The sequence below is a fragment of the Schistocerca nitens genome, chromosome 2, assembly GCF_023898315.1.
Source record: "Schistocerca nitens isolate TAMUIC-IGC-003100 chromosome 2, iqSchNite1.1, whole genome shotgun sequence".
Taxonomy (NCBI): domain Eukaryota; kingdom Metazoa; phylum Arthropoda; class Insecta; order Orthoptera; family Acrididae; genus Schistocerca; species Schistocerca nitens.
The window spans coordinates 798,766,399-798,838,487 of NC_064615.1; positions in this window are offsets into that span (position 1 = coordinate 798,766,399).

The following is a 72,089-nucleotide window of genomic DNA, read 5'->3' on the forward strand; positions in this document are numbered from 1 at the left end:
TTTACCAAAGGTTGGTGAAACCTGTAAAACATGTAAGGGGAGACAAAAAATTTCCATTCTAACGCCGTACAGTGCGGAATTGGTATGCCGATCAGGCATTGAGGCAACATTCCTCCGACGCACTAGTTTGACGGATATTCGTTTCGTAAAACACCTTATCCTGCTGCGTGGGGAAGTCCGTAATTGCCTGGTGCACATCCTCGTCCGACAGATATCCTTGACCCTTCAAGGCCTTTTTTAAGGGACCGAAGGAGTGCTGAACGCAGTGCAGAAATCAGAAATGTAGGGCGGTGCTCGAATGTCTCTCACTTGAGTTGGCCTAACTTCCGCCTTGCAACATTTGCGATATGGGAACCTGCGTTATCATGAAACAGTAGCACGGAACTTGGCGTACCATTCCACGAAGGTGGTTTTGACACGGGTGCTGTCCCATACACGTTCTTTATTCTGCGATGGATGTCTATCGGTGTCTGTCCTTCGGCAGCCAAGAAAAAGAATATCAAAACGTTGGTCCTGGTTGGGCGCATTTGGTAATGACTTCGCCACAGTTCGCGTTTCCGCATTTATCACACGTACGTCGGAAAGACACGAATTTCTCACTGATCCCTTGCCTACATGTCGGTGCTTATGTATGGTGGCCAGGAACAGCCTGTTCAGGGGAAGTTGAGCTAAGAAATAACTGTTAAAAAATTGATACTTTTCGCAGTATATGAGTTATTTAACGCTGGAGTTAGCCAATCAGGTCATCGTGCACGCATATTCAAGCAGGCTTCCAGAAGCAGTGTCGCCAAACTAGTTCTTCGTTTAGTTTCCTCAAACCAAAAAACCGTAGCTTTTGTTCACCAGCTTAAATTTATCACTTCTGAAATAGATATATTTTAACAAGTGGTAACTCACAGACCCACAGATCTTTGTGCAAGACCTTAAATTTACAATTTCGGCGACTTGACTGGCTAACTTCAGTGCTGAATAACGTCGAAACGTTCGAATTTTTTTCAGCACAAAGTCCTCTGCAACATCCTCACAAGATTTTCAGGCCGTTTCTGACCATTCTAAATAGCCGCAAGTGAGTAGCACTACGTTACATACAGCTGAAATAAAGCCTTCAAACGTAAACCTTTCAGTCGCTCCTTATATTTGACGAAATTAGGCGTTGGGGAAGTTAATCAGAGTCCGCTGATAGACGTTTCTTTCACGGTGGCGGCTTTTAAGTCGTTACGAAACAAACTCGTCTGCGCGCCTTCTCGCCTGGACTGTGCGGACGGCAACAGCTGACTTTCATTTTGATTTCACGCGGCGAGGAGAGAAGGGACATACGCTATCGACGTTGGAACGCCGAGACGTAGATGAATCAAGGGTCGTGACTGAATAAGTACTTAATAAAAATTGTTGGCAGATTAAAACTAAGTGCCGGACTGGAACTCACGCAGAACGTTGTCTTCCGCTGGCAATATCACTGCCTTTAGCAGGATTTGTTTATCGTCATCGGAGTCTTTTGCGGCGGCATGCCTGAATAAAATATTCTCAGTTTTGAAATGGCGCCATTTCTAATAAAACTGTCGGGCTCACGATGGCGATCTCCACAATCCTCGTCAGGAGTAAAACAACCACAGATTTGTTTATTTATCCCTGACTACGATAACAGAGATAGCCATCAAATGCTCGAGTGTTTTATTCGTAATGACGCTGCTTAAAAACGGAGATTTTATTCGGACATCATTATTTTTCAACTAATTCTTTTACATAGAAACTGAAAGTGAAATGTATATATAATTACTTGTAAAGTACTAATATATAAAGTAAATAGCAATCTTCTATCTTGAGGATACCTAGGTGCGACTCAAGATCAGCTCTTGCAGCTTCACTTCTGCTAGCACCGTTCTACTACCTTCTTAGTTCATAGACGTTCTCCAGCATATCTCGCTGGACTAGCATTGTTCAGTGAAATCGTAAGATTCATTCTGGGAATAAGTTCGTAGCGTCTCTGTTTTGTGTGTTGGTATTCTTGTTGCTATAGGTTTACTTATTGATTCTCATTTTTTCTTTGTAGTTCACTGTCGCTGTTGAATTTCCACATTATCAGTTTGTGACGTACAGGTAGTGGCTTTAGCTGTGGACGCTAGGAAATGGAGTGCGAAGAGGAGAAATCGGTACATTTCCGACGTATTCTTGAGTTAGATAGAGGGGTGACAACAGCAGAGGCAACCAGAAACATTTGCGCCGTGTATGAGGATATTGGTATTTGACAGAGGAGGACCGTTTTGACATTAGTGAATCTCCGCGTTCAGGAAGACTTTCGGAGTTTGATGGAGATCGGTTAAACACATTAACCCACAATGAACAGTGTACTCGAGAACTGGCAAATGTGATGAAGTGTGATCATTTCACCATTGTGCAACATTTACACGCAATAGAGAGGGTTCAATAATCTGTTATATGGGTACCGCATGCTCTAAACTAAAATCACAAAAAATCAGCTGGTGGGCATATGTGCATCTCTTCTTACTCATCAGTTAACTCGCGAACAACACCGACCATTCATATCATGTATCTTTACTGGTGACGAGAAATTGTGTCTTTATGCTAACATAAGAGAAAAAAGGAATGATTCAGCCCAAACAAAGCAGCAACTCACCGTACAAAGACCTGCGTCCATCCACAAAAGACAATGTTACGCATCTGGGGGAAAATGGACGGTGTAGTGTACTACGAATTGCTTTCCCGAGGTGTAACCATAACTGCTGACATTTATTGTCAAAAACTGGGACGTCTTCACCGGCCGCTGTGGCCGAGCGGTTCTAGGCGCTTCAGTCCGGAACCGCGCTGCTGCTACGGTCGCAGGTTCGAATCCTGCCTCGGGCATAGCTGTGTGTGATGTCCTTAGGTTAGTTAGGTTTAAGTAGTACTAAGTCTTGGGGACTGATGACCTCAGATGTTAAATCCCATAGTGCTTAGAGCCATTTGAACCATTTTTGAGACGTCTTGCAGATAGAATCCGAGAACAACGACCAGGGCGACTGCGTGAAGTGATTCCTATTCTACTATAATTCTCGCCTGCATTCTGATACACTGAGGAGCTGGCTTGGGAAGTCCCACCTTATTCACCAGATACTGCGTCCTCAGATTTTCAACTGTCTACTGCATAAGACGATTTAAGAAGAATCTAAATTCCTTCAGCTACGCCAGTGTTTAAAGAAATCGTGTTAACGGCATTAAATCGTGGTTCGTAAATCGTTTACCAGCCGTACTCTGCCGCATTTCGCTGGTTCGAAGGCAAAAAGCTTACTGACAAATTTCACAGAAGGAAAAGGGGGACGAAATGTCTCCCACGCGAAGGTCATGTTGTTTTACTTAAATGATTACAAAATCGGGTAAAACGAACAATGAGGTTGTCAGTATAAGCACATTACTGTTGTCAATATAATGTTGCACCGCCCAGGGCCTATACTGATAAAGGGCCCGTTTAGGTCAGGCATATTGTACACAGAAGTGGAAGGGAGAGCACCACTAAATTCTAATACGTATGCGTTGCATACACACAGAAATTACTGTTACAGTGTACAAATGGAGCCCAATGAGTGAATTGCATATTTTCCGGTGATAAAGAGCACTGGCAAACAGTCTTCACTACATTAGGTTACTTAAACTGGCGTCACTCTGAGCTAGAATTTATGGCTAGCGACTAAGTGTAAGGACAGTGAGTCGGATGCGGGTTTTGCAATTGTGAAATACTTTCCTTACATGATGGAAGCGAATATTAAATTTGAAGTAATATTGCGAAAATTTTGGGCTTGGATAGCTTAGAAAGAAAATTTTTCTGTTTGTTGAAAAGGAAAACAATTGTTTTCTAAAACATTCTCTGTCATACAGAGATAGAAGCCGAGAACAACGACCAGGGTTACTGAGTGAAGTGATTGCTATTCCACTATAATTCCCGCGTGCATTCTGCTACACTGAGGAGCTGGCTTGGGAAGTCCCACTTTATTCACCTGATCCTGCGTCCTCAGATTTTCAGCTGTCTGTCGAACAGCCTTCGAGAACCTTTCCGGACGAAAATGCCCTCCAAACATTGTTCGACGAGTTCTTCGCCTCAGAAACACGTCATTTCTACAGTCGCGGAATAGGAAAGTTACCCCTGCGACGACAGACTGTTGTAAATAGTGAAGGACATTATATTATTGATGACTAAAGTCTCCGTTACGTGTATCTTACGGTAAAACGATACGAACTTATGTAGCAACCTACTTGACTACAAGAAGGGATCGGTTGGTATGACATGTTCTGAGGCATCAAGGGATCACCAATTTAGTATTGGAGGGCAGCGTGGAGGGTAAAAATCGTAGAGGGAGACCAAGAGATGTATACACCAAGCATATTCAGAAGGATGTAGGTTGCAGTAGGTACTGTGAGATGAAGAAGCTTGCACGGGATAGAGTAGCATGGAGAGCTGCATCAAACCAGTCTCAGGACTGAAGACTACAACAACAACATAGCAACCTAAAAAGTTATGGAAGATCTCGAGTACGTTGAGCAGAGCGCCAGCTGCCCGGGCCTCGGCTTCACTGGCGGATCCGGACTTGGTGGGCACGGTGTGTCCGGCAGGTATCAATGGACCACGCCTCCGCGGGCGACTTCACAGCGGCCGCTGCCTAACGCCCGGACTGCACATATCGTTGACCGGAACGGCTACACGTAATGAATTATGAACGCCACGGGTAATTACCTTCCAAGTTTACACCTAAGTAATGATTTCGACACTGCATTTTTTAATGGAGGTTCCCCGGGCGCAGGTACAGAAAGGGCGGCCCCCGCCGGTGGCGCAGTAAAGTCGAGCAGAGCGGAGAGAAAGAGTGGAGAGCGCGGGGCGTGGCGGCGGCAAAGTGCCGGTTGCGGCGCCGCGCCTTTTGTCGGCTAATAGTCCCGAATGAGGGTGGCGCTTTATTTATGGCGTCCGGTAATTACACGGGCCAGCTAATTAACAGACGGCTGCTTCCAGCACGCCGCGCGGCTCCGGGCCCGGACTGGGTCGGGAGTTAGGTGTGAAGCGGACAGGGCCGCCCCGGCCGCTGGCAGCTGCGGAGAGCACCGCGCCGGAGCTCACTCGCTCAGCCCGTCCGTAATTGATTTCTGACGGCGCCGGCGCTCGTTACTGCGGGGAATTAATTATCGGCCGACTGTGACCATTGTCTCTGGCCCGAGCCTTCTGTCCGCTGCGGCTGCCTCTCCAGCTGGTACCTAGGTGAGGCTGGCGAATGTTCGACCTCGCAGCTCTTGTTCTTCTACGGCTTCACCGAAGCGTTTGCATACAAGGCGCTTCATTGACTCGATGGAAACCAACTTTTACATTTCTGAACAGCATGGCTTACGTGTCGGTGTTCTAACAAATTCAAACTGAGAGAAAGATGATGACCTGGGTGATATACAATGAAGCGCCAAAAATACTGGTAAAGGCATGCGTATTCAAATACAGCGCTGCTATGAAACTTCCTGACAGATTAAAACTGTGTGCCGGACCGAGACTCCTGTGAGCTTCTGTGAGCTTCTGAGAGCTTCTGTGAAGTTTGGAAAGTAGGAGACGAGGTACTGGCGGAAGTAAAGCTTTGAGGACGGGGCGTGAGTCGTGCTTGGGAAGCTCAGTTGGTAGAGCACTTGCCCGCGGAAGGCAAAGGTCCCGAGTTCGAGTCTCGGTCCGGCACACAGTTTTAATCTGCCAGGCAGTTTCATACCAGCGCACACTCCGCTTCAGAGTGGAAATCTCATTCTGGAAACATCCCCCAGGCTGTGGCTAAGCCATGTCTCAATCATATCCTTTCTTCCAGGAGTGCTAGTTCTGCCAGGTTCGCAGGAGGGTTTCTGTGAAGTTTGGAAAGTAGGAGGCGAGGTACTGCCGGAAGTAAAGCAGTGAGGACGGGGCGTGAATCGTGCTTGGGTAGCTCAGTTGGTAGAGCACTTGCCCGCGAAAGGCAAAGGTCCCGAGTTCGAGTCTCTGTCCGGCTCACAGTTTTAATCTGCCAGGAAGTTTCATATCAGCATACACTCCGCTGCAGAGTGGATATCTCATTCTACAGCGCTGCTGTCGGCAGTTGTTAGATCGGTTACTGCTGCTACAGTGGCACATTTAAGTGAGTTTGAACGCCGTGTTATAGTCGGCCCACTAGTGGTGGACAAAGCATTTCCGTACGACCATTTCACTAGTGAAATTAGAATTATATTAATACTTTCAGCTGCTGACGGGCGTTCATATATATCAACGGGGACAGGTGAAAATGTGTTCTAGACGGCTGCAGGTGTCCGAAAGAACAGAGACCATATCCATATAAGTATATCGTTCTGGCAATACCGGCCAGATCTTCTTTTTCTGTGCGGATGCACACATATTCCCCGAACTCTTACGGGACTTGGTAAGAATGTCTTCCACGACTAATGAGTGTGTTGGGATGGGCCACTTCGAATGTAGTGTGTGGACATACAAGGTGAGAATGTGGGTCTCGCGGGAGTCGTGCGCGACTTAGTCCCTGCAGTCGCACTATCCTCTGTGTCCTCGGTGGCTCAGGTGGACAGAGCGTCTGCCATGTAACCAGGAGATCCCAGGTTCGAGTGCCGGTCGGGACACACATTTTCACCTATCCCCGTTGATATATATCAACCTCCGTCAGCAGTTGAAGGTCTAATTTAGTTCTAGACGGCTGCAGGACATGTCCGAAAGAACAGACACCATATCAACATAAATATTTCACGAGTGTGCCGCCAATATCAGGAATCCGGTAAAACATCGAATCTCCGATGTCGCTGCGGCCGGAAGAAAATCTTACAAGAACAGACCAACGACGACCGAAGAGAATCGTTCGCCCTCACAGAAGTGCAACCCTTCCACAAATTGCTGCAGATTTCAGTGCTGGGCCATCAATAAGTGTCAGCGTGGGAACCATTCAGCGAAACGTCATCGATGTGGGCTTTCGGAGCCGAAGGCCCACTCGTGTACCCTTGATGACTGCAAGACAGAAAGCTTTACACGTCACCTGGGCCTGTCAACACCGCAGTGGACAGTTGATGACTGTCCGACGAGTCTCGTTTAAAACTATATCGAGCGGATGGACATGTATGTGTATAGAGGAAACCTGATGAATCCATGGGCCCTGTATGTCAGCAGGGGACTGTTAAAAGCTGGGGGAGGCTCTGTAATGGTGTGGAGCGTGTGTATATACGACTCTGACAGGTGACACGTACGTAATCATCATGTCTGATCACCTGCCTATTGTGCACTCTGACGGACTTGCGCAATTCCAGCAGGACAATGTGTCACCCTACACGTCCAGAATAGCTACAGAGTAGCTCCAGGAACACTCTTCTGAGTTTCAATACTGTCGCTGACCAGCAAACTTACCAAACATGAACATTCAAAAATGGTTCAAATGGCTCTGAGCACTATGGGACTTAACAGCTGAGGTCATCAGTCCCGTAGAACTTAGAACTACTTAAAGCTAACTAATCTAAGGACATCACACACATGCATGCCCGAGGCAGGATACGAACCTGCGACCGTAGCGGTCGCGCGGTCCAGACTGAAGCGCCTAGAACCGCTCAGCCACCCCGTCCGGCAAACATGAACATTATCGAGCATTTGTAGGTTGCTTTGCAACGTGCTGTTCAGAAGAGATCTCGACCCATTCGTACTGTTACGGATTTATGGATGGCCCTGCAGAATTCATGGTTACAGTTCCCCCCAGCACTACTTCAGACATTAGTCGGGTTCATGGCACGTTGTGCTGCGGAACTTCTTCTTGCTAGCAGGGGAACTACACGATATTAGGCAGGTGTGCCAGTTTCTTTGGCCCTTTAGCGCTTATGTCTTTGGACTTGGGGCAAGTTTCTCTGATTGTAGTGACAGCTTAGTCAAAAGGGGAACTCTTCTGTGTCAGAGAGACACCGGCGAGCGATGATCTATCGCTTCTGTTAAGTTGGCACACGTAGAATACGCAGATTGTCTGTGCGTCGGCTTCCGGTCCGCGGCAGGGTCTGTGGGCGCGCAGCCTCTCTGCTTATGGGAATCGTCGAACAGGTAACATCTAGTTTTGGATCTTAGAGCTGCAATTTTCTGAATGTGTACGTGTCAGCTTAACTGAGTCCTTAATTCATTTCTTAGTAAGTTTCAGCTATTGGAGAGTAACTAGGGTCACCTTGCGTAGGCAGGAACCGACAATAATTTTGCTATTTTTGGAACTTATGACAGTGTTTTCTTTGTGCTCTATAACGTTGTGATTGTGAGGCATGAGGCCACATGAGTATATGAATGTGACTAGATTCCTGAATAAATCGTGGAACTGATTATGTGCGGTGCGTATGGTTTTAACATTCGGTAGTCATGTTAAGAAAAGTGTCACTGCGTTTTGTGCAGATTTGAATGAGTTTTCTTTGTGCATGTTTGGTAGCCGTTGCCAGGAGTGCTTTTTTTTTCTCGTGAGAGAGTGCTTTAATATTCTAAGAGTGCGAATGAACCTGTTTTCTTTCTTAAGTAAATTCTCGAATTTTATTATTTGATTTCGTGATCTTCCTTGTCGTGAATTTGTGTCATATTTCACCGATTTTTCTTTGTATAGGGCAGCCATTTGGTTGTTATTGATCGGTGGCTTTTGGAAGAATTACTCAATAGATATAGTTCCTATTCATTGTTTTTAATTGCAGTCTAGCGTATTTTGTTTATAAATTTGGGGAATAATTTTCTGTTAAAAAGTTTTTCGATCATCAAGGCTAGTCTCTAACTCAATTTGGCTCTTGCTTTCCTAATTAGATTATTAAACGAGTGATTTTTCTGTGATGAATAGTTAGTCTGAATGTATGCGTGTGTAATCTATCTTTCCCACGGAACTCATGATTTAAAATAATCGTTTTATTCATGCATGCAGTTCGGACCTTTTTAACAACAATGTTTAAGTACTAACACTCCACGGCAAGTAAATTTTTTTCTGTGAAACATACGTTGTTCATGGGCTTCCCGTGTTAAAGATTTAATAATGAAGTATATGTGTAGTAAAAGCTATTCCTGATGTTCAGTAACTCACCCGCTATTCAGCTAATTCACTATCGGGGCTCTTCCAGGCTAGCTCAGACCACACATGTATGATTTTTAGGAGGTTTAAGAGCCTTTTTACAAGCTGATTCTCCTCCACAGTTAATCAAAACTTATCAAGGTAATCAAAATTTCATTAATATTTCCTGAATTATAGCCTATCCACTAATTAACATTTCTTTCCAAGCAAGCATTCAAGGTAATTAAGTGGGAGGTCAATTCAGGTGGCAAGCAAGCATAGATACTTTGTATAATAAAATTCTAATTTAAACTCACATAATAATGTACCAGGCTATGTAGCAGAGGAATTTTCCATCAGACAACCTAACTACGTAAATAAACAGGTAGGTTACATCAGACATGGAGTTGTAGAACTACAGTAGGCTACTGTAAGTAAGTGTAGGCTGCGGTAGTTTTCCTCGTAGCTTTGGTCAGTATGGTCTACCCACATTACCTGTGTGTTGGGTATGTTGCATATCTGTCAGGTGTTACCTCATAAGGATCGCTTTCTTTACGTATGTGATCATAATCTCACTTGATTACCCTAGAAACCGGAAGTGGTGAACTGTCTAGAAACTGGGTGAGAATATACAATTATAAACGGCCAGGTAACCTACGGAACATTTTTGTTCCACATGGTTATCCTTCTGTCTGTTACTTAAGAATAAACTGATTTATGGCAAAACTGAAATTGTCAATGTTAATGCAGGTTTTATTCGAAAATTGTTGATTTGCAACGCGAAACAGAGGGAAGTTGTAGTAATAACAAATAAAACGAAACGGATTTGTCATATAACGTTAGAAAACGCAATTTTCTCAACTAAAACGTAAAATTTAAAAAAAATGCAAGATAAAAATATATTAAACATAACTTCATGATGCATTGAACTCGTACAAAACAATTTTCTTTTATTTATAAACAACTTCTGCTTTTATCAATAATAGCAGGAAACTCTTGGCTTTGATCATGTTGAAGAACTTTCTATTGACTACAAAATATCAACAATTATTGTATATATTTTTTATGCTTGTGCATGTAAACTGTACTTACATCAAAACTAAAAGATTTAGTTACATAAAAGTGCGGAAGTCACGTCACCAACTAGTTACTACTACTTATAAAATGCAAGTTATGTTCTGTAATAATATAAAATATGCACTCGACTAACGCAGATAGATGTGCGGTACTAATTATGTGCACAACAAATAACCAAACAGACAAAAAAAGAAAAAAAACAAAGGAAAGTCGTCGGTTCCCATTTTCTCTCTTGCGCATTCATTTATACTTCTTTCCCTACCAATTCCACCAACACTACCGGTAATCCTATCATTCACTACCTCACTTACGTAGTTTACGAAAACTACCGAACCTTAGTTTTGGTAGAGCGCAGCGCTATTCACAGACCAGGGGTTCAGTCAAAGGTAGGAGCAAGGATTTTGTGTTGGTGGTGAGGGGACATGGGAGCACCTGGGCACCTACTTCTAGGACGAGTAGCAGCCTTGCTTTAGAAAACTCGACTGTGGAGAATAAATTGTGCAGACATTTTACCATTACCTTTGGCCTTAGCCGTCTGTCTCATATGGCTACCTCTTCAGCTTGTGTCGGACAAGAAGATCACCAACCAATCGTAGTTTTATAATTTTGTATATTTATGATACGTGAAGTTCAGAACTCAAACATGAATCGACCTAAGCAATTCGATGTGGCTCTCAAAAGTTCTCGAGAAATTCGACTTCGATGTTTTCCAACGAACGTTAATTTACCAACATTAAGGCTGTTTTCAGGACGGGCCGTGTTTTTCATTTGGTAGCGCTGGAGGATGGGAATCAGGTAATCAGTGGATCGCTGGGTCGGATCTCGCTGTGCTCTTTATTCGTTTTATTTTTTTATTCAATTTGAATACATCATTTACATATTAAATTCATCAAATATATATTAATTGACTCAAATGTTTGTTTCTAATTACATATCACACGCGAAATTCTAGTTTCCATTGCAAAATTAGATTCTTAATAATAGATATTTAAAAAAGACTGTTAATAAATTTGTAAAGTCTTAAAATAAAGTAATCTTTAAAATCAGTCTTTTATAAAATGCCGATAACAACAAATTTTTATTTGCAGCGTGTGCGACATGTAATTAGAATCAAGAAGACGTGCATTGTTCGTGAAAAATAACCATTAGATATGTGTTACTTAGCGTATATTTATGAATTTTATATTTAAATGATGTATGTATTCAAACTGAACGAACAAATAAAAGGAATGAAAAGCCGTAGTGAGATTCAAATCAGCGATCCACTAATTACCCGATTACCGTATTCCGACTATTACTGAGGGAGCCATGTAGCCCGTCGTGAAAATAATCTTATCTCGGGCATTCTTAGAGTACTTTGAAATGCTTTTGGAGAGTGAGTTCTGAACTACACATACCATAAATATAGGAAATTGCAAAAATCCGACTGACGGGTCGTCTCCTTATAAGTGAAGGTAATGAGATGAGTTCGACCCTGCAGTCTTTGTCCTTTCAAGGTTCTACTCCGCGGCTGAGCTGCCGGGATGCCTGACTGACGAACTGCAGTTTCGGGTTCGAAACTTCCCGTCATTAACAATTTTGTGTTATTCACAGGAAGGTTTGCCACGAGAGAAGACTGCAATAAAACGAAGGAAGACCTACGGAGTAGTGATGAATCACAGGCCGATCCCCTCGTCGAACATTTTACTAAAAGCGTTTACATTTTTTCGTTTATCAGTTTCTATGTTTATAAACAAGTTTTGGAAAATAAAGCAACATGAAAGCAGTATTAGTACGGCAAGGAATTACAGAAAATTACAAGTCTTGTCCAACACAAAAGACTTTTCAGTTGCTCTCCTAACGGCTAGCACACATGGATGGACTTGAGGACTGATCAGCTGCGGAGAGCATTCCACGCAGGTAAAGGCGGCCGTTCAAGAGCTGGCTACACCTGCTGTCAATAACAGATCTGACATGGCCCCTGTGTCAACAGATAAAACTGACAAAACCGCAGCCACTTTAGTAAGCGAGACAGAAAGGGAAAGACCTTACACTAGGAAAAAATCCGCAGCAAGAGTACTAACATCTCTAGTGGAGAGCAGTTGTCTGGCAAAATGTACTTTAAAAATGGACACAAACAGTCTCGGCCGCATCTATTTTATTATGATAACCAGCTTTGGTCAGTTTTTGACCATACCATGATGGTAGGCTGTGGCGCTGCTAGGAGCGCATGTTTTAACTCTACAAACGTCAACAGTGGACTTACGTGGAATTACAACATACGCTCCAACGTAGTCGGAAACGACTGAGCTTTTCCCTCTCGTTCACGTTGTCATAGCCACAGCCCCCAGACCAGTGTTCGGAACCGTAGTGCTGAGTGAAATGCTGTTAGTGATGAGTGCACATTTAGATTTTATAACGTAAATTATTATTTTTGTAAGTTATGCTACAGCGATGTATTGTTGTTATGTGTCTTAGTGTTCAGTCCGAAGACTTATTTAATGCAGTTGTACACACTTGTCTATCCTGTGGGGACCTCTTCATATCAGCACAAGTACCGCAACCTACAGCTTTTTGAACCAGCTTGCTGTTTTCAAGGCTTGGTACCCCATTTCAAATTTTACTTCTCACATTTCTTTCCATTATCAAACTGACAATTCTTTCATACTTCAGGATGTACGTATCCTATCAACCGACTCCTTCTTTTAGTCTGTTTGTACAGTACATTACCTTTTTACCCAATATGATTCAGTATTTCCAAATTTGTTATACGATCTACCCATCTAATCTTCAGCATTATTTAACTGCACCACATTTCAAAAGCTTCTATTCTCTTATTGTCTGAACTGCATATCGTCCACATTTCACTTCCATAGAAGGTTGCACTGCACACAAATACCTTGAAAGACGATTACTGTTAATGCAGTAAAAGATCCACACAGTGGACACCAAATGAAAAAGCTACTCCTTATGTTTCAGATCTAGACTGCCATAAGAATGTGAAGGAACTGTTAATCAGAACTCAGGGAGAAGTTGTAGTCTAATTGACAATCGATTTATTGATCTTAAACAAGACAAGCCAACAAAATTATTAAAGAAATATCATACAAAAATATTTATTTAACAGAAGCCTTACTAAAATGGGATCTATGGTGGACAAAGTGATCTGCTGGGGATCGACACACGACACTAACCAGAACACTACTCGAACTATCTCACTTCGTACACGTGAATCCAGGTTATGGCATCAAACTGCAGCACCACCAAGCTTCTTTATTCTACCATTCAAAAAAAAGGAAAAATATGGTTCGAAAGAACAGGGTGCTGAGAAATATATATTATAGCCCTACATCACAGTGGCGAATACTTTACCATCCTACTGGTCAAGACGGCACACTATGAAGCGTTGAGCGACTGAAGTCATGGACGGTGGTAATCTGTTATTAAATACATGTTCACGAAAAATGCAAGTACGTGGTCTTGCGTTCGGTTAATTCAGAATGCAGGTACTTCCCTAACAGCCTCTGAAACCCCGACGGATTCCAGTGTGCAGGTGGACCCGTTTGTTGGTCTGCCAAACCAATTCGACTCCGTGCCACGACTATACGTGTCGGTGTATGTCAAATGTTTAGACGGCTGACTCAAGACAAATAAGTACACCCACGGGTCACTCGTGACCATGATGAGATAAGCAGTACCTCTGACTGTTCAGAAGGTGACTGACACAGGCTCTAAGTTGCGCACTAGCAAAGGACACAAGTCTCACCATTTAGGTAGACACCTGCAGTTCTTTACTAGCGAAGCGCCAGTACAAGAGACTTGTACAAGAGTGACAATCTCCCTCTCTCTGTTGCCTGCTCAGCTCGGTTCGAAAAGCACATTTCTCTTTTTTGACTTTCCCCAATTTCACACAAGCCAATCACGAGCTGGAGCCCGGCATTCTAAGCTCAGTGAATGGTCTTTGCACTGCAAACCGATTTGACCAGTCAGAGACTTAAAGTTAATTGGCAGAAAACGGAAAATATCAGCTTTGCGGCCTCTTTCCCACACGTTTGCCGTGTATTTTGCTGATAAATAACTGGCTGCAGATTATATGGTAACATATGTCTCTCTGGTTTTATCTATGTATAGAAACAGTAATTTTTTCCTCGCTGAGTACATGAATGGAAAAGGAAAGAATATCTATAATATTGGTACGAACATATATTGTACATGAAATGATAATTCAATCAAGACCTTAAGCTGTCGACAGGCGTTGATATACAGCAATGGGGACAGTTGAAAATAAGTGCCCCGACCGATACTCGGACCCGGGATCTGCTACTTACATGGCAGACGCTCTATCCACCTCAGCCACCGATGGCACAGGGGATACTGCGACTGCAGGGATTTATCCCTTGCACGCTCCCCGTGACACTCACATCCACAACTTAATGTCCACACAGTACATTCGTGGTGCCCCTGCCCATTACACTCATTACTCGCGGCAAACAATCTTACCGAGTCCCGTAAGAGTTCGGGCAATGCGTGTGCATCCAGCAAAGAAGAAGATGGTCAATGGCCGGTTAGCCTTAACTATATGAAGATGGTATCTGTTCTTTCGGACATGACCTCTTCTCATGACAAAATTGTTTCGGACATTTCCAGAGGTGTCCCTGGTTCCACTGACTGTTGTCGACTGAATCAGAAGCACTGTGGACCTGTGGGCGAAACGTCTAGAACAAAACGAATTTGTGTACCCCGACCATACGATCCGGAAAATGTAGCTCCATGTTGGGTTCAGGAGCGTGGAGCAGTAGCTGGTTGATGAAACGTAATAATACTGTACCAACAGCCGTTATTTTGATATTTTTTCATTAGGTAACCAGTTTGAACGTTCCAATCATGTCACCATCAGGACTGTCGCATGAATGGCACAAAGTACCACTCGTTGATGTATAAGACAAGGTTCCCTAGACCTAGATGTCCGAACTTCATGAGCATGTGTGCTCTTCACATATCTAACATCCAGCTGCTGTGTGAAGACACATGCTCTTGGAGTTCGGATACCTACGGAACCACGTACGATAATTGGTACCTCGTCTTGTAAGTGCACGAATGGTACGTGGTGTCACTCATGTGACAGGCCTGCAAATGACGTGATTGGAACGTCGAAAGTAATGATACAACATTAAAATAACGGCAGTTGGTACTGTATTATTAGATTTTACATCACCAGAAGATTAACTAGCAAGCCTGCATTGTATAAAAGGAAACCATACGACCCAGAAGGTTCAGTAGCAAGACTGCATTTTATACCAGCTAGAGCCCCATTGCTGTCACCAAGCCGGACTCGGTGCCCGAGCGGTTCTAGGCGCTTCAGTCCGGAACCGCGCGACTGATACGGTCGCAGGTTCGAATCCTGCGTCGGGCACGGATGCGTGTGATGTCCTTAGGTTAGTTAGGTTTAAGTAGTTCTAAGTTCTAGGGGACTGATGACCTCAGATGTTAAGTCCCATAGTGCTGAGAGCCATTTGAACCGTCACCATAGCCTATGTTCGATTTCAACGTGCGATAACCACTCACAGGTGGCAGGTATCCATACTGGTAGTGGAAGGTACATAATGATAATCGGGGGAATTTTTATATTGGTGAAACGTAGCGATTTATCTGAAGTAGTAAACGTCACGATCTTTGGCTTTCGGGCCAAGGGTGAAGCATTTATGAAACGGCTAAGTTTGTGAACTGTTGGTGTGCCGCCGTGGTTAAACTATTCTGTGCATGACAAAATGGCACTATACAAAACTGATGCCAAGGCAAGTATAGTGCAAAAGGGTCATAGATAACAGGGTTGAACGACGGTTGTGGACATGTGTACAGGCGCATGGACGTGTAATTGTTGAGCAACTGACCGCCCATATGAACGGGTAGGGTACCAACAGCGTCTGCTCACCGACCGTTCCGCGAATATTGCCACATATGGGTCACCACAGCAGCCGCCTGGTTCAGGTACCCATGCAACTGCTGTTCAGCGGCGCGAAGGCTGGAGTTTGCACGTCAGTACCGCAACTGGAAGTCCACCGAGAGACGGCAGGTGGCCTTTACAGATGAACCACGTTTTGCGCCGAGAAACCTACGAAAGCAGAGGGTCCAGACCGGAGGAGGGAGCGTTATGGTCTGAGGAACGTTTTTTCGTGGGCATTCCCTGGCTGATCTCGTCATTCTGGAACGCACTACGTATCAACAACTATCCATCTATCCTTGGGTACCATATCCACCCTTACATGCAGTTTGCTTTTCCTCGGCACGACGACATCTGCAAGCAGGACAATACAACGTGCCACACAGGCTCACAGCGTACTTGTGTGGATCGAAGGAGCACCACACTGCGTTTACCGTCCTCCTGTTGATTTAAAACTCCATGGATTTAAAACCAATTTAGAATTTATGGGACCACCTCCATATGGCTGTTCGTCCCATCGAGTATCCGAGAAACCTAGACAAGCTCACCATGGCACTGGAGCTGGCTTCATTCCACTTCCCTGTCGATACCTTCAGGAACCTCAGTGACCCTTTCTGCACATCTCGCAACTGTCCACGCTGCAAAAGATGGTCATTTAGGCTTTTGACAGGTGGCCACATTAATGTGAGTCGGCCGCGCTGAGTAGCCGAGCGGTCTAGGGCGTCTTGATTAGGTCCGCGGGGCTTTCCCCGTCGGTGGTTCGAATCCTCCCTCCGTCATGCATGTGTGTGTCGTCCTTAGCGTAAGTTAGTATAAGTTAGATTAAGTAGTGTGTAAGCTTAGGAACCGATGACCTCAGCAAAAAAATGTGTGTGAAGTCTTATGGGACTTAACTACTAAGGTCATCAGTCCCTAAGCTTACACACTACTTAACCTAAATTATCCTAAGGACAAACACACACACCCATGCCCGCACAGTCCATGACTGCAGCGCCCAAGACCGCTCGGCTAATCCCGCGCGGCTGACCTCAGCAGTTTAGTCCCATAAGACCTTACCACAAATTTCCATTTTCAGTGTGAGGCGATAGTGTGAAATCAGACGTTTTTATGTCAGTGAAACCATACCTACCTTTGCTTATGTGATTTAGGGAATCCACGGAAAACATTGATCTAGAAGATCGCGCAGTGATTTGAACCTCAACCTTTCTCAGTGTGAAGCATTCAGTTATCAGACTATTGCGGACTGTCTAAATCCACCTTGTATGTTCATCTATTTTATACGTGGATTTATAAAAAAAAACCGGGTCTGCGAAGTGTAGCTGTTCTGAGTCCCTGACATGCTGTTTTCTTCGTCGGCCGTAAAAGTCGACCCGAAGAGCCTAAGCTGCTCATGTGATGTGTAAATGCGCGACACAGGATGAGGCTAAATAAATACCGCCGCTGCAGGTGCCGTGGTTTTGTTCCCGGACAGAGAATCAGATGCCGGCTGGGTCGGCCACGTTTCCCAGAAGCGCGTGTGCTGCGCGGCGCCCGCTCGCAGCCTGGGGCAGAGTGGTTGTCCGCGCTACAGCCCAGCCGGCCGTCATCTCCGTTTAACCGCGCCGTGCTGCGGGCAGTATAAATTAGGCGCGCACGTCCACGTCGACGTATAAATTGCGGCGACATGACGGCGCAGTGGCGCCGCGGGGGACGTGCGGCCTCTTCATTAATTACGGCTGTTATCAACATTCCGGCCGCCATAACGGCCGGCGTCCCCTAAATACTGGCTCTCGCCCGCGGCGGGCCGCAGATACCGCCGCCGTACCCGGACGATATGCGTCGCCTCTGCAGCGCAGTGCGCCGCCAGCTAGTGCGTTCCTGTTTCGCCTCAGTTCTCTGCACCCTCTCCTTTTTTCTCTGCCCGCACAGCAGCGACGAATCTTGTAAAGCAATACGCTGTAGTACGGGCTGTAGAAGTCTTTGCGCTGCTGCCTACGGTTTAGAGGATGTCGAATATTAATTGGAGAGAGAAAGTAGGGAAAGAAGTGGCACTGAGAAGAATAAGGGAGGATAAAAATCTGTGGAGTTGCATACCAGAAAATGGGGCAGATTATTGCGTTCCTGAACAGTAAACCTAGTTCTGCTACAGATATACCCTATCCGTCCAAAAAGTTCCGAAGCCGATTTTATTCCTGGCGTACAACTGAAATCAGAGCAGTATCTACGGTGCCAGCTTGAACTAACAAATGTGAACAACACATGTGCATTCAGAGTAAGCCGTGAGCTAGGCAGTGTCAAGCAGTTGTTATGTGGCCATAGAATATCATCATTGTTGTATCATAAATCGCAGTGAGGCAGCGATCTGAGCGTCTCTATATCAAGTGCTCAAGATATTCTTAAAAATCTTTTGAAGATGGCCGGCCGCTGTGGCCGAGCGGTTCTAGGCGCTTCAGTCCGGAACCGCGCTGCTGCTAAAATGGCTCTGAGCACTATGCGACTTAATTTCTGAGGCCATCAGTCGCCTAGAACTTAGAACTAATTAAACCTAACATCACACATCACACACATCCATGCCCGAGGCAGGATTCGAACCTGCTACCGTAGCGGTCGCTCGGTTCCAGACTGTAACGCCTAGAACCGCACGGCCACTCCGGTCGGCGCTGCTTCTAAGGTCGCAGGTACGAATCCTGCCTCGGGCTTGGATGTGTGTGATGTCCTTAGGTTAGTTAGGTTTAAGTAGTTCTAAGTCTAGAGGACTGATGACCCGCCAGGGTAGCCGAGCGCATTAGCCGGCACGGTGGCTCAGCGTGTTCGGTCAGAGAGCCGGTTGGCCTCTGTAATAAAAAAACTGAGTGGAAAGATCAACAAACGAACTTGAACGGAAGCCATGTGACGTCCGAAACGACCAAACACAACGACCTACAACGAACAAAATGAAAAAAAAGAAAAAAAAGCGCTAACGCGCTGCTTTCTGGACTCGGGTAGAGGTGCCGGTCCCGGATCCGCCAGCCGGCTTAACAACGAGGGCCGGTGCGCCGGCCCGCCTGGATGTGGTTTTTAGGCGGTTTCTCACATCCAGCTAGGTGAATATCGGGCTGGTTCCCACGCCATTTGACTTTTTTTTTTTAAAGATGATGAAAGTGTGCAAACTGCTACCTGCACACCTTGCGTCCCAAACCAAAACGTCGACTCATGACGGACACCTAGTACAACTTGATTGTATGAAAAATGTGGACTTTCCTTTTCTAGAAAAAGTCGTCATAGCTGACGAGACTTTGTATTATGACTTCGAACCCATCACAAAACGATAAAAATGGAATGGTTTCTGATTGTTCTCCAAACCGAAAAAGGTGTGAATGTGCCGCGTAAGATGAACAACATCCCAAAGACGGCGTTTTCTCACAAGCTCATATGATTGTATAAACATTCTGTGCCTTGTACTCAAGGTGTGGGAGGAGACTGTAAAACACTTCAAGGATTAAAATCATCACACTAATATTTCTCAGTTTTCAATTAATCCACTATCGAAACTTTTATGAATGGCGGTGTGTAAAGTATGATACCCCCTCTATTTACAAATATTAATGGCAGAAAATTTAAATAATAACAGTTTAAGCAGAAAACAGCTCAGTTCATTTGTGTTTGTAAAGAGTAGAATATACTGCCTGATTCTGCAGCCTCTACCCCCAGGTTTTATGCAACACACAACGCCTTCAAAAATCATCTACTAAATTTACATATTCTCTCCCTCGCTATGCGCATACTGTTTGTCCTACAAAAAAAAATGAATACGGCGTTTTTCCAGGAAATTAATACAGTTAAATTTTGTACTGGAATGCGTTTCCGTTAGAGGCGATGGTTTTCGATTTGTTCATAAAAAACGTGTTTGAAGGTCACTTTTATAAGTTTTTCTTGAATAATTCAAAAACTGCAACCTCTGGCGAATATGTATCTCAGTACAAAATTTAGCTGCATCAAATTTCGTACAAAAAGGTCATGTTCACTTTTTCAAACTAATAGTTTGCACGTAGCAAGCGTGTTATTTGAAGGTGTTGTTGGTTGCATAAAACCCACTGGCTGTGCTAGCTGAATCGCCCAGTGTAGATGATTTGTGGGAGTTAGATCTAGACTGTAGGCTGCGACAGCATACGACGCCAGATGACAGATGAGAATGGAGAGAAAGAGGAACGTTGGGGAGTGGTGGAACAACAGTAATCTCGTACAGAAAGAAGAAGATAATATTACATGACTTATTGGAAAAGGAAAATACAATGAAGGACATCTGGAGGAGGACGTGCTTTCTTCACTGTTTGTCAGAGAGAAAAGGGTGTGCATATTACTTTATCAGGGAAAAATTATTTTCTTAAAAGTAGTAAAGCCTCGAACTGCGTGCGGCGAATTAAAAAAGGAATGTTTCAGCTTTTTCTTAAATGGAACCAGGCATTGATTATACGAAGAATGATAGGTAGCTTGTTCCAGAGACGGAAAACAGCACTGAAGGAGGAGTTGGAGAACGTTTCAAATTTTATTGCTGGGTACAGCATGGACGTAGATAAGTACGTTTTTTTCAGCAGTTATGAAGTAATGATTTTAGGTAGTAAGTCATTTACAATTCTTGTTTACTTACAATTTATAACCAGCATTGAATGGATGACTTACAGATCCACGAAACGTACCATATTGTCATGAATACATCTGAGAATGTCAGATAAAGAAGTGCTGACACAGGAGTTAATTCCAAATGTGAAAGTTTACTACGGGATGTTTATACAAGCCATTAAAGCGCAATACCCCAAAAGAGTTCACTCCAGCACAGAAGACTGAAATGAAAAACCTCCAAACACACTGACCTACTTTAGTCATGACATCAGAAAACAGTTGCAACAAAACTGAATCTTTTTGGGTGCGTAGCGGGAGGGTGGGGGTGGAGAGGGGGGGGGGTGCATATGCGATCACTCAAAAATTAATTGTAAATAAAAAGAAATGTTCTTCGTCAACTCAAGAATTACGGATTTTGTTTTTATACTTGAGTCTCAATATTCTCGGTCATTGCCCACGTCTCCCACCTCAAGGGTTTTGGATAAACTTTTCTCATACTTCTGCTTTCCAATATCTTCAAGTGCTCCCTTCACGTCTTTCTCAAAACACTCCTCCAGTTTTCTCATTACAGTTGTCAGGAAAGAGTTTCCGTGTACGACATAAATATTTATCTTGCAGTTCTTCTTTACCTTTTAGTTCTTTACCCTTTCTTACGTATAAAGTATTATCTGGCATAGCATCTAAAAATCTGCATACAGTCTGAAATTTATTACAGATAAACACAGAACCGTTCAAAGAAGTTTTCCACCTACCAGAGATGGGGGAAGGTGGCAAAGTAAGTAGTAACATTTTTTATGTACTTTTATTGTGGGGGTACCCTGGGGATCAGTGTTGGGGCCACTCCTGTTCCTTATTTATATAAATGATATGCCCTCTTGTATTACATGAAACTCTAAGATATTTCAGTTTGCTGATGAGACTAGCTTTGTAGTAAAGGATGTTGTGTGCAACATTGTCTCGGTTTCAAATACTGCAGTTCATGACCTAAGTTCATGGCTTGTAGAAAATAAACTAACGCTAAATCACAGTAAGACTCAGTTTTTACAGTTTTTTTACAAACAATTCAGCAAAACTTGACGTTTTAATTTCACAGAATGGGTATATGATCAGTGAAACTGAACATTTCAAATTTCTAGGTGTTCAGATAGACAGTAAACTGTCATGGAAAGCCACGTTCAGGATCTTGTTCAAAGACTTAATGGTACCATTTTTACTATTCGAACTATATCTGAAGTAAGTGATCGTTCGACACAAAAATTAGTCTACTTTGCTTATTTTCATTCGCTTACGTCGTATAGTATTATATTTTGGGGTAACTCTTCCCATTCTAAAAGGATTTTCTTGACTCAGAAACGGGTGGTTCGGGATATAAGTTGTGTAAGTTCACGAACATCTTGTCGAACCCTGTTCGCGAGTCTGAGTATTCTGACATTTGCTTCTCAATATATATACACTCCTTACTATCATTTCTTGTTAACAATCTTAGCTTTTTCCCAAGAATAAGCAGCTTTCACTCAGTTAATACTCGGCAGAAATCAAACCAGCATTTGAATCGGACTTCGGTTCTAGGCGCTACAGTCTGGAACCGAGCAACCGTTACGGTCACAGGTTCGAATCCTGCCTCGGGCATGGATGTGTGTGATGTCCTTAGGTTAGTTAGGTTTAATTAGTTCTAAGTTCTAGGCGACTGATGACCTCAGAAGTTAAGTCGCATAGTGCTCAGAGCCATTTGAACCATTTGAATCGGACTTCCTTAACTCTTGTGCGAAAAGTTGTGGAGTATACTGCCGCTCCATTTTCAATAAGCTACCACTCGAATTCAAAAATCTTAGGAATAATCCACGCGCTTTCAAATCGAAACTGAAGAGTTTCGTCATGGTTCACTCCTTATATTCTGTGGAGGAGTTCTTTGAAAACTTAAGCTGATTCTTATGTTAATATAGTTGATTGTTTCTACCTAAACTTATGGATTGACTTTTTTTCTGGTTCATAGACCTATTGCTTTTATCTGTTATTACTTTTATGTTGTAATTTCATGTACTGACACGTTCCATGACCTTGGAGATTTGCTCCTCAATTTGGTCCCACGGAACTTGACGTGTAAATAATAAATAAATAAATAAATATTTTGGCAGGAGCTTATTTTCAGTATCTGTACAAAATGCCAATTCCTTTACTTACTAGAGTATTCCTCTTTTAATAAATTATAAAATGAAGCTGAAGTTTTAACTACTTTAAGTACTGCAGTTCGAAACAGACTTTGCAATATGCTATCCGCACGAAGTCTGCTACTTATCCCCCATCCTTCTAAAGATTTAGGTACTTTAATGAAGTTATAAAATAATGGCTAAAGAAGTGTTGCTTAACGATCTGAATATGGAAATGAATTTCCTAATATATTTTTCTGTTTGCAAATTATCTGGTTATCTTAGAGACTGGTGAGTTTATTACAAAATAAATGATGAGGAAGTTACCGGAAACTATGAAAAGGCTGGAATCAAATTTCCGTAAAACAAAATATCTAACAATAGGACATTGATGTAAATGGAGGCACTTTCAGTTCTCGTGCGGAATATATGTTGATTTCCATAGAAACACAGCATTTCAGCAAGGATATATATCGGTAAAGTGGCCAGAAATAAAATGAATTCCTTGTTTTCGCCAGTTGATAAAGGATGATGACGACGAAGAAAGAATTGACTAGGGCATTATTCTACATCTACATTACATGTAGCTCCGCAGCTCACTTAACGGTGTGTGGTGGAGGGTACCTGTGGTGCCACTACCGTTTTCTTCTTCTCTGTTCCATTCAGGAATCATGCGTAGCAGAATGTCCGTCGATAAACTTCAAAACATACTATTCCGCAGAGCAGAAATGTGAACAATAACGCAGACGGCGACGATTGCCAACTTTTAAATTTTTTGTTAGTAAAAAATTGTCTAATATTGAAACTATAACGAAAGACTAGTGAACCAATAAAACGGACAATAAATGTGAAAAAGTGTGTTTGATGAAATAGTGAAGTTTATGCGGAAAAGGTATAATACTGGCGTAAGGTAATCGGCTAAGAAGAGTACGAGAACTAAGTTACAAAAGAGGAGAAGGAGCTCAGAAGAGGATTTGGAAAAACAAATGATGTAAGTAATTTAAATAAGAAGAATTTAGGTAGACCTCTAAGAAGAGAGGGATACATTAGAGACGGTCGATTTCGGTCTAGGATCAGACCATCATCGGTAAAAAAAAAAAATCCCTATACTTATTATGTGATAAACGATATGGCAAGCTCCCAGAAGAGACTATCGCTGTTCTCGACGTTTGAGTGATGTCAAATGCATAGCTACCGTGTTGTTGATTGTTGTGAGTGTTCGTGCAATATAGTGTTGTGTTGTTGTTGGTGACAATGCTGACAATTGGAAATGACTCAATCCGGCCTATAGCCGTCCCGTAGCCTAGTCCCCTCGAAAAGTATGAGTGACCTAGCGTATTTTAAATTATTTTGGTAATTAATTAATTTTTAGGAAATAATAGTCGACTTTTGCAAGTTCACAACGTACAGTTCGTCCACAATAAAACAAGTCTGGAAAGGAAGTTATATATTTCATTAGGTTATCTGAACTACATGGAACACATTAACAAATTTTCAGAAATGTGAGCGAACATTAGAAAATATTACTGATTTGAAAGAAAGTCTGCATAAAGGTCCGTGGAACTCGAACGACAATCAGCTGTGCAAATGCGAACTAAAAGGTTGGCATGTTATAACACTATCAAATCAGAAACATTATCCTTTAGCCTTACAAATTTTCTGTTATAAAGGCTTTAATACTTTCATACCAATCTGCGCCTGTTCAGATTTAATTTCTGTAAGGCATAATTTATTGTTTTAAGATATAGCTGTCCATTGGTTATATTTGGTTTTCCCCCTTTTTCTGGCGATATGAAAATGAGAAAAATAGATATGAATGTAATACTAGTATGTTCTGCAATATTGGATGTTATTTACATTCAGCCTGGTCTGAGAACGAAGGGCGAAATTAAAGTTTTAGGAATTTCCTAGTACGTGGTTAGGCTGGAACCTACGAGTACAGCTTTAAGTATTACGACCAAAACGAGCTGCAATAACATTTGTATTTTTTTCTTCTCACAAATATTTCTCGCTTTATTTCCGTATATGTAACCAGTTCCGAACTTTGTGGATATGCAGGAACCTAAGACGACAGTTTAAATTGCTGCGAGTAAATCGAGAAGCAATGATATTCATATTCTTCCTTGCCACAAAGTCGGCAGCCGATCATGTGGTCGCCGATGTTGCGCTTGACGTCAAAATGACATCATTTTTGCGGTAATTTTTGTGAAACGAGCATTAACTTAGCAGAGATTTTATCGATTTCTGTAATGCAGGAATATGTAATATCTATCATAGACTTCGATAAAATCTCTGGTAAGTATGGGCACAACTGTGACAGTTAATTTGAAAAATGAGTATCCACAAGAGGGCAACCGTCATACAAAACTTATTACAGTGGTCTGACTAACTCTTAAACTAGAGCATGCGTTGCATTTTTTCCGTTTTATATATGGACTCTCGTCTGTTTTAGCAGTGCACGTACCTGCTATGCTCATGCTGCATTCTTGTTTGTGACGTTACCACATTTTGTATTTTCCCCACATCATCTGGATAATATCTTCAGCTACGTCTAACCTCTTCAAACCACAGTAAAGAGGATAGCAGAGGGTACTTCCCATTTTACAGGGTGTTTCAGAAAGAATATACGCGTTACAAAGTAATATGCTGTCACGGCTCAGTTATTGGAGGAATGAATATATTTTCTAGTTTATATTAATTACCGTTAGACATCGGTTGACTTCTGTTTGATTGGTTACCGTCACATGTTGTGAAATGGTTACTCCGCAGCAGAAATCGTTTTGTGCTCAAGAGTTTGGAAAGTGTGACTCCAGGCTGAGATACAAAACTGATACTCCGAATGAATGGAACATTTTTTGATGTTGCTGAGCAACAGTCATGCAATAATTTTTAAATGAACACACCACCATTTGATTGTTTTTCTGTTTATTTAATTGCGACCCACATTTCGGCCTTTTATGACAGTTTCAAGTGATTAATGACATAAATTCAATCACTTTGCGTAAAAGGCCGAAAACTTGGTAGTAATTAAATAAACAACAATACAGTCAAATGGCGATGTGTTCATATAAAAAGAGTATAACATTCCCAGATGATATCGACAGTTTGTAGATACAGGATGTGTACATAAAGGAAAGAGTCCTGGACGCCCTTCTGTTTTCGACGAAAATGTCGCAAGAATTCAAACAGATTTCCAGCTTAGTTCTAAAAAATCAACTCGTCGTGACAGTCTGGAGTCGCAAGTGCCTACAACAACAATTTGGCGTGTTTTGAGACGGTTATGAAGCCATACAAGTTACAGCTGTTACAGGCTATACGTCACGGCTACAAACACAAAAGTGTGGCATTTTCTGAGAAGCTTCAAACTGCCACTGAAAATGACAACACTTTTGCACAACGCATCCTGGTCAGTGTTGAAGCGACTTTCCACCTTAGTGGTAAACAAACACAATGCTCGAATTTGGAGGCAGCAGACTCCACATGCACACGTTGAACATGTACGAGATTCACCCAAAGTCAAGGTGTTGTGTACGATATCCCATTTATCCGTTTATGGCCCATTCTTCTTTCATAGAAACATGATTAACGGGTCCGCTCCTCGTGGACTCGCGCTTGCGTTCTCGCTCCCCGAGCACGGGGTCCCGGGTTCGATTCCCGGCGGAGTCAGAGATTTTCACCTGCCTCGAGATGACTGGGTGTTTGTGTTGTCCTCATCAATTCATCATCATCATGAAAGTGGCAAGATTGGGCTGAGTAAAGTTTGGGAATTCGTACAGGCGCTGATAACCGCTTAGTTGAGCGCCCCACAAACCAACCATCATCATTATCACGGTTAACGTTCAGCGTTATCTTGCTAAGCTAAAAAACTGGTTATATCCAAGGCTGATCTAGGACTTTATTTTTCAACAAGACGTGGCAATCATTCACTGGAATATCTGGATGAAGCTCTACCGAGCCGTAGGACTGGTCGCCAAACAGGCAGCAGCTTAGCACTTCTCAGCCGGCCTCCACGGGCACAGAATTTGACATCCTGCGTCATCAGTGATGACGGACATGCATACCAGAGTATGAAGAAATTAGAATATCGATGTGGCATTGTTCGTGTCGTTGCTGGAGGACATGTTGAATATCTGTAATATGAACTTGAGAGATTCGTAAATATTTATTCCACACACAACTGAGGAAGACAGGACTACAAAAGTTGAAGATATATTCCAAATTTGACACTTGTTTGTCTTGCAGTTTACTAAATACATGCGTTTGAAATACGTATATTCTTTTTGGAACACCATGTGCTACTTATTAAGGCTTATTTCCGCTCTGCACACCTATGAAGCGGGCACGGGAAGAATGATTAAGAGCCTCAGTGCCCGCTCTTGTCGGTCTAATCTTGTCCTCGAGATCCCTACGCCAGCGGTACGTAGAGAGTTGTAGTATATTCCTAGATTCCTCAAAGATCCTTGAAGCTTTTCAAGTAGGTTTTCGCGGGATAGGTGGTGTCTGTCTTCAGGCTCCTGTCACTTTAGTATTCCAACATATTTGTAAAGCTATCCCGTGAGCCACACAAACCTGTTGCCATACAGGCCGCCGCTTTTTTGGAGACCTGAAGATCATGGCAAAGTCTGTTGAAACCGGTTGTTGAAAACAAAGAAATATTTATGCGCTCTTGGCTTTAGAAAGTTTTTTATGAAGCTCGACAGCTCGTGCCTTCTCATTTCTTAACATGAGAAAATTCATTTTTTTTTTGTATTTGTTCAATGTTCCGCTAATAGTGTTACTTGCAAGGGAACCTCCCCATCGCACTCCTCTCAGATTTAGTTATAAGTTGGCACAGTGGATAGGCCTTGAAAAACTGAACACAGATCAATCGAGAAAACAGGAAGAAGTTGTGTAGAACTATGAAAAAAATAAGCAAAATATACAAACTGCGTAGTCCATGCGCAAGATAGGCAATATCAAGGAGGGTGTGAGCTCAGGTGCGCCGTCGTCCTGTGGTTAGCGTGAGCAGCTGCGGAACGAGAGGTCCTTAGTTCACGTATTACCTCGAGTGAAAAGTTTAATTTTTTATTTTCAGATAATTATTATCTGCCCGTCCGTCCGATGCGAGGTAACTGCGCCGTAGTATAGGGACGCTACACCTAAACAAACATCGAAACACACGACGTCAGTCGACTACAGCGCACGGAAGAGTATTCCTGCTAACGAGGCTCCCTGGCTGGCAGTTGACTGTTCGCTTCTTTGGACGAGAGTGCATTAAATACGTGAGATGTATTCTGTGGGCAATACAAATCCAGCAAATATAGCTCGCGACTTCAATAACAAGGTCAATGAATATTTTCCGAACTGTAAGGAATCGGAAAGTTCCTTCAGGGATCGAACGATTGTCGAACATTTGTATGATTATTTTCTACATTTGTTGATAAACAGTACGTGTAGTGATTACGATACCTTGCTGATTGCTGCGGGGCTGTATGTACCAGATGATGAGATTGCTGATGATCCGTACGAAGAACACGAAGAGGAAATACTGCGACTTCAATCTGGTGGTATTTCTTTGGGTTACATGAAGAAAATGCTCAAATACAGGTTACTGTTCAAATCAATTGAAAGACGCAAATACAGATTATGGAGTAAATTAATAAATAAATTTAAGAAATTTAAAGGGATGGAGGAAAAAATCGCAATTAAATATTACAAAGAAGTCGTGGAACGAGGTGGAACCCGAAGACAGAAGTTGAGTAAACTAGAAAACCATGTATACCGACAATTTATTAAAGCCAGAAATGAATTAAGTGCAGTACATGATACAGACCTACATATTTGGGGATTGCATTACGCTAAACAAATCGGCCTGGACTTCTAGGCTTCTTCTCATTGCCTTGTCACGTTCAAAAGAAAATACAAAATTACGAGCAGGAAGATTACGAAATATGTTAGCAAGAACTACGTGAATAAACTGGAAGAACTTTTAGAGTGTTACACGACGTTTCTTACAGAAACTAACGTCAGATTCCAACAGTATGAAGACGCATATATTATCAACACACATCAGACCGGTTTTGACTATGAAATGAAATCGACCCGCACGTTATCGTTAGTTGGAGAAGGCGACACGGAATGTACTGTAGACCAGCTGCATGCCACTTCACATAGTTATACCATACAATATGCTCTGAACAGAGCAGAATTTCTTTTACCTACATTTTATTTATGTTTGCAGGAAAAAACTGGTGTATTTGGACCGCAAGTTCAGCAACAGGTGAATAGGGTACTTGCGCAAACGCCTAATGTCATTGTGAATTGCAGTGCGTCAGGAAAAACGGAGAAAAGACTAGTGAAAGACCTTAATGAACGTGTGATTGCTCTTTACGCGGACAAAGATTTTGCCTTACTTCTTGACAGCTATAGAGGACAGAAGGATCAGGCATTGCACAATTTTAGTGTGGGAGTAGACGTGATTACCATTCCTCCAGGTTGTACATCTCTTGTGCAACCGTTAGATGTCTTTGGTTTTCGGCAAGTGAAATACTTTGTGAAAAGATTCTATGATTTTGCGAAGCTGCACAGGTACACAGAGCATTATTGTTTACGTGATCGTATGTCAATTATCGAAGTTGAGGCACTCACACATAATGAACTTCGCCCTCCAAAATTCCAGGACATGTACAGATTTGCTTGGACATATAAAGGACTTGACGGTCTACACACGGAAAAATTTGAAAACATTAAAACCATATGTTTTGACAGAGCACAGGGAAAATTGTACGACTGTGAAACTGTTTCATTCATTTGTTGCAGTTTATGTGACAAACTCTTACGTTTTCATCACTTTTTTGGGAGTGATTATCACATCCACAAGAAAACCTAAATCGGACAAGGTAGAAGAATCTTTTTACCCAGTCGCCAAGTGTACAAGTTAGGTGGGTCGACAACAATACCTGTCATGTGACGCATGTGCCGTCACCAGTGTCGTATAGAATATATCAGACGTGTTTTCCTGTGGAGGAATCGGTTGACCTATGACCTTGCGATCAAATGTTTTCGGTTCCCATTGGAGAGGCATCTCCTTTCGTCTACTAATCGCACGGTTTTACAGTGCGGTCGCACAACACAGACACTAAACTTATTACAGCGAACAGAGACGTCAATGAAAGACCAGACAGATCATAACTTTGCTAAAATAAAGAAAGTATACTTTTCACTCGAGGGAAGACTTGAACCACGCTAACCACGGGACCAGGACGCTCCTGAGCTCACACCCTCCTTGATGTTGCTTATCTTGCGCATGGACTACTCAGTTTGTACATTTTGCTTTTTTTTTTTCATAGTTCCACACAACTTCTTCCTGTTTTCTCGATTGATCTGTGTTCAGTTTTTCAAGGCCTATCCACTGTGCCAACTTATAACTAAATCTGAGGGTGGTGCGATGGGGAGGTTCCCTTGTTAGTGCCGATAAGCAGTAAGCTTATAATATGTTTTGTGTCATGCAGCTTAATAACTCCCAAGGGGAGTAAGTAAGAAAGAAGGCGTTCCATTCGAAATAAGAAGGCCTGCTCACAACATGGTTCGTAGGACCTACACACTCCATTTTCCAAATCCCACTCAGTGAAATTTTCTTTCGCTATTGGGATTCGAACTGTTAACTTCGGCGATCAAAGTTACCGCTTCGAAGCAGTTGGTCGGTTCTTATCAGAAACCTAAATCTGTGATGCAGACTAGTGAACAGCGACAGGATGCCTTCTGAACTTCTGACGAGGTTCGACTTTTTCTACTTAGCTTAATGTGACATTCAGAGATTCCCGACACGAGCATCGTGACACGTCGAATCTCCATTATCGCCCAGCTCGTCTTGTGCTCATCCAGCGCGGGAGTAATAGGTGCGACTGTCCCCGGAGATGACAGGGAGGTCTCTTTTCGGCGATAAGCTTCCGCGGCGCGCCTGCCTCTCATCTGTTATTCCGAGCCTGCGCGCCGAGATACGGCGACGTATTATAACGAGACGTAAGGCGACGCCCCCCGGAATACTTAGACTGTCGTGCGGCCTGTAATGAGAGCGCGCGGATGAGAGAAGAGGCCAGCCGCCTAATTGGCCGCCGGCTGCCTGCGAGCCGTTCATTAGCAAAGGGGCCGCACCGCCGGAGATCACTTATCAGCACCGTGTCCCCGGCTACGACACCTAATGGAACCACTAAGTGTTATTATAACGTACAAATTAGGCCTAAAATTCCATTAAAAGGTAGTTTGCGTAATTTCATTGGACCTATCGACTCTCCCGAAGATGGCTGGTGGGCGGTGACTTCACTTCTTCGCTTTTAGCTGCCCACTAGATGGACCGTTCCCGGATACTCTACCGGGGGCGTTGAACTCAAGTCTTATTGAATGCCGTCCAGAAGATGCGAATGGTGCAAAAGTCTTGAGAAGTTCCTAACACAAAACACGCAGTTTCAAAAACTGTAGGGCTCTTGCCTGCAAGAAGGAAAGATCCTAAGTTCGAGTCTCGGTCTGGCACACTGTTTTAATCTACCAGTAAGTTTCATATCGGCGCACACTCCGCTGCAGAGTGAAAATTTCATTTAAGAAACCATATAATAGGCTACGGCTAAGCCACGTCTCCGCAATATACACTATGTTCTCGGAAGTATCGGGACACCTGGCTGAAAATGACTTACAAGTTCGTGGCGCCCTCCAACGGTAATGCTAAAATTCAATATGGTGTTGGCCCAACCATAACCTTGATGACAGATTCCACTCTCGCAGGCAAACGTTCAATCACGTGCTGGAAGGTTTCTTGGCGAATGGCAGCCCATTCTTCACGGAGTGCTGCACTGAGGAGAGGTATCGATGTTCTGCAGCTTTTCGCATGTGATCGTTTATAATTTAACTCGGAACTGAGCAGAAGTCAGAAACACACATTCTGCAACTCATTCTGTAACTCATGTAACAACAGAGCGACCTGGCCTAGTGCGACATTAATGTGTTTTGACCATTTGATGAAAACGGGAAGATGTTGTTATAGCTCCAACAATTTACAATGTATAAGGTCAGCACCAAATGAAGCCTGCCCCTGCAACATGAGGTAGTATAAAACACAGTACGGGAACTGCGAAATGGACGAGGATTTTGCTACTACATTGTGGTGTGTCTCCAAACTACATACACATACTGCAGTCCGAAGCAGATCCGTGTCCCTCAGGGTCCATTCACGTCTGTCACCCCAACATTTTATCATTGTTATTCTGTACCATCCAACAGAGAAAAATTATGAACTATAAAGGCTCTACTAACTTCTTCGGATGTAGAACTCGATAAGATTTTTACCGCATCTCTCTCCTCCCATTTATTGAAAACAAATACCGTTTGCATGCCAGCATCGACCACATGTGGCGACCCTATTAAATATACAGGTATTGATCCATTGGAGCAGATGGCCAGTGATCGAAGTCGTTGCACAACTTCCGTACTGTAGGAGGATGACCGTATCCCGCAGACTATACTGTCAGTCACAAGAGAGACCCCCTGTTTCGTTGTTTCAAACATTGTTTTTTTTTCTGCTGTAACACGCTTTGTACAGTGTCATACATTTTGCTTTTACTGCCATGACTTCGAGGTCTGTGTCAGATTCTAAACTGCCATTAACACTTCCTGATCCATTGCCTCTCACGGAACACTAGATGTCGCACAGTCTAAATCATGTTGTTGCTGCTGCTACCACAACACAAACAAACACACAGACACACACACACACACACACACACACACACACACACACACACACACACACACACAATGGATGATTTTAAATAAAAAATGGTCACTAAATAAGGAAAGTGGAAGAGTTTCGCAGTGCTGCGGAGCGTTTCCAAACTGCTATCCGAAGGTGATTGACGACCTCTACATTTAAACTCATCTGTCACTGTGACAGGTTAGCTGATGACTCTGTGTTCCGTTTCGAGCGATTCCTCATACTGCAGTCATGTACGTGACCACTTTTTCATTGCTAGCCACCCCCAGAAGGTGTTGCCCCTACACCAAGACTCTTCCTCCATCTCAAACAAGCGATGTCAGTCAATCATTACGTGGTATTTAACAGCATACCAGTGGACGGATGGAATGGAAAAGATACCGTCGATGTACTGTAATAATAAGCATCGCAGTTGATAGTGCGAACAATTTTAGCAATTTTACAGTAATTTCAACACTGACCAATGATGCGACATCATGCTTCCCAGTTGCAGTATCTGCACTAAACTGCCCCTCCTCTACTTTGCGAGTGCCATTGCGAATGCAGACAAATGACTGTGCAGTACGTCCAGTCATTGTTAATGCGACACATGCACAGACACAGACGTACAGAAAACAGAGCAAGTTCACTACGCCTGTAGAGTATGTGAGTGGAGGTTACTGGGTGCAGCCGAGTATAGTGCTATACTATGCCTCCCAACCAGAAAAATAGTGCATTCGCATTAGGTGTTGACAGCTGTACTACATTTACAAGCAGTTTTAAAACACGGAGCGAGACGTGATGACATGACCGCATTGCCAGAAGTGACATAAAAATCGATGAAGTTATGAAAAAAAAACGGGAAATACGTATAAATTTAGGGAAAATACACCGCGAGGAATGCGAGGAAATTGAGGATGTACTTGTGTGTCTTCCGATTGGTACAAAAGAATTCTTGTACTTGGGAACGAGAATACGACAGCAAGAGGAAAACGAGAAAACGTTGAAATGGAAGCATCTGGAGCCATGAAAACAGTCATTTTTTCGTCGAGGCAGCATTCTACTGTATGTCTATTAAGGTAATAGTGATACACATGAGTTGATTCCTATTTTTGATGCTTTCCTGGTAAAACAGAGAACCATCTGCCTCTAAACTTACTTGCATCTGCGTTAAAAGGATGACAGAGAGTGGATGGAGGGATCGGTTGAGACGGAGTTGTAACGAGGTACGATTTAATGTAGACTGATGATGCATTCTAGAGACAGAGGGAGATGTTGCTGCAGGTCATTTAACCATTTTTCCGATGTTCTGTCAAGATGCATCAGCTGTGTGACATAACCTACGTTCGACCCGTATACAACTGCGTGTTCTGTGTGTTTGTCTATAGAGCACTGTCTACTTAAGATCGTTAACAGCAAACTTCACAGTCATCATAGGACTTCCCTCTCATGTGTGATGAAACGTGACCATCCTGTTTCGACACATTCCTCTAAATGAACGAAGATTTATGCGATGAACTCCATTCCCCTGTCGCATCTTTGGTATAAAATCTAGACTTCAGTTTCAGAAATAAGATGATTCTAAGTTAGCGGTAGGTGTTTGTGAGGCACTGCTCTCCCTGTGTATACATTTGCTTGAAAGATGTCCTGCCGGCCGCCTTGACCGGGCGGTTCTAGGGGCTTCAGTCCGGAACTGCGCGACTGCTACAGTCGCAGGTTCGAATCCTGCCTCAGGCATGGATGTGTGTGATGTCCTTAGGTTAGTGGAGTTTAAGTAGTTCTAAGTTCTAGGGGACTGATGACCTCACATGTTAAGTCCCATAGTGCTCAGAGCCATTTGAACCAGATGTCCTGTTTACAGAGCTAGAGGCGACATGACCTATAATTTTGCATATCGAACGCCGCTGCTATGCGTTTATCTGTTTCCTTGTAAGAGATATTCTCCTATACTAACGATAATTTTGTATAGGACTGATGCGGGCATAGTATAATTTCTGAACTGTGGTCGAATGTGAACAGTGGATGCTATACATCTCTGGAAAGCTGTATTGTGCATGTATCACACAGAACCGAAGTTTTAAGGCAGTAGTTCTTTTATTTTACGGTTTGTTACCGTAGTTTATCGTAGAGAAACCTGCAAGAAAGGTGAATGTTTTGCGCTGGAAACACATTTCTTACATTGGAATATTAACAGCCCTGCATTTCACATGACTAATAGGTCGGCAACATAAGCGATCTAACAATATTGGCTGTTTCAAGTGCCGAACCATGTAGTCTTAGGAGTGCGAGTGTTTATGTTCTCTCTTACCAATACCCTCCTGGTACTGATCCTAGACACTAGAACAATACTTTAGTATTCATAGTGTAGTTGATTGACTCAAAATGCTTCGAAATCCATCCGTCTGGAGCTCCATCATGCATGAAAGCCACCCGTTCTGGTGTGCTATTACATCACAACGCTTTCAAATCTGCTACTATACACCGATAAGGGGTGCTAACGTCCTCGACATGCGAGCATCTGGAGAAATCTTGTGCACTTAGATGGGTGCGGACTTGGCAAGCTCTATTAATTCACGAGACGCGGAATGTAGCGGTCTACTTCTCGTCAGCTGCTGATTAAATCTGTAAAGGTGCTGCAGGGCGGGTTGGTCAAAGACAGTGCGAGGGGATCTTTCAGTTTCTTCTAACTTTATCCTAAGAATGCGAGAATGCCATGTGACTCCCATCCGCAGGGAGACAGATCGTAAATTACGCACTATGCTCGAGGTGCTAGAAATATGTAGATTGCTGTCTGGTATTCTTTGAATTAGTCATCTATCTACATTCGCAGCGGTACTCGCAAAGTAGATGAGTGACGGTTTAGTGATTATACTGAAATTGGGAAGTATGCTGTCGCATCATTGATCAGTGTTGCAATTACCCCAAATTGTAAAATTGTTCACACTATCTATCAACTGTGATGCTTATTATTACAGTACATCGACGGTGTCTTTTCCATCCTGCTTCGGATTATACTTTGTAGCAGGGGATGCGTGATAGGTTCGACTTGAGCATCAGGCCTGTAAACGATATGTGTGTGTGTGGTTGTGTTCTCACATGTGTAAAGAAAATGACGTGGAATACTGCTATAGCAAAGCGAATGGAAGAATTTTTTTTTACTTGTAAAAGTATGTCAAGTCATAAGAATGGTACAGATACTTCTAGATCCAGAGCCACAGCTGACAGCAGGGGGTATTTTCAATACTTCGCTTATTGTCGAATGTCGTCCAATTGAGACCGCGTTCGTAATATTTAATTGTACGTATAATGATCAAATATATATGTAGCCAGTTTCCTAGGACGATGCTGCCTGGGGGTGCGTGGTTCGCAGCGGTGGTGGCCTGTGGCGGGAATGATTCTCGTTTCCGGGTAACAGCAGGAGCTGTCCGAGTGGAAAGGCTTGTTGGGGCACAGGAATGTACCTGAACTAAATGTGTCGTCCTCTAGACGGCTGAATGGCGAACTAAATCTCTGTATGTGTTGGACAGCCTTCGTGATTGCGTGTGTTCCACTTTGAAATTTGAGAACATCCAATATGGACGTGTGTTTGCTCTGGACAACTATTCCCTCCCATGTAAATTGTCCGGTTGACTGCTTCTGCACATTTCCCGTCTTTATTTGGTTGAGAGAACATCGAATGTGGTGTATGTTGCGTGCATCTAGCAGGTGAAAGACGGATAGAAGACACGTTTGCTGGTTCTCTAGACATGAGAAGCACCTTAGTTGACTTTGTAAATTGTAACAATGATTTGGAATCCGTTATAACACCGACAACGGTATTCGCGAGTGGAAATGTCAGTTTCCTCTACATTTTTCGAGTTTTCACGTAAAAGCGTTTGTGTACGAGATATAATTCTAATTACTCACTGGTTTCCCGGACGTTCCACCTCTCTAAAGTTTCAGGTTTCTTGAGATAATTTTCAGTCTATACCTTCGGAATTATACTGCTTAAGCAATACTGCTATACAAGCGATATTGCTGTGACCCTGATATCGAGAAGTATCGCGAAAATGATATGATACTCTGGCAGATCATGTGAAAATACATATGTTTTTTTAATCTTGGAGTCTGGAGATGGGTGTAGAAAGCAAAAAAGCAACCAAGTCGGGCTAGAGACAGTAACGCCTTTGTGCCGAGGGGAACCGACCCAGCCATTGTACAACAGTTCAGAGAGTGACTTCAGGCCACTGAGGGCACTCTGATCACGCGTTAGGCCAGTGTGTGTGTGGGGGTGGATGACTTGTGACCATTTGTTGTGCTGGATGATTGGCCAGCCTCTTGGGAAATATGTAGTGCTGCGAGGAATATATACAGTGCGTGTGCTTATGCTGACTGTCTTCGCGGTATATGTACGAGTGTCTGGCGCTCGATAGCTATATGCATGATGCAGAAGTGGCAAGTTTGTATGGCTCAAGATACAAATTGTATATTTACTACATCGACACGGTACATGGTGATAAATAGCTGGGTTGAGATCGGTTTCACATTGTAATATTCAAGCTTCTGCCCTCAGTGGTAGAGCAATATACAGGTTGTTACAAAAAGGTACGGCCAAACTTTCAGGAAACATTCCTCACACACAAATAAAGAAACGATGTTATGTGGACATGTGTCTCGAAACGCTTAATTTCCATGTTAGAGCTCATTTTAGTTTCGTCAGTATCTACTGTACAACGTGATCACATTGTAAATTTTCACAATCAACATCTGTGGGCTGACGAGAATCCGCACTCAATTGTGCAATCACGTCATCAATACAGATTTTCTGTGAACATTTGGGCAGGCATTGTTGGTGATGTCTTGATTGGGCCCCATGTTCTTCCACCTACGCTAAATGGAGCACGTTATCATGATTTCATCCGGGATACTCTACCTGTGCTGCTAGAACATGTTCCTTTACAAGTACGACACAACATGTGGTTCATGCACGATGGAGCTCCTGCACATTTCAGTCGAAGTGTTCGTACGTTTCTCAACAACAGATACGGTGACCGATGGATTGGTAGAGGCGGACCAATTCCATGGCCTCCACGCTCTCCTGACCTCAACCCTCTTGACTTACATTTATGGGGGCATTTGAAAGCTCTTGTCTACGCAAGCCCGGTACCAAATGTAGAGACTCTTCGTGCTCGTATTGTGGACGGCTGTGATACAATACGCCATTCTCCAGGGCTGCATCAGCGTATCAGGGATTCCAATGGACGGAGGGTGGATGCATGTATCCTCGCTAACGGAGGACATTTGGACATTTCCTGTAACAAAGTGTTTGAAGTCACGCTGGTACGTTCTGGTGCTGTGTGTTTCCATTCCATGATTAATGTGATTTGAAAAGAGGTAATAAAATGAGCTGTAACATGGAAAGTAAGAGTTTCCGGACACATGTCCACATAACATATGTTCTTTCTTTGTGTGTGAGGAACGTTTCCTGAAAGTTTGGCCGTACCTTTTTGTAACAATCTGTATTTGAGCAAGTGTCTTTCTGTATTTGACGATTTTTAGACCCCTTTTGCAGGGTTTAACTGTCAGTGCGATATGTCGATCTGTGCAATATAGTTTCGCTGCTGGAAGTCTTGTCTTGCACTGGCAGCAGCAGCAGTTTGGCGGGTAAATTCAGCAACAGCCAATCAGAAGGCTCTTTTAGTTCACAAGACATCATTTGTGCTGGGACGTAGGAGCTTTTACATAGCGGTGAGTACGTTTACTGTTTCGGAGACGTTTGTTGAAAGCATGACGTCATGATCTGCAGGAAGGGTAACACATTACGGACGGAATGCCTCGTTAGGACCATCAAGAGGAATGCGTTTGGTGTTAGTCTGGGCTATTTTCGTAAACAGGTCCTGTTAGGACAAGAATTTCCATGTAGACATGCTGAGACATTACGAAAACTCCTACAGCAACAACAAAAGTGACCGCTAACTGTTTCTGAGACAACTTACGAATTCCGAGAGGTAGACTTGGCTGTTATTTACATAGACCTTTGATGTCAGTACAACACTTGTAACCTTTCAGCTGCACCTGTAACGGTGAGCCGCTATACATACATCTCTGGCTCAGTGCTGCACCCACAGCTCTCGAAGCTATGCGTCAGCTATGGTAAACACATGTGCTGCTAGACGCATTTCGCATGTGGTATTGGCTGTCCCATTATGATAGATAGGAAGAATGCATCGGGTCATTATTCCGCCTTGGAACTCTGCAGGGAAAAGATTGCTCATACGTCGTGGTCGAATTTCTTAACGATAGTTTGAAGGCTGTTTTACATGCTTTGAGTGTTTATGCACTGCATTATTTCGGTTGTTTAAGCGTTGTGAGCGTGTTTGCATAGGATAATACATGGAGTATTTTTGATAATTTTACGCTTAGTGAACATGACTGTGCATCAATGTACTGTATTATTTCTGTAATTTAAGCGTAGTTTATATGTCTGTGGGCTGTGCAATGTATTATTTCGACAGTTTACAGTTAACAAGCGTGTATGCAGAGCATTACCCATGCATTATTTTGACAATTTAGGAGTTGTTTTCGTGTCTGTCGATCAGTGTACTACATTTTTCGGTAATTTACGAGTTGTTTGCAGGTCTTTAGGCTGTTTACTGCGACCCCAATCTCATCAGGGCGAGTGTTTTGGATAAGTGTAATAAATAAGCTACGTGAAATCCGTTCCTGAATAAATTGTTCCAACTCTACTGGTATACTCTGACTGTTTTAAAGGGTAGTAGAAATTACGTATTTGCAGTTGTTGTAATTTTGTTCATCACGTTTGTACCTTTAGTGTCTGCTTCCTCTAGTGATGTGCAAAGTTACGACTTTCGTCGTGAAATACCCCTAGATATGATGTTACTGCGCTTTGCCTAATCGTTACATCATGTAATATTAATTTATGGTTGCTTGTTAGGTTCGCTTTCAGCAGGAGGTACATTGTTTTGTGAGGTGCTAGTGACAATTTAATGCTTCTACACCAGCCGTCAAGTTCGTGGAGTGCAGCATTACATTTGTCTTCCATGATTCTTATATAGTAACTAGTTACAACAAACAGTACGTGGTCCACTTATGTTATGCTGTCATGTAACTTCTGTAGTATGGGTTCCAGTATACATCCCAAAACTCTAGACCACACACTGATCCCCGTGGATAGCCTTTTGTTACTGTCTTCGTTATTTTCCTTCCTGGGCATGTTAAAGAAGCATGTCGCCCGTGACCGGAATCCCTCAAGCTGTTACACAGCACTTCTGGACGCATCAAATCCCTAAGGTGACCACAGAAAAAAGCCCACCATAGGTTATCTAAAACCCCAGCAATATCAACCATCGTCGCTAGAGCGCACGTAGAATGAGTAATCGCCGTAGTAATTGCGTCTTCAGTTGACTTGTCTCTTCGAAACCCGTACTGGTGAGGGCTCATCCAGTGAAGGAGTCTATGATCTTGTAATCTTTTGCATGATATTTTTTCCAAATATTTTGTCGAGAATGCTCAAAATATAAATTGGTCTGTACCATTTGGGTATCATTGGATTATTTGATAATTATTACCATTTCAGCTTCCTTCCACGGTGCAGGGACCCTTCCTTGCAAGAGACACACGTTGTACTCTTAGTGCAAGTAATTATCTAATTGGTTACATAGGGCTTGTATTGCTTCGGTAGGGATCCGTCCATTCCCAGGGATTTTTTTTCATTCTTAAACTTGTTTGCCTAATTTTTTCTAGTGTGAAGGAGTATACATGTTTATTGTTTCTGTAGTCTTCCCATAAAATATTTCGTAACGTACCCTGATCATCAGTCTCGCCTTATATTTCATTGTCAGAATTAGTGTTTCTATTATCATGGCAGCTGACTGTTACCAACTTTCTGTTACCGTCACATCATTCCTTTTGAACGTGGAAAAGACTGTTAGTGATCGTATTTTCTCGCAGACTATTTTATATAGTACACCCCGTGGATAGGTTTCTAAGTTAGCCTCCACGAATTGCTTCCATCATTCCTTCTTTGTTTTCCATAACACTCCCTTAAAACGTTGTTTGACACACTTGTATCTATGCAACATGCGGACTCTTTCTTGTTGGGTATGCTGCTCTGGAATAGCTTCTTGGCTCTATTTGTTTCACATCTTAATTAATGCAGAACTTTTGTTGAAATTCATGTACCCCTTTAGAAGGATCTCTGCAGACAGGTATCGATTCCTCCATTGCTCTATATATAGACACTGTCAGTTCTTGCCCTTTAACGTCTACATTATCACCCAGTATCGAATTTCCTGGAAAAATGAAACACTCGTCTTAGTTCTTTCTAGTTAACGTCCTTAATGTTGTATTTAGGCCTTATGCGCATGTTTTCTGTGGCGACTTAGAGTTCGCTTCCAGTGATGGTACAGTGTTTGCTATTGCAGTCACTCGACGTCATTCCATTTTCAAGTTTCCAGCCTTTCACACGCTGCACCGCTGCCATATTTACTAAAGTAACGTCAATATTCAACGTTGCTCCGTCCCTCCTATGACTGATAATTATGCAGTTTAGTCCATTTAATCTCCAAACCAACCAACCAACCGTCAATCCGACTCTCCCTTCGTAGGTTGGCGGATTGTGAGGTGCAACCTGTAGGTTGAGTTACATGACGACATCTTCTAGTTATCTTTCACAGCCATCATTAAGGCGGCTATACCACAATACTGACTTTGCATTTGCGTCAGTGGAGCACACAAGAAGCTTAGTTCGTCCTAGGTGACTAATATTCTTTAGCCTTAGCAGATACTTGTCGATCTCATCGCTAAACTGAAAATACAAGGAAACCAGAATGCAACCCTCCCTTTTGGCTAGCATTTCGACGTAGATTATGTGTTCTGAACACTACTGTGATATTTCCGTCACTGTTATAACCTTGTTAAATACTAGTATTGCTGCCATAGGACGTTGATGCTATATGACCGTGTGAACACCACCAAATGATTGTATAACGCATCTAAGGAGAATGATTCATTTCTTCTGACAGAAACCTGCATCGGTAACTTGAATGGAGTGCGACAGGTAGTCACTGATCTCAGTGGTAACGTTTACTCCTACCTCTCCTTCGGGGGATGCAGAGCGATTATACATGACGGCCACGCAATGAGCTACTCGAGTTGCGGAAAAGAGGGCCGTATTCGCTGACAGTGTCCGCAATGACGAATTTCCCACATCCGACCTAAGGATCTGATACCTTACACCATACAGACTTCTTTACCTGTCACATATGTAGCTGCGCTTCGAACGGGTTCCTGACAGACGTACAGATCTGGCCACCCACAAGATTTTTCGCAAACAGCAATGTCATGATAGGACGAAGAGAGACGACCGATGGTTACCAAAGTCCTCTCTCCAGCTCTGCCGGCACCAGACGAAGGTGAAGAGGCGGCCCATGGCGGGATGAAAGTTGATGTGATGGTTGTGCCCACGGCTTTTGGGCGTGAATATCGGACTTCACTCCCGTCATCTAACAGAGAGATGCACTCTCGGAAACAGATTCAAAGAGACACCAGAGGAGACGGATTAACTCTGCCGATGACCCACGACACCACGACACGCTCGCGAATCATTGCAATCTCTCACCACCGTGATAAGCTTTCGATCGATGCCGCCATGCCAGATTGTGACACATGTCTTTTCAGCTGGCCGGCCACCTGTTCGCTCAATTTGGACATGTCGACCAACGCGACGAACGAGGTATCCCCACAGCCGCCACCTCCCATTGGTGAGGCGTCTGAACATCTTGGTACTCTTCCTATGGCATGGGTGGGTGATATAGACTTCAAATCTTCGGCCGAGAATGCGCAGGTGATTTTTGCCTCGGTGGCACAGGAACTATAGAATGTGTAGTGCGGTGCTCGGCACACGTATCAAAGTCCAACTGCTGTGCAATATACTCAGGACGAAGTACGTGGATGTTGCACTAATGCAGGAATCCCACTCGAAACTTGTAAAGGTTTACTGCTGACGTTACCCCTATTGCTACGAGAGCAGTGGAACTGCTGTCCTTGTGCGAGATGGAACAGAGGTGACCTATATGACGTACTTGCTGTCGCCAAGGGGACTGGTGTTCGATGCACTGTGGACTCGAGTTGTTAATGTTTATGCCTCATCTAGGACAGAAGAAATGCGGAAGAAATTACTTCTCTCTTCTTAGGTCGCAGTGATCACATTATTATTGTGTGCAATGTGAGAAACACCAACAACCACACTAAACACCGTGCCTCAAACTGCGTCTCTTGCTACAACACCTGAGTCTTGCTGATACTTAGGAGGTGTTACATGGTGGTCCACCTGGCTTTAATTATGTAACCAGCCACTCAGCCAGCAGACTCGATCCCATCCATATCTCCTCTGACGTTGCGACGGCGATTCTGGAAGCTGAGCGATGGGCCACGGCTTTCTTGGACCACAGTCATCTGCACGGTCAATCTCGGGAGGCAGACTGTGAGGGGAGTCGGGGATGTGTAAACTGAATTTGACACTCCTGCGGGGTCAGGAATATTGGCAAGTGATAGCGGGTATATGCGCATCACGTGAAAGTCGATTGTTGGGGTACCTGTCGACGCTTTGATGGTGGCTCAAATACGTCAAAACGGCTTTACTACTTACGCTGATATGCTACAGCAAGAAAAGATCGCTCTGGCACCGAAAAAGACGTACTTCTATTATAGGCTTCTCCGAGAACTTATGGGGCTCCCACCGTTCCCAGATTGTCAGGCGGACATCCGTCACACTGCAGAGAAGATTCTCACCTTTAGTCGTCATAGTCTTGAAGGTGTCATGGTGCGAACGAGATGCCAGAACGGAATCGTTGGAGAACATCCCTCTATGCATCACCGTATCTGCGAACGACAGCAAAGACGACGAACATCTTTGCACGCTCTGGATCTCCTGGACGGCTGCAGGTTGACGACTCATGTGGATATTGCATCCAAGTTCGGCGACCACTACCACCAACTATATCAGGAGATGCGCCACGATGTGCGGCCTCTGCAAGCAGTCCGCCAGACCCTCACTGGCACGCTAGGTTATACGGCGTTGGCATACCATTTGAGCGATGATATTACGGGCGCCCTTGTCCAGGATTCATTTAATAAATAAGCTGGTTCTGATGGTTTATCGCCGGAACCCTACCAGACCTTTAAGGATCTGATGGCATCACAGTGGAAGGAGACGTACCAAGGGGCTCTGTCGTTTGCGTTCCCCATACCACCGGCGTTCATGGGAGGTCTCATTATTCTGGAGTACAAACCAGCTGGAGGCACACAGATTGAACATTACCGGTCGGTCACCCTTCTCAAACGTGGTTTCAAGCTCTTCACCAAAATCTTGGCGATGCATCTTAAGTGAATATTGCGCCAAGTTATTTCATATGAACAAATGAAGAAACGTCTTTGGCGGTGGTGGCGGTAGGGGGAGGGGGGGGGGCGGCTTGACAGTAATGTATTCTGTTCTGATATTAACGTATTAAACTGTGTGCTTACTTTCGGTGTTATATGGGTCGGCCAGAAATAGACTTACACAATTGTTGAAGAGGCGAATCCGACGTCTGCTACCAGTCTGCTCTTATAAGTATAGCACTTACGAGCTTTGAAGGCAAGTTAACGGCGTGACAGTGAAAGACAGTTTAAGATCTAATAAACCTTTTTATCCACAGAGTCACCTTTCGGGTCAATCAATTTAGTCCAACATTTTTCGAATGATTGGAAACCCGTGTTGGGATTTTGGAGGTCTACAATATATTCATCAGTGGTCGCCTTAACTTAACCATCCTGCTTCGCTTCAAAACGTTTTTCAGTCACAAATTTCTTCATATCTGGGGTACATGGAAGTCTGTGAGTGTCAGATCTGTTCAACAATATGAATGTGCCAACAGTTCGTATTCCGCATCTTTAAGTTTTCCCAATGGCTTCCATCTACAACTCTGACTCCCGTTACGTTTTAAGATATACAGCTGCCAACTGGCATGCAAAATTTTCTCATAATTGATCTTCTTGTGTAATGTATCGAATTATTTCCTCTCACGAACTTCTGAAGCCGCAGTAGTTAACCCAAGCCTTGGAAGTTGCTGGTTCGAATACTGACAGCGGAACAACTTTTGACCACCAGAACCTCGTCGCGAAGGGTCTGGCATAAAGTTTGTGATCACCAAACTTTGCTACAATGTCCTGGATTAAATTCCAAACCTCTCCACATTATCGCTTGTGGTGAGAGTATGTAACCTTGTTGATAGTGATCCATAAGGCGGATGGGGAGTTAAGATCGGCGCCCCCTTGGTACTCTTTGAGAAGATTAGACTATGTGTTGGCGATGGGTTTCACTCTCAACCTTCCTTCAAGATCATACAAGTGACTGCACTCTGTACGCACACCCACTGCTGTCACCTACACTCACCTGGTACATTTAAGACACAGCTCTCATTGCGGGGAAGAAACCCTATTCCTATTAGGCGGCTCAACAAATCCAGCCAACAGCGCCATCCGATCTCTTTCTTATTCTCTCATATATGTACAGCCTTAGCTGACTCTCCGTCCGAACAGGCCTTGGAAGGCCCAACGGTACAGACCGGCCGCCGTCTCATCCTCAGCCCACAGGCGTCACTGGCTGCGGATATGGAGGGGCATGTGATCAGGACGCCACACTCTCGGCTGTACGTCAGTTTACGAGACCGGAGCCGCTACTTCTCAATCAAGTACAGCCTTAGCTACTACATACTATATTAACAGCGGATCTTTCACTGCCGTGTTGTGCAGTTCGTCGATGTTTTTATCTGTGCCTGGAGTTTTGCAGCACGCGTTTATCGGAGCAGGATGCTGAACAAGAGTGGATAAATAGGTAGGAGACTAGATTTATTATAGGAGTACGATTATTTTTATCTTTTTGTTGTTTTCACATACACATGATCATTTACGAAACATGAAGAAATATACTTTTCAGAAATATGCTTGTTCTAAGGATTTATAACACCATAACGATTCACACATAATTCCATTGTCTGTGGTACATCGTGTATCACTTTTTATTTGTCATAAATATCCACACGCAGTTTAATTGTGTATGAAACATTTATCCACTTGAAGGGTAACTTTACATACGCTGCATTAAAAACATATTTCTTCACAATGCCCTCGATGATAACAAACTTAGCATCTTCTAGGTGGACAAGTTTTCTTCTCACTCGGCACTATTTTCACTGGGAAATGTGCCCAGCTTCTGGCTTGAAATCTTTGTGGATTACCTGGTTTGCTTGGTCGCCGCTTAAAAATGTAGACAACGAGAACTACTGTCCTCAAGAGCTGTCTTGCCATACTGAGCTGGAACGTTGGAGTCTCAACTACTTTTTGACCATTTGTCTTGTATAGAAGGTTTTAGTGTCTGTTGCATGGGCATGCAGAGAGCAAAGTGCGCCTTCAATTCATCTGCTGTTCCAGGAACCCAACATCTGTTGTCATTGCTTGAATCGGTGGCCAGTGTTTTTGCTGCATAACAGTTTGTTTCTCCTACAATGGAAACAAAAAACCGTAGGATTTTGTCCCAGATACCGTGCAGACTTACCCCTTTTTCTGATTTCCATTTGTTTTCCATTTGTCCTTCTACCTTGAGAAACTTACTGATTACTATTCATTGTTACCTCTCATTTATTGTATTATGTGTTCTATAGACATCATGGGGTTTTATTTAATCTTTTTACTATTCTGACTGTAAAACTGACGCTATCTTTTTCTTTTAGTAAGGCTAAGGACAGAAGGTATTTTTATTACTATTAGCATGAATAAAAAAAAGCGAAAGTTACTAACTGAGTGCCTTTTTTCCTCAGAATAAATGTAATGATATGCAATATAGCAGAATACAGTGAGTGGAGGTGAAGGTTTTGCTTTTGTCCATTATTAATCACTTGATTTTCCTACTGAATTTATTGTTATTGTTTTTGAATTCACTTAAGAAGAGCTGTGGCCGAGCGGTTCTATGCGCTTCAGTCCGAAACCACGCTACTGCTGCGGTCGCAGGTTCGAATCCAGCCTCTGGCATGGATTTGTGTGATGTCCTTAGGTTAGTTAGATTTAAGTAGTTCTAAGTCTATGTGACTGATGACCTCAGATGTTAAGTCCCATAGTGCTGAGAGCCATTTGAACCGTTTGAGCTTAAGAAGAGATGGCGGGAGGTCATTACCGTCTAGAGAGAACTATAGGAAATCAGATAAGAAAATCGTATTTATTTCTTACATCACAAAAGTACTCTTATCTTGTATAAAACTGCCGTTAATAGCATTTCTTTACGTTAAAACTGCTGATAACAGCATTTATTTAAGTTACTATAAAACGTGGTTCATAGTGGAGAAAAAATGTCGAATAGCTCTCGTGTGGCTCAACACTCATTAGCATGCAAAACACTATTTAGATTAACTCCTACAATCTGAATATTACTATTAAGTGGTGGGCTAGACAACCGAGATCAGCAGAATGTCGTTCTGTTTGCTAAATCTTCCCACTACACCGGAGGGGCCTCTGTGAGGGTAAGAATTCAGTTAAAGTGCTTTGATGAAGAGGTGATTGCTGTATAAGTTTCTGTTTGCTACCTATAGCCATTTAGTCACTCTCGTAATTCTTCATCTGACCTCACTAATTGAAATAACAGAAGGTACACGCAAAATAGTCTCTGCTGTCTCATCATCCTTGCCGTTATGTTCTATGAAAAGTGGCTTACTCAAAAATTAAGGATATATACATTGAGCTAGGCAACATCATAGTCCTCAAAACAAATCAGTAAATGTACACACTCAGAATTTAGCCGCATTTAATATCCAGTAGTAATTATGTGTCTGAAATTATTATTCTACTACTCACCATAAAACTATCGATTCCTAAGCCTCTGTACTGTGTACAAGGCACGCATAACCACACGTAGGTGACCATGTGGTACCACTACTCATCACAAAGAACACACACAAAATAATCATGATAAAACAACTAATTACTTTCACTTGCCTATGTTACCTGTCGCAACGGTTGTACGTCGATAAAGAGATATGTTAATGAGCAATGACAACTGTGAGGACTGGTTCCCGCACTTGGCGCAAAACACACATCCCCACTAGCTACAAAGAAAATGAGTCCTAAATTCAACATTCAATTCCGGAGAACTATCTCACGTTAACTTAAAATCCGTTAAATAATAAGTGGAGCAAAGGTTCTTACTGGATCCCAACAATTTCTGAAGTTTAATGTTGGTTACCACACGTGGTACGAACCGCTTATGCAAACTCACGTTACAAAGAAAAACCCTTGAAATACCAAAATAGACCCCGTTTAACTATTCCGATTATCTTTCCCACACATACAGCAGACATTTAGAGGCGATTACGAAGCAATAAATCCTGAAATTCAATGTCTTAAGGCACTTACAGAGTTTGGATCGAAGTCCGCTCGGCGCTAGTACACAAAGAAAAGATTGTCAATTCCAACAAAAGCTTGTAGAACCGTAAATGAAAATGAATCACTGTACGCGACCTTCTTACTTATAAATACTTAAATGAAGATTCCCTGACGCAAGTGTGCCACGCTGAACGACAGAACCACTCTTAGCTGTTAACTTACGATAAGCTAATCAGTCAGAAGCACAAAAATCACTAAAAATTTTTTTTTCAGGTGACTATCAACAGCATCAATACGCTCGGAGAAATGCATGACATACTCTGTGCTGTCATACAATATGTTTATTCGCAGTCGGTTTCGATTATGGATGATCTCCACAATCCTAGCACAAAAATGGAAACAAAGTGGAATCTGTGAATATCAAAACAATTGCAATTTCATGAGAATTATTAGTCGTAAAAATTAATTGCACTTACGAAAAATACAAATAAAAAGCATGGAAATACCAAAATGACTATTTTTCGTATGTACAATTAATTTTTCCGACTAATAACTCTCATGAAAATGTAATTTGTGTTGATATTCAAAGTTTTCGCATTGTTTCCATTTTCGTGCTAGCACTACGAAGATGAACCGTAATCGAAACCGGCTTTGAATAAATATATTGTAAGACAGCACAGTGTGCGTATCATTCATTTCTCCTAAAAAGATCACTAAATTTTCAAGCATTTCACTGTTAACGGTAACTTTAACTAGAAAGTTATGAATCCGATCAGTGATAATGTAGCTCATTTTGCTACCCAGTTTCCTTACCAGCTGGACTTCTGACGTGGAGACATCTACACACTGGGCCCTCCACTTACACAGTAGCGAACATGACGAATCCCCGGGCCAACGTCTCGCCGAATTGAATCACTGCGAGGAAGATTTCTCCCAGTGGCTCAGCGACCTCCCTCCCTCTATACGACTGATACTTGGGTAGAACCTCTTTGTTCAGCCTTTTCCACTGATCTTTATTTGCAAACTACGAACTTCTACGTGTCTTTGGTTACTTATCTGCTTTCTGATGTTTCCACAAACATACCGGGTGATCAAAAAGTGAGTATAAATTTGAAAACTGAATGAACCACACAATAATGTAGATAGACAGGTAAAAACTGACACACATGCTTGGAATGACATGGGGTTTTATTAGAACAAAAAAAAAAGTTCACAAAATGTCCGACAGATGGCGATGGACAGTAAAACTGCTACCGTAACGGGTGACAGGTACGCCGATATGTTACAGAATCGCATCATCCCCAGCCTGGCTGATAAACAACTGCTGGAACGTACGATGTTTATGCAGGATGGCTCTCCACCCCAGATTGCTAGACGCGTGAAAGATCTCTTGCGCGCGTCGTTTGGTGATGATTGTGTGCTCAGCCGCCACTTTCGTCATGCTTGGCCTCCCAGGTCCCCAGACCTGAGTCTGTGCGATTATTGGCTTTGGGGTTACCTGAAGTCGCAAGTGTATCGTGATCGACCGACATCTCTAGGGATGCTGAAAGACAACATCCGACGCCAATGCCTCACCGTAACTCCGGACATGCTTTACAGTGCTGTTCACAACATTATTCCTCAACTACAACTATTGTTGAGGAATGATGGTGGACATATTGAGCATTTCCTGTAAAGAACATCATCTTTGCTTTGTCTTACTTTGTTATGCTAATTATTGCTATTCTGATCAGATGAAGCGCCATCTGTCAGACATTTTTTGAACTTTTGTATTTTTTCTGTTCTAATAAAACCCCATGTCATACCAAGCATGTTTGTCAATTTGTACCTCTCTATCTACATTATTCCGTGACTTATTCAGTTTTCAAATTTATACTGACTTTTTGATCATCCGGTATTTCCAACCATTCATGCATTTGAAAGGAAAGGAAAGATAGGGTAAAGAAAGTTTGACTGAAAGAATAAAACACGGTTTATTAGCATTTCCATATCCTACTGACGAAGGTGTGACGACATTTTAACTTGTAGCTTCTCATTCTCCTATCATAATCAGTGCTATAATCATCCCCATAACCTCAAATGGAGGTACTATCAGTACTACATGCTCATTTGAAAACCAAATCATCAATGCGTCTCAATGAACAATTAGATTTTCGCGAAAAATATCTTTACGACCTTTTTGACGAAATTTTATAATAAAAGCACCTACTCTTTTGTTTTAAAATATAAGACTAGTTATACCCATGGCAAAAGCTATGTATGTAAAATATGCTGTACAACATATAAAAATTTTATTAAATTGACATTGATTATTATAAAAACTATTAGATCAAAAAATGGCTCTGAGCACTATGGGACTTAACATCTTAGGTCATCAGTCCCCTAGAACTTAGGACTACTTAAACCTATCTAACCTAAGGACATCACACACATCCATGCCCGAGGCAGGATTCGAACCTGCGACCGTAGCAGTCCCACGGTTCCGGACTGCAGCGCCTAAAACCGCAAGACCACCGCGGCCGGCAACTATTAGATCGATGAGTTCTAAAAATTTAATCAGCGGTCTCATCAGTTATTGAGACATACATAATGCGGAACGTACTCTTGGCTGCTACCCTACTGCTACAAAGAATATTGCTATGAAAACTACAATTAAAGTAAGACGATTCTGCAACATCCAACAAAGATGCAATTGTGATGTAGGCGACTCGGTATAATCGATATATACCACAACTACAAGGACTTTCACATCTTTGTTGTTACTGACACTGTAATAGTATTAAGGTTGTCCATAGAGGGCACAACTATTACACATCGTAGTTTACTGTTTTCATCTAAAACATAAATAAGCTGTACACATACTAACTATCTGTTAATCAGACATTTTAAATGGATCCATTTTATGTTATTAGTGTATTTCCTACTTTTATACTTTGACGATGGCGTCATATTATGAACGCCGATTGGCAGTTGTGAAGTAATGTGACAGGAAGTAGGCGGAGCCTCTGCATATTTAAGCTCATGCTCAGCACTCATAACCATCAGTTGACTTCGTAGCAGCGAGGAGAGCTCCGCCTACCATCCTGAGGGAGCCATGGGTATAATTAATTTTATTTTATCTTGTTAAAATTTTGACGTCATTAGACACTTTCATTTTATTTAAAGATTGGTTTCTAGTATTTCCTAAAATTAATCCACAGTCTAATGATGGTTATGTAAAAATAACCGAAACCGGTCACCTATCTCATTGAAACATAAATGGTGTGATCAAGACTGAACTTTAGTCAAAATATAATAATCTATTGATCACTGTATTCCAAAAATGTTTACTAAAATTGTGTAAACATTTCTGTTCCTTCATATTATTGACATATAGGATATGTCCATAAGGTTTCCCTTCTTCATTGTATCAAGAGTTATTAGACTGTATTTTTCGTTTATAATTCTGTGTGCGCCGCGTATCGTGTTTTAAATTTTCTTCCAGTTTGTCCACTGTAGCTAACTTTACAGCCAGAAGAATAGATTTTCGATACTTCAGTATTTTGTACAATTCAGTATTAAAACTGAAACCGGTCGCGGAGTGAAATTAAGAACTTCCTGGAAATCGTGGCGGTTATTCATCAGTTAAATGTGTAAGCCATCGAAGACTTCCTTAAAAGTTTGTATAGGTGTCGAGATGACCAGAAACGTAGACAGCTAAAAATAAAATTAACATTTAGGATGCAAATTCAGGTGGTGTATAAAAAAAGGTAGAGGCACAGGAATGAGTTTCAGCAGAAATGATAACACAAAATTATTCACGGAATGTCGCCTGAGTAAGAATGCTAGTAATGCTCAGCTTCAAAAGAAAAGAGATAGAAATAATTTTAAACGTATGATCCCCATCTCTGTAATGTTAGGACCTATCTACTAAACTTGTCACCAAATGTTGTTGTTGTTGTGGTCTTCAGTCCTGAGACTGGTTTGATGCAGCTCTCCATGCTACTCTATCCTGTGCAAGGTTCTTCATCTCCCAGTACCTACTGCAACCTACATCATTCTGCATCTGCTTAGTGTATTCATCTCTTGGTCTCCCTCTACGATTTTTACCATCCACGCTGTCCTCCAATACTAAATTGGTGATCCCTTGATGCCTCAGAACATGTCCTACCAACCGATCCCTTCTTCTGGTCAAGTTGTGCCACAAACTTCTCTTCCCCTCAATCCTATTCAATACTTCCTCATTAGTTACGTGATCTACCCATCTAATCTTCAGCATTCTTCTGTAGCACCACATTTCGAAAGCTTCTATTCTCTTCTTGTCCAAACTATTTATCGTCCATGTTTCACTTCCATACATGGCTACACTCCATACAAATACTTTCAGAAAGGACTTCCTGACAGTTAAATCTATACTCGATGTTAACAAATTTCCCTTCTTCAGAAACGCTTTCCTTGCCATTGCCAGTCTACATTTTATATCATCTCTACTTCGACCATCATCAGTTATTTTGCTCCCCAAATAGCAAAACTTCTTTACTACTTTAAGTGTCTCATTTCCTAATCTAATTCCCTCAGCATCACCCGACTTAATTCTACTACATTCCATTATCCTCGTTTTGCTTTTGTTGATGTTCATCTTATATACTCCTCTCAAGATACTGTCCATTCCATTCAACTGCTCTTCCAAGTCCTTTGCTGTCTCTGACAGAATTACAATGTCATCGGCGAACCTCAATGCTTTTATTTCTTCTCCATGGATTTTAATACCTACTCCGAATTTTTCTTTTGTTTCCTTTACTGCTTGCTCAATGTACAGATTGAATAACATCGGGGAGAGGCTACGACCCTGTCTTACTCCCTTCCCAACCACTGCTTCCCTTTCGCTCCGTGTATTTTACCCCTGCCACCTTTAGAATTTGAAAGAGAGTATTCCAGTCAACATTGTCAAAAGCTTTCTCTAAGTCTACAAATGCTAGAAACGTAGGTTTGCCTTTCCTTAATCTTTCTTCTAAGATAAGTCGTAAGGTCAGTATTGCCTCACGTGTTCCAGTATTTCTACGGAATCCAAACTGATCTTCCCCGAGGTCGGCTCTTACTAGTTTTCCATTCGTCTGTAAACAATTCGTGTTAGTATTTTGCAGCTGTGGCTTATTAAACTGATAGTTCGGTAATTTTCACATCTGTCAACACCTGCTTTCTTTGGGATTGGAATTATTATATTCTTCTTGAAGTCTGAGGGTATTTCGCCTGTTTCATATATCTTGCTCACCAGATGGTAGAGTTTTGTCAGGACTGGCTCTCCCAAGGCCGTCAGTAGTTCCAATGGAATGTTGTATACTCCGGGGGCCTTGTTTCGACTCAGGACTTTCAGTGCTCTGTCAAACTCTTCACGCAGTATCGTATCTCCCATTTCATCTTCATCTACATCCTCATCCATTTCCATAATATTGTCCTCAAGTACATCGCCCTTGTATAGACTCTCTATATAGTCCTTCCACCTTTCTGCCTTCCCTTCTTTGCTTAGAACTGGGTTTCCATCTGAGCTCTTGATGTTCATACAAGTGGTTCTCTTTTCTCCAAAGGTCTCTTTAATTTTCTTGTAGGCAGTATCTATCTTATCCCTAGTGAGATAAGCCTCTACATCCTTACGTTTGTCCTCTAGCCATCCCTGCTTAGCCATTTTGCACTTCCTGTCGATCTCATTTTTGAAACGTTTGTATTCCTTTTTGCCTGCTTCAATTATTGCGTTTTTATATTTTCTCCTTTCATCAATTAAATTCAATATTTCTTCTGTTACCCAAGGATTTCTACTAGCCCTCGTCTTTTTGCCTACTTGATCCTCTGCTGCCTTTACTACTTCATCGCTCAAAGCTACCCATTCGTCTTCTACTGTATTTCTTTCCCCCATTCCTGTCAATTGTTCCTTTATGCTCTCCCTGAAACTCTGTACAACCTCTGGTTCTTTCAGTTTATCCAGGTCCCATCTCCTTAAATCCCCACCTTTTTGCAGTTTCTTCAGTTTTAATCTACAGGTCATAAACAACAGATTGTGGTCAGAGTCCACATCTGCCCCTGGAAATGTATTACAATTTAAAACCTGGTTCCTAAATCTCTGTCTTACCATTATATAATCTATCTGATACCTTTTAGTATCTCCAGGGTTCTTCCATGTATACAACCTTCTTTCATGATTCTTAAACCAAGTGTTAGCTATGATTAAGCTGTGCTCTGTGCAAAATTCTACCAGGCGGCTTCTTCTTTCATTTCTTAGTCCCAATCCATATCCACCTACTACGCTTCCTTCTCTCTCTTTTCCTACACTCGAATTCCAGTCCCCCATGACTATTAAATATTCATCTCCCTTCACTATCTGAATAATTTCTTTTATTTCATCATACATTTCTTCAATTTCTTCGTCATCTGCAGAGCTAGTTGGCATATAAACTTGTACTACTGTAGTAGGTGTGGGCTTCGTATCTATCTTGGCCACAATAATGCGTTCACTATGCTGTTTGTAGTAGCTTAACCGCATTCCTATTTTCCTATTCATTATTAAACCTACTCCTGCATTACCCCTATTTGATTTTGTGTTTATAACCCTATAGTCTTGTTCCTCCTGCCACCGAAATTCACTAATTACCACTATATCTAACTTTAACCTATCCATTTCCCTTTTTAAATTTTCTAACCTACCTGCCCGATTAAGGGATCTGACATTCCACGTTCAGATCCGTAGAACGCCAGTTTTCTTTCTCCTGATAACGACATCCTCTTAAGTAGTCCCCGCCCGGAGATCCGAATGGGGAACTATTTTACGTCCGGAATATTTTACCCAAGAGGACGCCATCATCATTTAATCATACAGTAAAGCTGCATGCCCTCGGGAAAAATTACGGCCGTAGTTTCCCCTTGCTTTCAGCCGTTCGCAGTACCAGCACAGCAAGGCCGTTTTGGTTATTGTTACAAGGCCAGATCAGTCAATCATCCAGACTGTTGCCCCTGCAACTACTGAAAAGCATGCTGCCCCTCTTCAGAAACCACACGTTTGTCTGGCCTCTCAACAGATACCCCTCCGTTGTGGTTGTTCCGACGGTACGGCTATCTGTATCGCTGAGGCACGCAAGCCTCCCCACCAACGGCAAGGTCCATGGTTCATGGGAAAAGCAGTTGAAAAGTCATTGGATTTTGATCAGGTTCTCGTTTTAGAGGCGGATACGGCTCAACGGATGTTTTTAAAGTAGTGAATGAAATACAGAACAGAACGAATTACCAATCTGCCTCCGAGCATAGAATTTAAGAACCTATTGCAACTAATCTTTACTAACAGTTCTTGTTAAACAAGAAAATTATTCAACTTAAGTTAGTATACTAAAATGTGTACACATCATTGTTGCTACTTGCATTACGCTTCATCAGAATAGTGGAAAATTCGGAATTGCAACAGGAGTGATGCAAAAAGATATCGTGTCACCAAAACTATTCTCAGGCATCCCAGAAGAAATTTTCAGATCCATGAATCCAAAAGAAGATGAATGTACGCATTCATGTCAATGAACCGCCTTCACTTGGTTCATGAGGCTATTGGTTGCCGTTGTGCAAATAAGCTCCAACAAAGGAACTAAGGACATAACTAGTTAGAAAATAGGTCAGGAAATCGATTACAATAAGACTAAAAAATTTAGAATGGCCACATAAAGGAGGAATCAGCGCGAAACACCACGGACACATAGAGAAAGTAGATACAATTTTGAATTTAGATCACTAACGAAAACTACTGGGTGAGTAGCAATATAAAGAAGCACAAGAGCAAAAATAGCCTGAACTGCTTTTTATAAACTGAACAGGGTGTTGAAACTTAATCCTCCAGGTTCCCTGAAACGGAAAGATCACAGTGTGAATTAGCAGTTACGTCTAATGATACTGAAAAATGTTGTATAAAAGAAAACTACTGCATTTCTGAAGGTTACTAAGCGAGTAGTGGAGATTACTAAGACAGGCAGGATTCGAAAAATGGACTAGGGAACTAATCAGGAATGGAGGGTATAATTATAAATGTTATAAAAATGGAATTGAGGTGACATGTAGCTAGGTGGACGGATGTAGAGTGGATCCAGAAAGTTCTTCAATAGATTCCAAAATGTAAGAAGACTAAGACGATAACGTAACTGGTGGTGGGTAGATGACACCAGAAAAACTGTAAAAACAACGCGTATCCATACTGCTAGAGACCACAGTTAATGGTAAAAACTAGAAGATGGCTAGATCCACATCTGGGTGCCAAATGGCTGGGAATTTTGTATATGTAATTCAATCATGATGCTGAATAGCGGTGTAACTGCCTGTGGATGAAGATAAAAATGCAAGCCTCCACTTTAGGCCAGGAACGTGAGAACCATGGTCGAAAATAACCCCAGATAACCGGAATAGTTCGCAGGATTGCTTAAAATTTTATTTATTGCTTTGTACACTTGTACATATGATTATTAAACTGAACCTTGTTTTTCACCTGTGATGAAACCAGACTCCTATAAAGAGACACAGATCTTTCAGTTTTTTAATATTTCTTTTGAAATGCTTAGGGATACGTATCCCACTGATAATGTTTCGCTGTTATAAACTGTAAGCATTAAACTGTTCATAGACCGAGTACGTCATTCACCAAAATAGGCTTGATGGTAAATGAAATATGACCTCGTAATTACATTCCAATTTTCACAAATTTTACCTGTTGATTCGTTGTAGCGTTCGTTTTCCGTTTTATAATGCATTGAATGGCTAAGCAGGAATGGCTAGAGGACAAATGTAAGGATGTAGAGGCTTATCTCACTAGGGGTAAGATAGATACTGCCTACAGGCAAATTAAAGAGACCTTTGGAGAAAAGAGAATCACTTGTATGAATATCAAGAGCTCAGGTGGAAACCAAGTTCTAAGCAAAGAATGGAAAGCAGAAAGCTGGAAGGAGTATATAGAGGGTCTATACAAGGGCGATGTACTTGAGGACAATATTATGGAAATGGAAGAGGATGTAGATGAAGATGAAATGGGAGATATGATGCTGCGTGAAGAGTTTGACAGAGCACTGAAAGACCTGAGTCGAAACAAGGCCCCGGGAGTAGACAACATTCCATTAGAACTACTGACAGCCTTGGGAGAGCCAGTCCTAACAAAACTCTACCATCTGGTGAGCAAGATGTATGAGACAGGCGAAATTCCCTCAGACTTCAAGAAGAATATAGTAATTCCAATCCCAAAGAAAGCAGGTGTTGACAGATGTGAAAATTACCGAACTATCAGTTTAATAAGTCATAGCTGCAAAATACTAACGCGAATTCTTTACAGACGAATGGAAAACTGGTAGATGCCGACCTCGGGGAAGATCAGTTTGGATTCCGTAGAAATACTGGAACACGTGAGGCGCTACTGACCCTACGACTTATCTTAGAAGAAAGATTAAGAAAAGTCAAAAATACGTTTCTAGCATTTGTAGACTTAGAGAAATCTTTTGACAATGTTGGCTGGAATACTCTCTTTCAAATTCTGAAGGTGGCAGGAGTAAAATACAGGGATCGAAAGGTTATTTAAAATTTGTACAGAAAACAGATGGCAGTTATAAGAGTTAGAGTCGAGGGACATAAATGGGATGTAGTGGTTTGGAAGGGAGTGAGACAGGGTTGTAGCTTCTCCCCGATGTTATTAAATCTGTATACTGAGCAAGCAGTAAAGGAAACAAAAGAAAAGTTCGGAGTAGGTATTAAAATCCATGGAGAAGAAATAAAAACATTGAGGTTCGCCGATGACATTGTAATTCTGTCAGAGACGGCAAAGGACTTGGAAGAACAGTTGAACGGAATGGACAGTGTTTTGAAAGAAGGGTATAAGATGAACATCAACAAAAGCTAAACGTGGATAATGGAATGTAGTCGAATGAAGTCGGGTGATGCTGAGGGAATTAGATTAGGAAATGAGACACTTAAAGTAGTAAACGAGTTCTGCTATTTGGGGAGCAAAATAACTGATGATGGCCGAAGTAGAGATGATATAAAATGTAGACTGGCAATGGCAAGAAAAGCGTTTATGAAGAAGAAAAATTTGTTAACATCGAGTATATATTTAAATGTCAGGAAGTCGTTTCTGAAAGTATTTGTTTGACGTGTAGCCATGTATGGAAATGAAACATGGACGATAGATAGTTTGGACAAGAAGAGAATAGAAACTTTCGAAATGTGGTGCTACAGAAGAATGCTGAAGATTAGATGGGTAGATCACATAAATAATGAGGAGGTATTGAATAGAATTGGGGAGGAGTTTGCGGCACAACTTGACCAGAAGAAGGGATCGGTTGGTAGGACATGTTCTGAGGCATCAAGGGATCACCAATTTAGTATTGGAGGACAGCGTGGAGGGTAAAAATCGTAGAGCGAGACCAAGAGATGAATACACTAAGCAGTTTCAGAAGGATGTAGGCTACAGTAGGTACTGGGGGATGAAGAAGCTTGCAAAGGATAGAGTAGCATGGAGAGCTGCATCAAACCAGTCTCAAGACTGTAGACCACAACAACAACAATGCACTGAATAAAACTGACTTACAGACTATAACTTTGCATAATGTATTTCTACGCTTAAAAATTACACAGGATTGTGTATATTCAAAAAGAATCACATCACCACTTACGAAGTTTAAAATCTTACTCGCTGAAAACATTAATATAAAAGATTCTAGATGTAGCGCATTCAGGGAAAATGGATAATTACGTCGTTCTTCTAAGTAACGCCGTAAAAACTGAATAGATTTAAGAAACAAGAAAAGAGATCTGTAACATTAATTTTATTTATAGTGCTAATTGTTAGAGTGAGGAGGACATGATTTACTTTTGAATAAACAGGATCAGGGTGTAACATTTGCAGAAAATGATGACTTCTTTGTCAGATAACTCACTTGTGTTGTGGGATAGGCTGTAAAAATTACACCCCTTGCCTGTAATTATCGAGTTTTTAGTCTACGCCTGTATTTGCCAGAACGCTTTCCAAGCAGTTCTATGATGATTCATGAAGAAATCGTGTACACTTCGTACCCTTTCCTATATAACCACATACTGCTTCACTTCGGTTGAAACAATTCAATATCCATTAACGAAAACTTCCTACGGGACTTAGTCTGCTATTGATGAAAGCCAGCAGCCAATAACTGGAATCTTATGACCCCATACAGTGGGATCCAAGCCATGTCCACGCAACAACTGTATTAAGAAAAATGATCTCAAGGACCACTGACGAGAACCTCCTGGTCACTCAGTAGGAGTGTAGCGAAGTTGAAATTGCTCTTCACTAATGATATGATGAAGAGAATTAAGTGCATTTCGTTCGGTGAACTCAGTCAATGAGAGAAACCAGTTTATGAAGGTGCAATGAACTTTTTTCCTGCAGCATTTACTCAGTCACCATTAGCATGATACCTTTTGAATAACTCTGCAGGAATTTGCGTCTCTTCACCTATACCAAACTCTTACGAAATTTGTTTGTGTTGTAGAACCGCACCTACTGAAGATGGTTAAAAACAAAACTTTTGTCTCTCACTACTGTGTACATGTCAGATAGCCTTACGGAACAGATCACGTTATCTAACATTTCTTTGCCAGGCTTCGTAAAACAGAAGAACGTTTTGATAAACACATTTGTATACGCAAAGTTTTCAGTCGGATTTTAGAGAATGAAATACTGTTGCATGGAAATTGAGAAGCTCGTAAAATACCTGTAGATTCCAGACATTATCAAACTAAGTTTAATGCTGGACGCCTTTCAGCTACACATAAATGTTTTTCTTTACACGCGTTATCTACTCCTGGCAGCCTATCATGCCATAGAAAACGATCTCCCCGCCCCCCCCCCCCCCAATATATTCATGTCTAAAATGATCAGAATATTTCAGTGTAATATCGAGTGTGGCGTAATATTTTTAATCATGATGGTACCTACGAACATAAACTGCATCACGATATACACCACAAATAAAAACAGAACCAAATAAAAAATTAAAATGCTGAAGAATCAGTTACGAAGTAAACAGTACGTTTTATGGATGCTAAAGAACCAGGCCTAAGGAGGGAGTCGAGCAACAGCTTAAACTGAACAACTTGTAGTTGTACTGATCTGTAAGGAAGACTGTGTCTTTTGGAAGGAAGGATCCAATAGGGAGGTAGCAGAAACAGGCGGGCAGCAGGAATAGGCAAACGTTCTGCCTTGCACTTGCGCGATAATTTATAATACATTGAACTCTGAATTCTGGACGCTACAAAAGTGACAAAAATCGAACTATAAGCTGGGGTGACCTTGTGAGGAAACAGTTAGAGGATTGCTGACTGTCGACCAACCTCCTCAAATGTTATTGTGGTCTTCACTCCGAAGCACAATTTGAAGAGCAAAATAACAAAACACTTTAACATAGCATTGAAAATAATATCTAGTTAATTTCAAGCGCAGCTGCGAAATACTTGGTGCAAATCTACATGCATTCCACAACTGTGTACAACAATGAAAAACTGCAACTACAAAGGAAATTCTTTCTATAATTACATGCTAGCAATAAACAAAAGCTACACTAATTACACAAACTACAAGAAAAAATCAGAAGATTCCAGTGAGGTATCCTGGCAGGGTCGCCATATGAAACGTCCCCTTTGAACAATTATACAAGACTGTGCTTAAACTGACACACAATATTCTTAGTGCAACGCAATCTGACTTTCAAAAATCCCTACAAAAGAATGGCCCTGACTAACATTAACCTTTCACAAATCACTTACCTCACAAAAATCTTCGTTACTCGAACTACTGCAATACAGCGAGCGCCACTACTGCCAGCTAAATAAAAGATTCAAACTACTGAAGGCACTAACTACTGATAGGCATAGTTAGCAAATGAAAGATTTTAATAGAGAACAAACAATGTATTTACCTTAATAGTGTTGAAAAATCATAATATACATAGCAGTTCATGACATCCAGTCTTACAAATTTCCAAACTCCGCCATTTCTCTCCCCACATCCACCACTGCTTGCGGCTCACCTCCAACTGCGCAACGTTACGCGCTGTTCACATCCAGCTTCCGCTGCCCAACACTACAATGGCAGACAACAATGCAAACTAGCCACAGACTGCACACAGCACAGCCAGTGATTTTCATACAGAGCGCTACTTAACGTTGCCAATAAGAAAACATAAACAGCCTACTTACTTAGCCCCCATGCTCCCCACCAAATATTTTACAAATTGTTTTGGGCAGTGGCCAATAATGATTTGAAGAAATTTTTCATAATTACAATACCAAAGAAATCAAATGCACACACTTATTGATACAATGTTGGTCAAAAGCTAAAATTTTCTCACAGTCCATAAAGACAGTCCTGATCGTTCATCACAGCAAAATAGCAGTGTTTTTCTCAAAGTCTGAGCAGTAGAAGAAAATGCACACGGAAGTAGTGGATTTCCATGCAGTCTTGAAGAAGTAGTGTTGTCCTTCCAACGAAAAGACAGTGCTGACTCTTGACATGCAGACAGGTAATGGGCCACAACAGAGCAAACCCACCGCAGAGTCAGTCGAAGTTTTGAAGAATATTGGTAGGTAGGTCATCACAGAGTAGACCCACTGTAGCCCTGGTAGAGATTACGGTATTGGTGGGCCACCAGAGGTGCACACCCACTGCAGTCCTCGTAGAAATAATGGTATTGATGGATCATCAAAGGTGTAGACCCACTGTAGTCCTTGTAGAGATGGTCAGCAGCCATCTGCTGCGACTGTGCAGGTGCACAATCACCATCGAAGAGTCTTGCAGACAATATAGCAAGTCCATAACAACCACTTGCGCACTCACAAAGTTTTTGGAATTGTCCTTAGAACCAGCAATGCTGTTATCCAGTCCCTTGCTGAATTTTTAACACACGTGCAAACACTAACAGTCCCTACTTCTCACATATTGTCCATATACTATGACCAACAGAAATGTGTGCAGTGAAATGGAACTTACAAGTTACTTAATTTGATGAACTGGTGTCAATTACAATTTTATAATATAAGAAAACAATAACAAACGTACAAAATACATCATTAAAGAACATAACAATACAGATGACATTTGTAGTAATATGGGCTTTACAAAAGAATAGAAATAACATATACATCAGTGTCACAGTAATTATGACGTAAGTACATACATGAAAGATCAGAATTACTTTTGAAACATCAACTTCACACATGAGCAACAAAACAGAACAGATAAATAATGTCTAAACATCTTTACAAAGTAAATAACATATTATAAATGCAAATTATATTTGAGGATAACAGTATTCCTCATCATAGTGAATATAGCTTAGTACTAGAAAAATTCTACAACATAAGTCTCATCAGATAAACACATAAAGACATGAAGTACACAAATACACAAGGGTACACGAACACATAGCATAATAATACAAAAGGAAAGGACAAGGTTTGTTTTACTGCAGTATTTTGAAAACAAAACTTTCTTTACCTCTTGGAGATCTCCCTTCATTCATCATTATTCCCAAAAAGTCCTATCAATACCTGCTTTCTGTATTCTATTCATATTTCATTCAAAATAATTATTTCTCAGTGCACAATACTCAGATTTGCCAACTCTGTTTCATATAACTTCTCAATGAATTCTTTCCCCATTCTTCATAGTTAGTTTCTTATATAGTATCCCCCCTCTTAAGCTAACTTAAATCTACTGAGCTCAGTTGCTAAACTAAGGGACGAGGCAATGCAGCAGCATAAAACAATTAATACAAACAGCAATGAAAAAAAATGGAAATTGTCAAAGCAAGCTACAGTAAATCTAAATTACCAAGGAATGCAACATTACAACTGATATGAGCCAATGTGCAGCAACAAGAAAAATAAATCAGTAGTAAAACTAGCTTAACAGAGTAATACAAAGTGAAATTTAGTAGCACTATGCCTGGCAAACAGCAGCAGCCAATGCAATAACTTATGTCTAAACATGACATAGCTCAAGCAGAAAAAATATTACAGTAAAAATGGCCTAATACCTATGTCACATCTTAACACTAGAGTGATGCATCACAAAAACTTCCTCTGCAAGAAAGTTACCAACTCATTCAAAAATTATTTATGCAATTCCTGTGGAGGGAAATGTCTATTTGTGCTCTCTTTTCTAAGAAAGTACATGTGAAACATATTCTTTACTGGGTCTGTAGACAGAAAATAGTGATATTAGTACATCTATTAAATTTATAATAACCAATGCTGCAGTGCAGCTAGAAACTAGATATTAAAGAAAATGAGCAAATATGTACAAAGGAAGGCATGAAACATCATTCATTAGACATATGGCATTTCATAAGGTAGTAAAAAAATCTCTCAACTAGAAAGACAGTAGTCATAATCAGGTGTATAGACATAAAATATTTCTCGTCATTTCATTAGACATTTCAGTAAATATCATAAATTAAGAGCTCCACAGTGCTATCATATGTTTTCAAGTTTGAGCGTGTCGTATTTGCGATGCTTTCTACAAAGGATGTCAATAGCGTGGATAATGGCCCATTTTTTTTTTTACCTGTGCCTCTGAAAGGCACACACAAATGGCTTTTTTCCAGGCGATTGTCGCACAGCTGGGTGCCCACGACGCATTACGTACAGGTGGTCACTTAACTTTCTTACCGAAATATTTATGACACCAGTTTGCACTACAGTGACAGTCTCATATACAAATAAAATTTCAGAAGTCGAGAAATTACAGTAGAAAAGTGTAGAAACAAAATCCTATAAATATAACAGTGTCCAAAAAATTTTCGACAGCATTGTAATACATTCACGCATTTACACACATTTCATAACTCTTAAAGTACGATTCTTGGTTTCCAACGTCCTTTTTCACACGTCACAGTCCCTAACCACTACTCATTATGCCTTACCTTATTACACATATACATATTCGTCGACACTTCTTCAATATTTCATCATAATAAATACGTAGCATAATCAAATTCCTCATTGATCATAAACATACCTCAGCAGCATAATACACATCGTCGTCGTAATAATAACATCATAACACCTCAGTCAAATCTTGAAAACGTCGTTGCTTTCTGCAATAATTTCAAAACCTAAAGAAAATTCTCTGCTCATTTAAATAGTGTCATCTACCTCAAACGTACTATAAAAATCATGATCCCATATCAAATATATCATTCAAAGCTCTCATAGTATCACAATGGTTCCGAAAAAATATGAACAGTTCACAAAGTTCAGACAAAATACAATTTCATAAGTGTGAAGTTATCCAACTATGTAATTACGTAAACATTTGTCACTGATGTAGTAAAAAAAATGTTTGTCTCTCAGTTAAATGATCAGATAGCTGTGTAATTCTATGTTAGAGAAATATGGTACCGATGTGTAAAGTTGTATAAGCAAATACCATATTAGCTAGGGCTCCTTGTGCTTGCCAAACACATGGTACACAAAGTAGGCGTGTACCCCCTGAGGATTAATGAATAATACCTTCAGGTGTTACAGATTACAGCAATGGAATGAAATGTATCACGGAAAACTTTTGTATCATTGTACTTCAGATATCTTTAAAAATAAATGTTTTAAGTACAAAATTAATCACTCAAATCCGTGTACTGTAGCGCTAAACTGTGCGTCTTGTTGTAAGATAATCTCTGTGGAAGTGTCGTAGTTATCGTCCTCTGTAAGTAAAGTTCTGCTGAAGTCAATGTACTCACCTCATCATAAACAAAAGTGAGATGCTTTGCGTATAGATATCGTAGATATTATGTTTATTGCTGTGATGAAGAAAGTACTATAATGTAACGTATTGTTGTGCTACGAAAAAGGCTGTCTAATTGTAGCTATACCACAACAGTTACTACTAAAACATGTTTTACTTTCCAGAATAATACAGAAAAACTGTGCAGATATAAAACAGAATCACTGCAAAAGCAACATTGTAAATTGTCACTCATTAGTAGCGTCGTGATAAAATCGTGTAGATGTCACATAAACTAACCACTGTGTCATCTGGTATCTCACAGAAAGTATTTTAAATCCAGAATGTATTCTCAAGTAAACCAAAATGTTGCATTAAAATCTCATTAGCAGTACTGGTAAATGTACTAAGTATGTGAGCCTTATAGTCGTTACGTAATCGTGCAACTAACAAGCTAGAATGTACACACACAATAACAGTGTGTCGTCTGTTCACAATAACAATGCATTCGCAATTTCTGTTTAAATAAGTTCTCTTGGTTCTTGACTGGATATTTAACTTCAAACATTGTTGCATATTAACAGATTCTAAGTCTGACACAGCATACTAGTAATGTAAAAAAGTTATACGGCAAAGACGAAGTTAAAAAGCAGATTGTCTTTCAATAAACGGTTTTACATGTGAAATGTTGTGTAAACCTTTACTCTTCCTAGTACGCAGAGTTTCAACTTCAACGCAATTATCAAGTGGTATACGTCGGATTCTGTAAGGTCCACTGTAAACTAGAAAGAATTTGTGACTCAAGTGTTTCTTCTTATGTGACAATGAATGTGCTTTAATGAGAACTTTCTGACCAATATATAATTTCTTTGCATTTGCTTTACCGTGTGGTTTTCTCCTTTTGTTTGCTGCAGATTTTATATTTTTAAGAGCCAGATCAATTATGTCTTTGTGTCGAAGTTTACGTGTATTCGGGAAAGGTACAAGCTCTCTGATTCTGTTCTGTGGATCGTCATTCTTCAGTACAGGTGGTAAAGCAGTGGAGTCATGAGGCATTTCATTCAGCACGTATTGAAATAAGTGTAAATATCTGTCCCAATGCTGATGCTTTCTGTGACAATAAAGTCTGCAAAGCTTATTGATTTCTTTCATAATCCGTTCGGAGGGGTTACAATGTGGTGAGTACAATGAAATAAAAACAGGTTTGATTTTATGATTCCGAAGCATGCGTGACCAAACAGCAGATCTGAATTGCGGTCCGTTATTTGAAATGACTTTACTAACGTGTCCTACTTCACGTAAAATTTTTTTAACAAAGGCTTTGGATACAGACCGTCCAGTGGCTTTACGTAACGGTGTGAAAGAAACAAATTTTGAAGTAAGTTCATCAGCGACTAGAACACACGAAAATCCATTAGATGTTCTGACAAGCGGTCCCAAGAGATCAACAGCAGCAAATTCTTTTAATTTAGAAGGAATGATAGGAAACAGCGGAGCACGATGGGAGATAGTAGATGGTTTCGCCTTTTGACAAAGTTTACAAATAGACAAGACTCTTCGAATTCTCTTTTCCAGATTGTTAAAATAACAAGTCGTCCGAAGAATATGATAACATTTTCGTGGACCAAAATGTGCGTAGCTGAAATGAATGTACCAAATGAGCTTATTAACAAAATCATCTGGAATGCAAAGTACCCATAGCTTGTCATCAACAGTGCAGCGTTTGAACAGTATGTTGTTTCTAACCAGGTAATAATGCCGAATCTGTGTGTGTGTCTTTTCATGCCATTTGCTTTTGATGTCTTTCCAAATCGGATCTTTATCTTGTTCATGAGCAATGTCCTTTAAAGATGTGGTGATGAAGTTTTCAAAGGCGACTTTCTGAATGTAAAGAATACTGAAATTTTTCTCGAGGTTGCCTTCTGTGTTACTTTTCTCAAGCCCAGCCGGTGCGCGTGACAGTGCGTCCGCAACAATGTTCTCCTTGCCTGGAATGTAGACTATCGTGAAGTGGAATTCTTGCACAAACAATGCCCAACGTTTTAACCTATTAAGATTTAATTTTGAAGACATAAGAAATTGTAATGCACGATGATCACTGTATACTTTTACGTGCTTACCAGAAAGAAAGAAACGGAATTTGTTAAATGCCCAAACGATAGCTAAAGCTTCTAATTCAGTAACGGAATAATTTTTATCAGATTTTGTTAGCGCTAGACTAGCAAAAGAAATGGTTTTCTGAATGGTAGTTGTTATTTTCTATGGCTTCTCGAAATAAATGGGCATCAGGACCGACTTTAGAAGAATCCGTGCTAAGGCAGAAATCTTGTGACAGATCTGGATGAGCTAGTATTGGCGAATTAAGTAGCGATTCTTTCAAAGAATTGAATTCCAACTGTGCTTGTTCGTCCCAGTTCCAAATAGTATTTTTTCCAGTGAGAGAACAAAGTTTTGGTGTAACTAGACTTTGCATATTCAGAAACCGACGGTAAAAATTTACGAGACCTAGAAAACTGCGGACTTGTTTTTTTGTGGATGGAACTGGATTGGCTCTGATTGCTTCTAACTTTTCAGGATCCGGCTGAATGCCTTCAGAAGAAATAATATGTCCCAAAAACCTCACCTTTGACCTACCGAATTCAGACTTTTCCAAGTTAACTGTAATTCCAGCTTCTGCAAAAATACGGAACAAACTGTTGAGGATGCGATTATGTTGTTCCCATGAAGCTTCTGCTATTAGAATATCGTCCACATATAAGGTGATGTGACGTTTTAAGAACTCAGGTAATATGGAATTTAGCCCGCGAATGAATGCTGCCGAAGAAATGTTCAAACCAAAAGGAAGTTTCCGAAACTGATAACAAACGCCGAAACAAAGGAAATCTGTGTATTTTCTACAGTCTGGATGAAGTTCGATCTGATAAAAGCTGGATCTGAGATCAATGGAAGACAACACTTTTACACCATTAAAATTTTGAAGTAGTCCTTCCAACGTTTGCGGCCTGTCTGTTTCAGGAATGATGATAGTATTGATTTGTCTCGAATCTAAGACAAGCCTGATCGATCCATTTTTCTTCTCAACAACATGTAATGGATTGTTGTATGAGCTTACTGCAGGCTCAATAATGCCCTCGTCAAGCATAGATTGTATTTCTGTTCTAACACGGTCCCTATAATGTGCCGGAATTACGTATGGTCTAACACAAAATTTAGTATGCTCACGAACACGAAATTGGTATTGAAATCCCTTGATTGTTCCTGTTTTGTGAGTAAAAACTGTGGAATGTGCTTGTAAAATCTCAAAAAGGTCTTGTCTATCAGTGTCATTACAGTTCTCAATTGTTTGAATTTTATTCTGAATTAACTCATTAGTATCAAATGCGCCGTCGATATTATCCCTGTCAGTACTTGCACTGTGATTGTTAGTGTCTAGTTCCGTAGAAAATTCCGAACTGTTGTCTAACAGAAGGTAAATCCGATTAATTTCCTCGTCGTGGTTTGAGAGCCAATCTTCAAATTTCAAAGCTATTGACTTACTTTCTTTCTCTAAACTTATTTCAGCATCGTGAAAGTTTAAGATTGCTTTGTATTCATTCAAAAAGTCTACTCCCAGTATAATTTCCGTCGACAATAATGGAACAATAATAAAGTTCATAGAGAAGCTGTGGCTTTGACAAAAGAATTCTAAGTTGGTTTGTTGGCGTACATCTACACTTTTTCCAAAGATTGCACCTTGTAATTTAATCTTACGTAACGGAAGTGTTCGATTTGTTGCATTTGCTAAAGGCTGTTTCACTAATTACTGAAATGGGACTGCCAGAGTCAAGTACTACCGTAAATTTTACGTCATTTACTGTAATGTGAATCACAGGATATGCAATGTTGTTATGTTTTCCGTCATGTTCCTGGAGTAAGATGTCCCTAATGTCTTCCATTTTTACGTAATTACTAGCAACGGCAGCTGCGTCGTCAGTTTCATAATCGTTTTGTGGCTGCCAGCGGTGTGAGTCATTGCCTATTGTCTCTTTGTTGGCGCACGTCGTTATTGGGATTTGGAGACCTAACTTCTGCAAATTCACTTTGTCGAGAGGGCCCTGCTCTATTTGAATCCCGCCAGTTCTGATGCAATTCAGGTCTGTCGTTACGATCATATCGTCTGTCGTCATGTCGGTAGATTCCATAGTTACTTTCTTGTCGGTCACGTGGTGGAGAACTTCTCCCTGAATCGTAACTGCGCCCTGGTCCGTTGCGTCTAAAGTTATTCTGTCTCCCTTGATAATATTTATTTTGGTTCCCATATTGTCTGTTTCTCTGATTGTCTCTGTGATAGTCATTACCGCGGAGAGGTGATCTTTCCCTGTAGTTATTACTACTCTCCCAACGGTTGTCATACGGGTGGTGTCTGTTTTGGTCACGATTTGTGTTGTGAGAATAGCCTTGTCGTGTCTAGTTATTATTTCTTTCATTGCGGAATTGCGACGGATGTGACCTGAAATTGTTGTGTTCCTGTTTTCGCGTTCCGCGATTATCAGTGTCAATTTCTAATTCTTATAAGAGTCCCTGAAAAGCTTCAATGCCGTCTTTGCAACGCCCTGCCAAAATAATATGTCGTAAATGTTCAGGTAATTTGATTAAGCAAATGCGGATGAGTTCTGAGGGGCTGTATGGGTTTGACAGGTACTGATTCTTGTGCAACATGTCTTCAAAATATTTCACAAGACTGGAGAATTCAGATTGTTCGAAATGTTTCATCATTATGATGCTATGTTTTACTCGGTCTTGTGTAGCTTGAGACCAATATGCTGAGAGGAAGGCATGGTAAAATTCTCCTTCACTGTGACAATCGTGAATGACCGATCGCATTCTTACAGCTGGTTCATTCTCTAAATAGCCACACATAAATTCTAATCTGTGCTCTAATGACCAGTTGGGAGGAAAACAATTGATGGAGCCACGCTTGTGGATGAATGTCGTTGTCAGAATTCTTAAACGTTTTAAATTTACGTGTTGTAATGAACATCTCATAGTCAAAATCATCACGTCGGCGAGTCGCATATCGGTCACTGTTACGTCGTTTCGGCGGTTCCATTTCAAAATTCGATGCACCTTGCCAATTTCTTTCATAATTTCCGAAATGTCCTGTGTTATTATTTTGTGGTTGTTCCGTATTTCTATATCCCTCTTCCCGTACTGGAGCGCGAGTGTCCTCTGAAATACGTAATTCTTGTATTACTTGTGCCAACTGATCTTGTACTTCCCGGATTTCTCTTTTGTACTGTGTATTGATTTGATTTTGATTTTGTTTGAATTTTCTAATTTGTTCATACTCTTCAGTGTCCGTGAAGGCTACAGGTCTTGTGTCATTCAGATCATCATCTACCTTTGTAGATAAGTTAGTGAACTGATCTGAAAGTTCGGCTACTTTATCCGTTAGTGAAATTATTTCCTCTGTGTGTTTTTCTGAACCAAGTTTCAGAGTGTCCATTTGTGTTGAAATCGTATCTACTGTGTCCTTTAAGTTTTCTGAGTTTTTACAAGTTGCGTAACCGAATCGGTAGATGCAACTGAGTCAATTTTAGCTTGCAAGCTGTCGTGATTTTCATGAACAATAGTTTGCAGTTCTTTTATGGCTGCTTCGTGATTCTGTAATGCATTTTCATGACGCGAAAAAATAGGTTGGAAATGCTCACAAATTTGTGTTTTTACGTCATTACAGACTTTTTGACATTTCGATTCAATGTTATGTAACTCAGTAGTTAAATCTTCATGTGTTTGTTCAAGTGTGGTGTCTAACTTCCGAAGATTTTGTTCCATTGCGTCTAACTGTTGCTGTGTTTGTCTCTGGTGTTGTTCCATTGTGTCTAACTTTTGAAGCTTTTGCTGTGTTTGTCTCTGATTTTGTTCCATTTGTTGCATTAATTGCAATAATAATGTATTAGTGTCTGGAGTGTGTTTCTCTATGCTTTTTGGCGGAGCATTTTCACCGGCAACATTCACGTTTTGACAAGCAGAAAATGTGTCTTGACTCATTTGAGAAAACGGTGAGGACCCAAAACCCGAGTCTACAGTATTTGCAATATTGTGTTCTGTCATTTCGGATTCCTGAGGCGAGCTGTTGCCGACCGATCGATCGATAATGCTTCCCTGTTCGCTAATTGTTTCACTGCCTACACCATTATTTGCAGCCCGCTCCATTTCCCTATGCGCAATTACCAAGTTACTACTTTGAACATTAGTTAATTCATTACTCTGCGGCGCTAACACACTGCTTTCGTCTTCACTGTCATTTCTCAGTTTACTTTGGAGCCTAGTATTACGTTTTTCACACGCCATTAATGTCACAATATTTCACACGACAACACAGAAAAGCACAATTTGAAGAGCAAAATAACAAAACACATTAACATAGCATTGAAAATAATATCTAGTTAACTGCAAGCGCAGCTGCGAAATACTTGGTGCAAATCTACATGCATTCCACAACTGTGTACAACAATGAAAAACTGCAACTACAAAGGAAATTCTCTCTATAATTACGCGCTAGCAATAAACAAAAGCTACACTAATTACACAAACTACAAGAAAAAATCAGAAGATTCCAGTGAGGTATCCTGGCAGGGTCGCCATATGAAACGTCCCCTTTGAACAATTATACAAGACTGTGCTTAAACTGACACACAATATTCTTAGTGCAACGCAATCTGACTTTCAAAAATCCCTACAAAAGAATGGCCCTGACTAACATTAACCTTTCACAAATCACTTACCTCACAAAAATCTTCGTTACTCGAACTACTGCAATACAGCGAGCGCCACTACTGCCAGCTAAATAAAAGATTCAAACTACTGAAGGCACTAACTACTGATAGGCATAGTTAGCAAATGAAAGATTTTAATAGAGAACAAACAATGTATTTACCTTAATAGTGTTGAAAAATCATAATATACATAGCAGTTCATGACATCCAGTCTTACAAATTTCCAAACTCCGCCATTTCTCTCCCCACATCCACCACCGCTGGCGGCTCACCTCCAACTGCGCAACGCTACGCGCTGTTCACATCCGCCGGCCGCGGTCGTCTCGCGGTTCTAGGCGCGCAGTCCGGAGCCGTGCGACTGCTACGGTCGCAGGTTCGAATCCTGCCTCGGGCATGGATGTGTGTGATGTTCTTAGGTTAGTTAGGTTTAAGTAGTTCTAAGTTCTAGGGGACTGATAACCACAGCAGTTGAGTCCCATAGTGCTCAGAGCCATTTTTTTGTTCACATCCAGCTTCCGCTGCCCAACACTACAATGGCAGACAACAATGCAAACTAGCCACAGACTGCACACAGCGCAGCCAGTGATTTTCATACAGAGCGCTACGTACCGTTGCCAATAAGAAAACATAAACAGCCTACTTACAGGCTCTCACGAAGGGTGCGATGCATAAATCACCTGTGTGAGATGGATTGGCGCTCGAATTTTATT